The 71,584-nt window shown below is 39.8% G+C and overlaps 2 protein-coding genes, 2 long non-coding RNA genes and 10 other non-coding genes across 14 annotated transcripts; 4 read left to right on the top strand and 10 right to left on the bottom strand.

The window, feature by feature from the left end:
• Positions 1-2,570: 2,570 nt before the first annotated feature.
• On the bottom strand, positions 2,571-2,681 carry trnal-caa (transfer RNA leucine (anticodon CAA)). Its single transcript has 2 exons — positions 2,644-2,681; positions 2,571-2,616 (listed from the first exon to the last, which is right to left on the bottom strand). It is a non-coding gene; the product is annotated as a tRNA-Leu (tRNA).
• A 504-nt stretch (positions 2,682-3,185) lies between these two features.
• Positions 3,186-3,296, bottom strand: trnal-caa (transfer RNA leucine (anticodon CAA)). The gene is made up of 2 exons: positions 3,259-3,296; positions 3,186-3,231 (listed from the first exon to the last, which is right to left on the bottom strand). It is a non-coding gene; the product is annotated as a tRNA-Leu (tRNA).
• A 344-nt stretch (positions 3,297-3,640) lies between these two features.
• Positions 3,641-3,713, bottom strand: trnak-cuu (transfer RNA lysine (anticodon CUU)). Its single transcript has one exon. It is a non-coding gene; the product is annotated as a tRNA-Lys (tRNA).
• Positions 3,714-4,127: 414 nt separating this feature from the next.
• Positions 4,128-4,201, top strand: trnan-guu (transfer RNA asparagine (anticodon GUU)). The gene has a single exon. It is a non-coding gene; the product is annotated as a tRNA-Asn (tRNA).
• Positions 4,202-4,336: 135 nt separating this feature from the next.
• Positions 4,337-4,409, bottom strand: trnaf-gaa (transfer RNA phenylalanine (anticodon GAA)). The gene has a single exon. It is a non-coding gene; the product is annotated as a tRNA-Phe (tRNA).
• A 911-nt stretch (positions 4,410-5,320) lies between these two features.
• Positions 5,321-5,392, bottom strand: trnaw-cca (transfer RNA tryptophan (anticodon CCA)). Its single transcript has one exon. It is a non-coding gene; the product is annotated as a tRNA-Trp (tRNA).
• A 2,645-nt stretch (positions 5,393-8,037) lies between these two features.
• Positions 8,038-8,148, bottom strand: trnal-caa (transfer RNA leucine (anticodon CAA)). The gene is made up of 2 exons: positions 8,111-8,148; positions 8,038-8,083 (listed from the first exon to the last, which is right to left on the bottom strand). It is a non-coding gene; the product is annotated as a tRNA-Leu (tRNA).
• Positions 8,149-8,493: 345 nt separating this feature from the next.
• trnak-cuu (transfer RNA lysine (anticodon CUU)) lies at positions 8,494-8,566 on the bottom strand. Its single transcript has one exon. It is a non-coding gene; the product is annotated as a tRNA-Lys (tRNA).
• Positions 8,567-8,980: 414 nt separating this feature from the next.
• On the top strand, positions 8,981-9,054 carry trnan-guu (transfer RNA asparagine (anticodon GUU)). The gene has a single exon. It is a non-coding gene; the product is annotated as a tRNA-Asn (tRNA).
• A 136-nt stretch (positions 9,055-9,190) lies between these two features.
• trnaf-gaa (transfer RNA phenylalanine (anticodon GAA)) lies at positions 9,191-9,263 on the bottom strand. The gene has a single exon. It is a non-coding gene; the product is annotated as a tRNA-Phe (tRNA).
• Positions 9,264-17,046: 7,783 nt separating this feature from the next.
• Positions 17,047-19,004, top strand: LOC131703040 (uncharacterized). The gene is made up of 4 exons (XR_009309659.1): positions 17,047-17,270; positions 17,601-17,669; positions 17,889-17,918; positions 18,676-19,004. It is a non-coding gene; the product is annotated as an uncharacterized LOC131703040 (long non-coding RNA).
• A 13,460-nt stretch (positions 19,005-32,464) lies between these two features.
• On the bottom strand, positions 32,465-36,002 carry LOC131703118 (uncharacterized). Its single transcript, XM_059005983.1, has 13 exons — positions 35,916-36,002; positions 35,774-35,832; positions 35,594-35,683; positions 35,038-35,166; positions 34,814-34,960; positions 34,628-34,708; positions 33,790-33,960; positions 33,587-33,683; positions 33,273-33,493; positions 33,047-33,197; positions 32,745-32,953; positions 32,525-32,646; positions 32,465-32,477 (listed from the first exon to the last, which is right to left on the bottom strand). The coding sequence occupies exons 5-13, from the start codon at positions 34,904-34,906 to the stop codon at positions 32,465-32,467; spliced, it is 1,158 nt and encodes a 385-aa protein (XP_058861966.1). The 5' UTR covers positions 34,907-34,960; positions 35,038-35,166; positions 35,594-35,683; positions 35,774-35,832; positions 35,916-36,002.
• A 10,525-nt stretch (positions 36,003-46,527) lies between these two features.
• On the top strand, positions 46,528-47,973 carry LOC131703117 (reticulon-4 receptor-like 2; the record flags this gene model as incomplete). The annotated part of the gene is made up of 3 exons (XM_059005982.1): positions 46,528-46,743; positions 47,222-47,369; positions 47,969-47,973. Coding segments are annotated over 3 exons (369 nt in total), but the record flags the coding sequence as incomplete, so codon positions are not given.
• A 20,939-nt stretch (positions 47,974-68,912) lies between these two features.
• LOC131703029 (uncharacterized) lies at positions 68,913-70,858 on the bottom strand. The gene is made up of 5 exons (XR_009309647.1): positions 70,288-70,858; positions 70,151-70,172; positions 69,526-69,581; positions 69,369-69,427; positions 68,913-69,082 (listed from the first exon to the last, which is right to left on the bottom strand). It is a non-coding gene; the product is annotated as an uncharacterized LOC131703029 (long non-coding RNA).
• Positions 70,859-71,584: the final 726 nt, after the last annotated feature.

Here is a 71,584-nt window from a genome sequence, read left to right as displayed (position 1 = left end):
CACGCGGTATCACCAGGGTCATGGGAAACAGCCGACTCAATACTTGTTCGTAGCCAGCAGGGCTATGAAGTTGTCGGAAGTGTGTTTGATTCTCAGCTTTTAAAGTAAAGAAAACATAAAACAATACGATTTGCTTTTAGAAATGTCATTATTTGAAACGTGGGCATAAACAGAGTTGTATTGGCTGGGAATCATATGCCTGTGTTTATTTATTTATTTTCTGCACGTATTAATTAGTATTGTGTGAATATTTTATTTAGATCGTGTGTGAACATTTTATTTAGATCGTTTTTTTTCTTTTCATAATTTTCATAATTTTCTGTTTGCTTTGCACTGTGTTTTTGCTGTGTTGATTATTATTTGTCTGTTTTGTTTGGTGCACGGGTGAAACGGAGTTCGTAATTAAAGTATTTTTTGTTTTGTTTATCAGAAGCACTGTGCACACGGACCTCAGGTCCCGCCCCAAACAATTGCAGGTACCTGTACACACCTGGAATTAGAAGGGCTTTGAGGTATAAAAAGGGTGAGGAACTAAGAGACTGGGAGCATGGAACGAGGAGATACCGGAATAGGAAAGAGAGAGAAGCTGAGGGAAGTAAACGAAAATAAAGAAGACGAGATTAGACAGCGAGTGGTTGGGGTTTTTTGTGCACGGACAGTGTCAGTTTCGTTTTCTTATTTTTTCCGTAGACTCACTCTGGGAGGACTGCGGAATTTGGCGAATGAAGACATTTGAAAAGAGGTACTGACAAGAACCTTTGCGTTCGTGGTTTATGTCAGGATATCAGGATCTCTCCTGAGGACTTCAGCTGAAGCGCAGCACCCTATGGAGAGGGCTGCCCAAACAGGCGTCTGGACAGGAGCCCTAAGAGGAGGTCTGGACCAGAGAGTGGATGACGTATGGTTAAGTGAACAAATACACATTAAAATGCATCTAATGCTCAAAAATAAAACAATAATTCAAATAAACAAACTGTGCAAAAAAAGGAAAACCAATCCAATTAAAATTCAAAAATCATAAGTGATAACACTGAATAAAATAATAATCAACACATTCGTCACCCGTGACATTACCACCACTGCGATCTTGAAAATGTTTGTATGCCACAGAATTTAAGATCTGAAACGGAATGTTTGGCATCTACAAAATGTCTTGCTAGTGGTGGATGAATATATTTTCTCCTAATTGAACTTTTATGTTCGCTCATTAATGCGCAATTGTAACTGTCTAGTAGTTTTACCATCATATTGCAAATGGCTAGGACAAGAAATCACATAAATGACATGAGCTGAAGCACAATCACTTGTAAGATACTGTACTCTTTTTTTTCGTTGTATGGCTTGTGCATTTTCTTAGTTTTAAATGTATTATCACAGGCGGTACACTTATGATTTGGAAAAAATCCAATAGATTTGTCCAGTACACCTAGATCTCTCGATCATCTAAACGATTCAGCCCTTAATAAAGACCGTCCGTGTTCATTTCGGCGTTTATGACATTGTCTATACACAACAGCTCTTATGTAATCCTATTGGTATCGAATCGATCGCAATTAATGTGTTCCATGTTTCCAGTCAGTTTGATAGTTTTAATACTGTATTACATTCTGAATATGAATAGAGCTGAATTATTAATTGTTGATAATACTTAGAATACCAGATACATATTTAGCATTAAAAAGCAATACATGTGATTTATTTAAACAGTCGTTCATTATTTTGTGTATCAGCGGCCACACTGAGCTGAGCGCAGTGCGGTATACTGTAATGATGCTCCAGTCAGTCTGTCCGGACTGCACCTGAACCATCTTAAAAACACGAAGCCCCTAATAAGCTAATTTGTAAAAGTAAGTAAAGAATTGCGCTAATATAACGAAGCTAAATTTGAACTCCTAGCTGGAGCAACGAGAGAGGGCGAGACGGCGGGGCAGAGAAAGAGGGGGAGACGCTGCTAGGCAACCGGTTCGTGAACATTCCGCTCAGCTGAGGAGAGACCGTTAGGATTTAAAAATGCGAACGTTAAATTAACACACCGTTTCTGGCATTTGAATATAATCATATTTTAAATACTCAAATAGGACTGTATAAAAAAAATATATGTTTTTCAAAGTAATATGTTATTTGGAATATTAAAACAATCAAATTAAATAACACATGTTTGGACACCAAAATATTGTTCTTCCTCATAACGTGTTAGAAAATGTAAACAGCAGTTGGAGAATGCCGAAGTCGATCATCCTAGCATGTTAAACGAGGGCATTTCTCCTGTAAGCTGCGTCTAGTAATAGATGGTTTATACTGTTCTCAATGGTCCACGTCCCAGCCTGAGACCACGATCCAGTGGTCGACGGAGATGTTTTTCAAAGTAATATGTTATTTGGAATTTTAAAACAATCAAGTTAAATAACATGTTTGGACACAAAATATTTTTCAGTGACGTTAACAAGTAGTCTGTTTACAACAAAAATGCAATCTGTGTTAGGAACACTATTTTAGTCCGATTTAAAATGGAAATTAAAATGGTATTGAGTGCTGAAATTTATTATTTTTAAAAATAAGTAAAAGTCAACTGTCAGAAGTGGGATTTGAACCCACGCCTCCATTCAGAGACCAGAACACACAATTCTTTAGAAAGACAGAGTCCTTGAGTCTGGCGCCTTAGACCACTCGGCCATTCTGACAAGCTGAGTTTGTTAATGTAGAAAAACGCATTATTTATTTCAGCACACACTAGGGGATCGTATCAAGGCCCGATTGGGTTTATTACGCACATACCAACTGATGCTCCATGAATGATGCTAAGACAATTCTAAAAAAAAGAAACGGATTGAAGTCAACCCAAAAAAGTAAGATTATTTATTTCAATTTCGTTATAGCTTAAACGATGCATGCTTTTTACAATAGCAATTGCTATTTGACAATGACCAATAAGTAATTTTGTTGCAATACTGTATACAATGTGAACAGAATCAGACTTTGCTCCGTTGTCTCGAAGAAACATCTTCAATTTATTATTATTAAATACGCCCAACGTGGGGCTCGAACCCACGACCCTGAGATTAAGTGTCTCACACAACAAAAATGCAATCTGTGTTAGGAACACTATTTTAGTCCGATTTAAAATGGAAATTAAAATGGTATTGAGTGCTGAAATTTATTATTTTTAAAAATAAGTAAAAGTCAACTGTCAGAAGTGGGATTTGAACCCACGCCTCCATTCAGAGACCAGAACACACAATTCTTTAGAAAGACAGAGTCCTTGAGTCTGGCGCCTTAGACCACTCGGCCATTCTGACAAGCTGCGTTTGTTAATGTAGAAAAACGCATTATTTATTTCAGCACACACTAGGGGATCGTATCAAGGCCCGATTGGGTTTATTACGCACATACCTACTGATGCTCCATGAATGATGCTAAGACAATTCTAAAAAAAAGAAACGGATTGAAGTCAACCCAAAAAAGTAAGATTATTTATTTCAATATCGTTATAGCTATAAACGATGCATGCTTTTTACAATAGCAATTGCTATTTGACAATGACCAATAAGTAAATTTGTTGCAATGCTGTATACAATGTGAACAGAATCAGACTTTGCTCCGTTGTCTCGAAGAAACATCTTCAATTTGTATTTAAAAAGGACGCCCAACGTGGGGCTCGAACCCACGACCCTGAGATTAAGAGTCTCATGCTCTACCGACTGAGCTAGCCGGGCTGACTTTTCGAGGTGTCTTTCACTGTAACCAACTGAGCTATTAATTTGTCATCTTATTTGAGAAATAATTGAATGACAGAACCAAAGATTCCAAATATAATCCACTGAACTGTAGTTTTCTTATCATAATGAAAACAGATTACACATGACCACAGTTCTGTATCAAAATTAAGTCGTAAGTATATGGTTTCCATTGTAGCTATTTACACACACTGCTCTGTTGTCTCCCAGGGTGTTATCTAACAAAACGACATATGCTGTGCTTCCATAATCGATTACATAGACTTTCCTGCCCCGTGTTGCTTTCTTCTTAGATGTGATCTCAGGTTCTGATGAGTTCTGCTCCCTCGATCACGTTCTGCAGCATCTCGCCTTGCTCATCACTCCCGCATGCTTTGGCTGCTTAACAGGTCGGTCTCTGTGGCGCAATCGGTTAGCGCGTTCGGCTGTTAACCGAAAGGTTGGTGGTTCAAGCCCACCCAGGGACGATGTTTTTTGCATTTCTTAATCACATTAGAAAATGGCACTCTGATACGCTGTTATTTCATCCAATTACGCTGAAGAATGAATGTGCTCTGTTTTTTTAGTTCAAAATAATACAAAACCAATATAGTCTTGTTGTTTGCCGAAACCCGGGATCGAACCAGGGACCTTTAGATCTTCAGTCTAACGCTCTCCCAACTGAGCTATTTCGGCGTGACAAGACTGATGTTTCGAGATAGCATTCTTTTTGGCAATCCAGTAAACCTGTAATGAAAAACGTTCAACAGCTCGGCAACACCATAATAGAATCCGAAGCCTTTACAATTTCGAAACTGTTAAGTTTTCTCCCAAATGCGGTTCTCAACAAATGCTTTTTTTTTTTTTTTTTTTTTTTGTATTCCTTCCAGAGTAAGTCCAAAAGGCAATCACTGGAACTGGTTGCCTGAAAGTGCCGCGCTTGAACTGCCTCAAGAAACGCTTAGCTCTAAAACGTGTACATAGAAAGTCTATTAACATCTTTAACACAATCATCTGTATTCCAATAGCGGTTAATCCACAGGGTGATCAATAAAGTGACTGCTGGCTTTGTTTAAATATTAACGAGATGTTTTCAGGATTCACGCGTATTCTGAACAAGCACAATAGAATATGGTAGTGAAAGGACAAGCAAATAGCAGGTTTATTGGCTCTGGTCTTGTATCATCACCCTGACTACTGTCCGTAAGAAAGTGGCATTAATAAAAACGTCATTATGCAAAGTTCCCAATGCGCAAATACGCAGCATATTTAAACTTCTTCACAATCTTAAACCTTCCCAAATGAATTTAAAATACTTACTGAAAGGTTACACACATTTTCACTATCTCATGCAAGGAAGTGTTAATATGACTTTATTACCCAACTGTGTCAATGAAGACTGGTCAACAGTAATTTCGGATTCACTTTAGTTTATTGTGCTGTATCAAATGAAAAATACAAATGAATCGCAATACAATTAATATCTGTTTGATCGCTATACAATCAATATGTTGTATAGGCTAAATTGTATAAATAAATGTCCGGAAACAGTCAAATTCAAACACGTTAAAAAATGAAATAGTGCGGAATAAAAACAAAGGCGGCTTTGACCTCGACGTGATTTGAACACGCAACCTTCTGATCTGGAGTCAGACGCGCTGCCGTTGCGCCACGAAGTCCAGCTGTAATGGCAGCTTGTTATGCAATGCTAGAGTGTACAGCAAGCATGCCAAACACATGGTAATGCCGACGCTGATACTAGGAAAACACGCGGTATCACCAGGGTCATGGGAAACAGCCGACTCAATACTTGTTCGTAGCCAGCAGGGCTATGAAGTTGTCGGAAGTGTGTTTGATTCTCAGCTTTTAAAGTAAAGAAAACATAAAACAATACGATTTGCTTTTAGAAATGTCATTATTTGAAACGTGGGCATAAACAGAGTTGTATTGGCTGGGAATCATATGCCTGTGTTTATTTATTTATTTTCTGCACGTATTAATTAGTATTGTGTGAATATTTTATTTAGAACGTGTGTGAACATTTTATTTAGATCGTTTTTTTTCTTTTCATAATTTTCATAATTTTCTGTTTGCTTTGCACTGTGTTTTTGCTGTGTTGATTATTATTTGTCTGTTTTGTTTGGTGCACGGGTGAAACGGAGTTCGTAATTAAAGTATTTTTTGTTTTGTTTATCAGAAGCACTGTGCACACGGACCTCAGGTCCCGCCCCAAACAATTGCAGGTACCTGTACACACCTGGAATTAGAAGGGCTTTGAGGTATAAAAAGGGTGAGGAACTAAGAGACTGGGAGCATGGAACGAGGAGATACCGGAATAGGAAAGAGAGAGAAGCTGAGGGAAGTAAACGAAAATAAAGAAGACGAGATTAGACAGCGAGTGGTTGGGGTTTTTTGTGCACGGACAGTGTCAGTTTCGTTTTGTTATTTTTTCCGTAGACTCACTCTGGGAGGACTGCGGAATTTGGCGAATGAAGACATTTGAAAAGAGGTACTGACAAGAACCTTTGCGTTCGTGGTTTGTCAGGATATCAGGATCTCTCCTGAGGACTTCAGCTGAAGCGCAACACCCTATGGAGAGGGATGCCCAAACAGGCGACTGGACAGGAGCCCTAAGAGGAGGTCTGGACCAGAGCGTGGATGACGTATGGTTAAGTGAACAAATACACATTAAAATGCATCTAATGCTCAAAAATGAAACAATCATTCAAATAAACAAACTGTGCAAAAAAGGAAAACCAATCCAATTAAAATTCAAAAATCATAAGTGATAACACTGAATAAAATAATAATCAACACATTCGTCACCCGTGACATTACCACCACTGCGATCTTGAAAATGTTTGTATGCCACAGAATTTAAGATCTGAAACGGAATGTTTGGCATCTACAAAATGTCTTGCTAGTGGTGGATGAATATATTTTCTCCTAATTGAACTTTTATGTTCGCTCATTAATGCGCAATTGTAACTGTCTAGTAGTTTTACCATCATATTGCAAATGGCTAGGACAAGAAATCACATTAATGACATGAGCTGAAGCACAATCACTTGTAAGATACTGTACTCTTTTTTTTCGTTGTATGGCTTGTGCATTTTCTTAGTTTTAAATGCATTATCACAGGCGGTACACTTACGATTTGGAAAAAATCCAGTAGATTTGTCCAGTACACCTAGATCTCTCGAACATCTAAACGATTCAGCCCTTAATAAAGACCGTCCGTGTTCATTTCGGCGTTTATGACATTGTCTATACACAACAGCTCTTATGTAATCCTATTGGTATCGAATCGATCGCAATTAATGTGTTCCATGTTTCCAGTCAGTTTGATAGTTTTAATACTGTATTACATTCTGAATATGAATAGAGCTGAATTATTAATTGTTGATAATACTTAGAATACCAGATACATATTTAGCATTAAAAAGCAATACATGTGATTTATTTAAACAGTCGTTCATTATTTTGTGTATCAGCGGCCACACTGAGCTGAGCGCAGTGCGGTATACTGTAATGATGCTCCAGTCAGTCTGTCCGGACTGCACCTGAACCATCTTAAAAACACGAAGCCCCTAATAAGCTAATTTGTAAAAGTAAGTAAAGAATTGCGCTAATATAACGAAGCTAAATTTGAACGGGGCAGAGAAGGAGGGGGAGACGCTGCTAGGCAACCGGCTCGTGAACATTCCGCTCAGCTGAGGAGAGACCGTTAGGATTTAAAAATGCGAACGTTCCGAGCGGCGTTAGGCGCTCCGTTAAATTAACACACCGTTTCTGGCATTTGAATATAACCATATTTTAAATACTCAAATAGGACTGTATTAAAAAAATATATGTTTTTCAAAGTAATATGTTATTTGGAATATTAAAACAATCAAATTAAATAACACATGTTTGGACACCAAAATATTGTTCTTCCTCATAACGTGTTAGAAAATGTAAACAGCAGTTGGAGAATGCCGAAGTCGATCATCCTAGCATGTTAAACGAGGGCATTTCTCCTGTAAGCTGCGTCTAGTAATAGATGGTTTATACTGTTCTCAATGGTCCACGTCCCAGCCTGAGACCACGATCCAGTGGTCGACGGAGATGTTTTTCAAAGTAATATGTTATTTGGAATTTTAAAACAATCAAGTTAAATAACATGTTTGGACACAAAATATTTTTCAGTGACGTTAACTAGTAGTCTGTTTACAACAAAAATGCAATCTGTGTTAGGAACACTATTTTAGTCCGATTTAAAATGGAAATTAAAATGGTATTGAGTGCTGAAATTTATTATTTTTAAAAATAAGTAAAAGTCAACTGTCAGAAGTGGGATTTGAACCCACGCCTCCATTCAGAGACCAGAACACACAATTCTTTAGAAAGACAGAGTCCTTGAGTCTGGCGCCTTAGACCACTCGGCCATTCTGACAAGCTGAGTTTGTTAATGTAGAAAAACGCATTATTTATTTCAGCACACAGTAGGGGATCGTATCAAGGCCCGATTGGGTTTATTACGCACATACCAACTGATGCTCCATGAATGATGCTAAGACAATTCTAAAAAAAAAGAAACGGATTGAAGTCAACCCAAAAAAGTAAGATTATTTATTTCAATTTCGTTATAGCTATAAACGATGCATGCTTTTTACAATAGCAATTGCTATTTGACAATGACCAATAAGTAATTTTGTTGCAATACTGTATACAATGTGAACAGAATCAGACTTTGCTCCGTTGTCTCGAAGAAACATCTTCAATTTGTATTTAAAAAGGACGCCCAACGTGGGGCTCGAACCCACGACCCTGAGATTAAGAGTCTCATGCTCTACCGACTGAGCTAGCCGGGCTGACTTTTCGAGGTGTCTTTCACTGTAACCAACTGAGCTATTAATTTGTCATCTTATTTGAGAAAAAAGTGAATGACAGAACCAAAGATTCCAAATATAATCCACTGAACTGTAGTTTTCTTATCATAATGAAAACAGATTACACATGACCACAGTTCTGTATCAAAATTAAGTCGTAAGTATATGGTTTCCATTGTAGCTATTTACACACACTGCTCTGTTGTCTCCCAGGGTGTTATCTAACAAAACGACATATGCTGTGCTTCCATAATCGATTACATAGACTTTCCTGCCCCGTGTTGCTTTCTTCTTAGATGTGATCTCAGGTTCTGATGAGTTCTGCTCCCTCGATCACGTTCTGCAGCATCTCGCCTTGCTCATCACTCCCGTATGCTTTGGCTGCTTAACAGGTTGGTCTCTGTGGCGCAATCGGTTAGCGCGTTCGGCTGTTAACCGAAAGGTTGGTGGTTCAAGCCCACCCAGGGACGATGTTTTTTGCATTTCTTAATCACATTAGAAAATGGCACTCTGATACGATGTTATTTCATCAAATTACGCTGAAGAATTAATGTGCTCTGTTTTTTTTAGTTCAAAATAATACAAAACCAATATCGTCTTGTTGTTTGCCGAAACCCGGGATCGAACCAGGGACCTTTAGATCTTCAGTCTAACGCTCTCCCAGCTGAGCAATTTCGGCTTGTCAAGCCTACTTTTTCGAGATAACATTCTTTTTTAGAATAGTTGTAATATACTTACGTACATTTCTAAACAATCCGTTAGTAACAATATCAAAGCGCTATAATTTATTTCAGCTCTTATGAGACAAGTATCTTTGCGCATTATATCATCCTTGATTACGATATGTAATATTAATTAATTGCTTCAGTTAATATTTAAAAAAACTACTTTGCTAACAGAAGAAAAACAAGCTAGCAGAGGATGGTTTCGATCCATCGACCTCTGGGTTATGGGCCCAGCACGCTTCCGCTGCGCCACTCTGCTACAGCTGTCTCATAACTGAATTACGAAGCAGCAGAAAAAAAAAACTGAACATCGTTTTAACCTGTCACACGGCAGTGGCCGGGCCGAACCATGGAAACGTTGCAAATCAGAGATGATCCGTTTTCTTTTCTCCCAAATACGGTATGCAAAGTATGCAACTTTTCTGCCCACTTTGATCACAGGTAGTTTTATCCCCCAGTTTCGGCTGCCAATTCCAATATTCTGTCTCTCTAAAGCATCTTAAATCGTGGAAAGCGCTCTTTGTTTAAAATTACACTGAAGACTTATTTTGTTCGACCAGCCTTACAATTAGATATTTTGTTGTTTTTAAGTAGATTTTGTGAAGCGCATATCAGGCGCTATAGAAAATATATATGATTAATAGATAGATTGATTAATTGAATGTTAGCCTGCGTTCGATCTGGCAGGTTTAATTCTTCAAAAGACAACGCCGAAGGGTCTGATAAATGACACTGTAATTATCTGAGATGATGCATGTAGACAATAATGTAAAAATTATTATTATTTATTTATTTCTTAGCTGACGCCCTTATCCAGGGGGACTTACAATTGTTACAAGATATCACATTATTTTTACATACAATTACCCATTTATACAGTTGGGTTTTTACTGGAGCAATCTAGGTAAAGTACCTTGCTCAAGGGTACAGCAGCAGTGTCCCCACCGGGATTTGAACCCACGACCCTCCGGTCAAGAGTCCAGAGCCCTAACCACTACTCCACAAATGGTTGTTTTCGAATTTGTATTATTTAATTTCATTTTTCTTTTTTAAATGTAGAGCTGTTTTATAGTTATTAATGTATTATTATTAGGTTTGTGGTATTAATATTATTTATAATGTTCATTATTAAGGTCGGTATTGTCGGTATTAAACACAGACAGATATGAGGTTCAGTCCAAACAGAGCGCCGAACTCAGCGAGGTCCAGCAGGGGACAGTAACTTCACACGGGGCCATTTCATCTACCATCACCTCAGAAACACAAACAAGCAAATCATTATTATTCTCCATTTTTAAAAGTCGCTCAGCGCTCTCCTGTAGCAGAGCGTTAATTCATTTAAATTCAGCTCCGTGTGCTTTCTGAGCGGCTCACTTACTTAACGCGCCTGAATGCATCGCATTGAACACAGCGCTGAAAGAGCCAACATGGCGAACTCTGACATCCAGTTTCATAACCGCCTCGACAGGGAGGCCAGCCAATCAGACTCACGTGCTGGGGATAGAGTGTTTCTACAGCCAATCAGGCTCACATGCTGGGGATAGAGTGTTTCTACAGCCAATAATACGCGATGACTCCAACCAGACCCGCCTTCTGCTAGTGACGCTTTCATTTCAGTTCAGGAAATAGAGAGGTTTGTTTTGTTCATGTGTGGAGAGGAGGCTGCAGTCAGTGATGATTTTACAACACGCTGTCTCCTGCTGTTTAAAGGATTTAGGCTGGGATGAAATGTTTTCTAATAATTTGTGAGTTTTGTGTTTGTTTATTACCTGCACGGAGTTCCGTGAAAAGGAAAGCATCCCTTTTCTGTGTTGAATTTCACACACAGAGCGGAGCGCGTCAGTCGCAGCTAAAGACAAGTCGAGCTTTTCAATGAGATGATTTACTGAGAAACAAACGCGTTGAAGCTCCAGCAGAGCTCTGCGCGATTCTGAAAGACCAAAGTAAAGTTACTCCTTGCAAAGCATGTTGTTTGTGTTCTTTCTTTATCACACCAGAAGAAGTGATGAATATATTTGAATGGGAAGGCTACAGTAAAAAATAAATATTACTAAATACAAACCGCAGGCGGTGTTTCTGATTGAAAAGAGGATTCCGCTAGACCAGTGTGAAACTCAAACCAGTGAAGATGGACGCGTCAGTGTGTCCGTGTCGCTCTTTCAAGACGAGCTCGCCTCTACCATCGAGCACGCAGTGAAAGCGGCTCTACACACCGTCTTTTGTGCGATTACTAAAGCTGTCGGCAGCAAATTCACTGAATTCAGAGTGGAAATGGAACAAAAAGGAGAAAGAGAATGAAAGTCTGAAGCTGAGATTGGAAATATCAGAGAACGAGCTGAAAGCTGTGCGAGGGTGTATAAACGCTGCAGATGCAGACATTAAACAGCCTTTAATATTTCAAGGTAAGATTGATTTTATTGTGTGGTATTGCTTGGTCAATCCAGCACCTTAAACTACCTTCTGTTGGAAAGATCTTGGTTAGAATTTCTCTTCGGACACGTTTTAAAGTGTTTGATTATTATAAGCGTTGTTAATAACACAGTTCTGTCCTAATATTGGCTAGAAGGAGTCTAATCAAGGCATTGTATTATTTTATATATTTAAATAGGTAGTCTAGAAATTAATAAAGTACTAGATTGGTAAATCTTAGCCAGTCTAATTTAAGAGCCTTCAATGGTATCCTTCTGGTAAAGTGATGTCTTGTATAGAGTCCCACTGAGACAGTCACAGACCATATTGCAGAGGGTTAGAATAATGATTTGTGATTTAATATCAACATACAGGCAGCAGCACATGGGGTTTCAGTGTTTGATTGAACTGTTTGACTGCGAATCTATTGTTAGATAAATGGTTTCATTGTATTCCGCTCCAGTGCTGTTGAGTTTGTCTTTGGCGCATTCGCTGCTCGTTCTTTTGCTTTAGTCCCGTTTCCTTCTTGTTCCACACACACACATTTACACGATCTTTCCAGACCTCACTGTGTGAATAAAGGGGCGGCAGCAGCACCCTGCCTGCACCAATCCGCTGTAAGATTTTGGACCCGAGTGGTTCCACAAGTTCAATTAAGGGTTGAAGTTGGAGGAAGTAAATACAACACAGTAAGGTGTCAACTGAATTGTATCATTTTATTGAGTCTCTAGATTGAGTCTCTAAATAAAGTACTTTGTTCAGCTGATGGTTAAACGGAATTAGGAAACGGTCGCTCATATTGCTTATAAACATTTACTAATACAGGTTATTATTTAAGAGCAGAGATGAGTTTGCACAGGATACATACAATAGGGAGAGCCACACCATTACAAATGTATTTTAATACTACAAGGGATGTTATTGGATTTATATCTACAGTTCACGTGACGTTGCACAAGTAAGCTTCCAGTGTTGTTGCTAATGATTATTACACAGGTGGAGTTTGTACAAAAAACATATTGCTGCACTTTAAAAAGTTTGAGTTGTGTAAATCACGTGTTTAAATGAAACTGCTTTGAGAATAAGCAGGCTATCCTGCTGCAGTCGCTTGTCTGCTCATTGTATTTGACACATTGAAACTTGTATTCTGCGTTGACCGTTTCCTTCAAAACCGTTCTCACAGTACAGTATCAGGTAACAAAAAGACATTCCTTAGACACTTTGCTAAGACTGCAAGTCTCCTGGCTTGGTTTCTAAGCATGTTTGCAGTAGAGAAATGGATGTTTGCATTAGAACAATGCAAAGGCAGAACGGCAGTCATGATGGTGATTGACAGGGAGGTAGAAGTGGATGCAATGCTCCAGTGTGAGGCTACAGGAGGTGAGAAAGACCAGCAGCACTGAGGCTTGTTTTGTACAGGACGTAGAATAAAAAGATGTTCATATGAAAATGCCTTTTCCTTCACTTTGTTCATAGGAACACAGACACAGCGTTAACCGATAATTGCAATGTAGAATAACAGGAATGGTATCACACATCAACAATAAGCCGGTCCCTACACAAAGCTGGCCTGTATGGATGGGTGGGAAGAAAGAAGCCATTACTCAAAAAGCAATTGAACTACTGGTGACACATTTGCTTTTTATATTTCCATATTTCAGCACATGCATCAGTGATGTGATATCCATCAAAGTTCCTTTGAAATGCACAATCAGGTGTTCAGTGGGAGCAGTGGTCACGCTTCATTTGAAGTGCTGCTTGTTTAGTCTAGTAACTGTTAGCAACGAGCTCATTAAAACTATCAAACATTGTTCATTGTGTTCTTAATGGTTGGTTAATTAAAAAGTAACCTATTTATGTACTAATAATGTCATATTATTGGAATTGGGAGAGGTTTGTTTAAAGGAACTATTGAAGCTAGTACTGTAGTAATGTTTAGCAGTGAGATCAGGTTTAGTTTTATTACCGTATACTCACTAGGAATTGACGCATGCGCTTATACTTGAGTATGTGCTGTTTTCTGTGCAGGTGCAGTTACTCCTTTGGTTTCATATAGAAGCTTATGCACCTGCATTTGAGTGTAATGCAAGGTGTGGAGGCTCACATGTTCATATATTGCATTACAAGTTAAACACCATATTTATTCTTTCTCTTTGAATTCCAAATGTTGTAAGACGGATAAGGGCGTCTGCTAAGAAATAAATAAATAATAATCTTTTTAGCTTGTAATAATATAATAATAACATCTTTATTTTTATATAGCACCTTTCATAGTGGACCACCATCTCACAGTGCTTTACAGAGGTAGGCTGTGAACTGTGCATTATATGCAGTCACTTACAATAGGGCATTGATTTAATAATATAAGAAAAGTTATGAACAAAATCAGGGAATTTAATGCATCAATACTTTTCTAGTAGCTGACTGATCCCTGGCTTTCATCTAGTTGGCTTTTAAAGACATCCTAATGACTCTGCAGCAGCACCATTCTAGTGACCCATTTCAAACACTCCCAACTCTGTGAGAAGTGTCTTCTCTAATCCTTCTTTGTTCCAGGCTAAATAGATTCAGTTCCCTTGTCTGTTGATTGTTTGTTAACTCCACTGCAAGGGATGTTGCCCAGTTGGAGGAGCACATCAACCCGAGCCCTTTTTGACACTGGGTGTAATAATAAATGTGTCAATTAGCAGACGCTGTTATCCAAAGCAACTACACAGACTAGGGAATGAACTATACACCAACAATTTCTGCTGCAGAGTCACTTCCAATAGGACCTTGGTTTTACATCTCATCCGAAGGACGGAGCACAAGGAGGTTAAGTAACTTACTTTGAGAAGATGTGTCTCCTAACCTCTGTCCTAAGTCTGTCTCCACTTATAACTGTGTACTCTAGTCCTTGTCTCTCTGCTGTGCTTGAAAGAGTGACTACAGTTAACTCCAACTTTTTAAAAGCTTTAGTCTCTAGTCTTTTTTTTGTTCCAGACTGAATTGATTTAGTTCCCTCAACTGTTCTCTCAGCATATTTAGGGTTGGTTGAGTGTACAAGGAAAACAACTGACTCTGGAGAGGAGTTACCAATCAATGCCAGCACACTGGAGATCCAGAATTCAGAACACAGAACCAGGGAGGGCATTCGGCCCATCAGTGCAGCAGCTGATTGATCTCAAACCTGTTAAGTCGGGTCTTAAAGGATCCCAGCCCTAACAACATGACTTGGTAACCCATTCCATCCCCTCACCATACTCTGTGAGAAGGTGTTTCCTACCCTCTGTCCTATGGCTATCCACACTTAATTTCCAACAGTGCCCTCTGACCCTGGTGTCAGTGCTATGCTTGAGGTATTAGTTTGGGTTAACTTTGTCAACACCTTTCAAGTTTTTAAAGACTTCAGTCAAGTCTGCCTAATTGTTCTGTGTTCAAGCTAAACAAATTCAGTACCCTCTTCACAGCTCGTTCCTTTAAGCCCCGGGATTAGTCTTCATCTTTATGATTGCTTCCCCGTTGCTGGTAGAAATGAGTCTATCACAACACCAAGGTCTTTCTCTCACACCCACTGTGTATTTCAATCCTACTTTTTTCCTTCTAAAAAGAGACTTAGTAATACAATTGTGAAATGTTTCAATAAGAAACATGCACTCCACACCGTACAGCAGCTGACTGATTTGCTAATGAAAGAAGCAGCTCAACCACAACACCTGGTATAATGAACATGTTTGTGAGCCAGGTGTTTGCAGTACTGTACTGTAGATATGAAATTCCAGAGAATGCTTCATTTTGCATGACTGATAACTAATCATTCTTTTGCCTTTAATACTGTATATGGGGCCCCCTGTCTGCACCTGCTGACCCCAGCACTGATCCTGCACTGTGTTAAGAGAACAATGGAGATCACTGACACTGTGTCAATAGATTTGGATCATAGGGTATAGAGGAAATAGTTTTCAAGTGAAGTATTGAAATTTGGAAGAGGAGGGCATCACACAGTATCACAGTGTTGAAAAAGAAAGGGTTCTTGATGAGGGTTTAGTGGTGAAGGAGTGCATTTGCCTGGGAGAGGGTATAAAACAGAGCAGGGTGGAGGGACCAGAGCAGCTGAAGAGTGGAAAAGCAGCATCAGCACCTTGTCAAGATGAAAGCCTGGACTACAAGAGCCATTCTCCTCTCGGTCCTGACAGCATGTCTTCTGTCAGGGGCTGGTAAGACTGCCTTTCTTCTGAGTAACATGGGGAGGGAGGGAGGGATTGCATTGATTGCCTTCAACGTAAAATAAATGGGGGAAGAGATGGCATTGACTGACTTTCATCAGAATAACAGAAGGGTAGGGAGATAGCAGACAGTCTTCCATGAGATAACATAGTGGAGAAGGCAGGCTTTTCCTCAATGCTGCATCATTGAATAATCAACTTACCATAAGAATATCCTTCTTTGTTCTTAATTTGTACATTGCCATTTAAAAGAATGATTCCACCCCCTCCATTTCCTATGTGTGCAGATGCAAGGAGCCTCCTTGAGGACTCTGAAGAGCTGGGAGATGATGGTTACCAGGCCAGCAAGAGAGAACTGGGTAAGATCCATTCTTCCAGAACTCAATCCTATATTCTCAACACAGAGGTTTGTCTACTTGTCTTGGGGATTGATTTGATGAGCCTGTACTCCACTAGAATAAGACACAGCATTTAAAGAACTTGAAATCTCCCATGTGTTGCATCAACCACCTCCCACCATGGGGACCCCTTATTAAGAGGCTGCTTCAGACCAGAAGGATTCCCTGGTACTGTAAAATGCAGCTGTGGCTTATCCACGTGAATAGCCAAATCAACTCGTCGTTTCTTATCATTTATAATAACTTATTAGAAATGAAACAGTCATAAACAGTAAATATTTAAATATATTGGGGGGGGGGGGGGGGGGGAAACAAATCAAGGTTTGCATTTGAAATTTCCCTTCGAGTCGATCTTGCCTCCTGCTCATCTCTTCAATAAACCATTGCAGGGTGTGAATAAAATACATTGAGATTTTAAAATGTTCATTCAGTTTGATTTACCTTTTTCACAAAATATACATATCCTTGAAACATATAGACCTGCTCTTTCATTTATTGTGCTAATATTCAAACCACTTTTTATACAGCAGATTTAATATAATAATTTATTTAAGAGATATTAAAAATGCAAACTGTTTACTGCAAGTTGATTTATTACAATTCCTTGCCTTATATAATAGGTGGCACTTTAAAGTGGTTTATTTATATAATATTAATTCAACTATTCTACACTGTTGCAGTTATTAACAAAAGTGCAGAATTTTATGACCATAATTACATGTTTTCAATACAGATACAAAAATCTTAATACAATTTTAAAAAATCCCAGTTTTCCTAATCGGTCTGTTTGCATTCTCCATTCCATGCTGTCATTCCTTTCATAGCACTGGATACAACACAGGACTGCTCTCATTAAAAATGTAACCACAGCCTGTGTTTACAGATCTCAGCAACACTTTGGAAGACTCAGAGGAGCAGGAAGGAGCACTGGAGAACAAGAGAGCACTGGGTAAGGAAAGAAAGAAAGAAAGAAAGAAAGAAAGAAAGAAAGAAAGAAAGTTTCTTATTTGCAGGATTTAAGTTAAGCAATGACAAAAAAGCACAGTCCTGGACAGACCACACAATTTGTTTAGAAACTTAACCTGACTAATCATCGCTAATCATGCATAACATCAAGGGCTACTGTATATCCAGAAATCTCCTGGTTAAACCTCACAGCTCTGCATTGCAATGTAATGGGGAACTCTCTGCCTCCCTGTGTTGAGTGTCCTATGAAGCTGTTCACTGCAGTCGAGGGAATCCTTCATTGCTTCATGAAGCTCTCTTCTCCCTGTTCCAGAGGCAGAGGATTCAGGTGACAGTGATGCTGAACTGGACAGTGATGGACTCAAAGGAGAGCGGGAGTTGGGTGAGTCCTTTGAAAAGCACGTCTGGGTAGTGTGTGGGTACAACGTTAAACCTTCAAGAGGAACACATTGTGAATTACAGATGATAGACTTAAGGCCAAACCCCAGTGAATCTGAGCATATTTAGCTGCTGTTTCTCTACTGGCACTAACGCAAAGTGCCCAGATCTGTTTCCTAATGTACGTCTAACTGTATAAACCTATTTCTGTTTTACCTGATAGGAGACAATATGATGGAGAAAAGAGCTGACAGTGAGTACAGATAGCCTGTAGCTTCTTCGGTTGAGTGTCTGTCTGTCTGTCTGTCTGTCTGTCTGTCTGTCTGTCACACTGATGCGGAAGAGGAAAACACAAAGCTTGAGGGATATACACTTTGAAAATATTTCACCTGTTTGCATTTAACATGTGCATTTAAATGTGTTGATGCAGCACCTTTAATAAGACATATTGTATTGATTGATCACCTTAAATGTCAGTAAGAAGGATCGCCCAACTGAGATATAATAACTTGACTAAAAGGTTGTCCTGTTCCCTTACCTTTTTATCAATCAATATTTATTTTATATAGCACCTTTCATAGTTCACCACAGTTGTTTTGTGCATAAGTCTGTGTGATTCTTTTCATATGTAATGCAGACTGAAATATCTTTCTGTTAGTAAGTGCCATCACCATCTAGTGCATAGCAGTGAATTGAAAGCAGAAGGAAGCGTGATCCAGTCACTGGCTCTTCTATAAAGACACTTTGACTGATCCAGCCTACATTATGTACATATATCTAAGACAGGCAACTAGAACTGAAGAGCAGCTCCTGAACTCAGGTGAAAACATTGTAACACACACTCTAACAAAATGAAATCTGAAGCTCCTTACTGTTCAGCAATCTTCTTTAATGTACATTGAAATCCTAATCCAAATTTGGAGAGTTCCTCAACATGGTCTGTGTTTAAATAGAAGGGATGCAACCTACTGTTTGTTTAATGAACTTCACGTGCTTTCTGTCTCCTGAAGTGGATTCTGAAGTGGTCCTGACACAGTCCATGGTAGTGAAGAAGGATGCCCTGTCCAAAAGATACTACAGAAGTAAGTGTGTGTCTCTCTGGAGCTGGCTCCTGGTTTGGGTGAACTGCATGGATTGTAGACTGAAGGTCAATTGATTGAAGACATTGAGAAACACTTCAGTATTACAACATATTCTACCATGGAGTGGTTTCATAGTTCTGGACAGACTGGAGGAAACACTTTGAAATGTGCCCCTTGGTGTCTTCATTAAGCCTGTAACAGCTATCAAAATCAACTGATATTCTCAGAGGAACAGAAAACATTCCAGTAAATGGAACTCAAACATGAATATAAAGTGAACTATTAAATCCAATAACCACTGTTTCTGTTTTTCTTTTTCTTTGGAACAGCTTACTGTTGTAAGTATTTTATTTTATTATGGTACATTAATATGTAGAAATGAATTGTATATATATTTTTAAATTGTATTTAATGGTGTATGTTTATTTCATTTCCAGATTATAGCATCTGTGCTCGTGGTAAGTGTGAATCTGATATTTTAATAAAAATGTGACTGTACACTACAATACAATACACATGTACTGTGCGCGTCACAAGAAATGAATACATGTTAACAATGGGGCCTCCTACAGCTGATGTTGAGAATATGGAATGGGGTATTATTGTATAATAGTATGAATTAGCTGATCTTAATATGAAATGCCATCTTTATTTAATACATACTCACATAGTGAGGTGTTCTGTATCCTGTGGGAGGGGATATAAAGAAGGAGCCCTGTCTTTGGATTTTGCCAATAATAGAAATGTACAAATAGAGAGACACTCCTTTGAAATATATATAGCTCTCTAATAAACTACTGAGGCCCCATTCTTGTACAAAGCAGCCACTGCAGTGACTTCAAATGGATTGAACTCAATATATCACTTGTATCTTTCACAGTAAGGTACAGATGCTACTATGGTAAGTAAATGGATTCTACTTTATTTTATGCAGCAATCAGTGGGTTTTATTTATTATTTTCAATCAGGGCATGAATTGTTTATCAGTGTAGCTTTGCTGAGAGGCTTCAGTGACACAGTGACTAGAGTGCAGAGCTGCAGTGTGGAAGGTAGTGGGTTTGAGCAGTTTAGTGGTTAGTGCTGGGCTGTAGTATAGGAGTTAATGGGTTTGATAGCTCAGTGTTTAGAGAAAGTGGTGCCCTGCAGAGTGGAAGGCAATGTGCATGCTTGTGGATCTGAGTATTACTTTTTTTATTCATTAGTCTTTTAGCAGTCGCTTTTCTCCAAAGTGCCTTCGAGACTAGGGGGTGTACTATGCATCAACAACTGCTGCTGCAGTCACTTACAATAGGACTCCAGTTTTACGTTTTGACTTGCTCAGGGTCACACACAGTGAGTGAGTGGCTGAGCCAGGATGTGAACCTCCTGGTATCAAGCCCTTTTCTTTAACCACTGGGCCACTGTCCCTGGGTAGCTCAGGGGGTTGAGTTCTGGGCTACAGTGTGGAAGGCAGTGGGTTTAAGAAGCTCTGTGTTAAAAATAGACTGTTCCTAATTATCTTTTCTTTTTTTGTGTAGCTCATCACTATCACTACTATTTCTACTACCGTCATGGGTACCGCTGCGCTCGCTGTGAGTATGCCTTATTATTTCTGTATACATTGGTTGTGGGATATATTAGAACAATTTGAAATAGAAAACCAAGTGTCATTCCATATCAGTTTAGAACATGAGGTTGACCAGGTCAAATATGGATGGAACTCCAAGAGAGACACAGAATTGTTGGAATAAGTTTTATAACAGATGCCATCCATCATAATCCTTCAACTGGAAATATCAAGATGAGTTTATGATTCATCTTTCAACTGCATTGTCTCAAACTATTGATTGATTTGAGGTCATTCGTAACTTATTGGAAAGAGGAAAGTCTAACCTGTCTCCTGCAATCCTGAAATGTATACTTAAACTTATTACATGTGTATGATCTCATGCCGGAGTAACCAACTCCACAAATAATCCCAGGAGATCTGATGAATGGGATTGCTGCTGTTTTATGGTGTGTGTACAGTAGTTCTCTGTGGGAGGTCATTATGTCAGGGTTGGCTTTGAGTTGAGAAGAAGGGTCCACTGACCTCAATCTCCTGTGGAACTTTTGTCATTTTAGTGAAACAAAATATAAAAGCAGGGGTCAAAACAAAGGAGCTTTGATCTAGGATTGCTCTGAATAAAACCTCAGAAGCATGTTTGGCATTTGAACTAGTATAGAGGGTTTCCGTGTTTTTTATTGATATGATTGTATTGAGAGGTTGTGGTGGATCCACAGTTTAGCAGTTGATTCCATACCCTTTGGGATTGTGAAATTGCATGCTGAATTACACAAAGCTTTTTTTTCAAATTTGTAATTTAAATGAGTGCAATACAAAGAGTGTGGAGGATGCTATCTACACATAGGAGGGAGTTCAATTCTGCAGCTCAGTGTGACACTGATTGTCTATATTATTAGACAATGCTGACCATTACCACCCCACAATCTCATTACCTAGCTGTGCAATGCTCTGTAGGGTATGGATCAGAACAATAGCTTTTCTGCCCAGGTTGCTGATAATGTCTTCAATTGGTTTCAGACTGGCGTACCTACCACTGCAGGCGATGCCAGCACTACTGAGCTGCAGCAGCTTCCAGGGATCACAGTGCTGGAGTTTACCTGACAGCAGACCTGCAAGCAAAGCTTAAACACACCAGCAACCTTCTTTTATAGCATCACTGTAACCTTTCTGTTCTGGTCCCTCTCCCCACACACAGCTACAGACCCATACTTATTTCTATCAGGCCATTCACAGCTTGTTTAAAACAGCTGCTCCCTGTTGTGCATTTGGTCAATCTCTTCAAGGATATATAATAGAGACAACATTATTTTTTCTATTGGGTGATTCCCTGCCTCTCATGAAGCAGGTCTTTACATTGTATGGAAAGTTGTCCTTATTTAACATGTAGTCTCAGATTCTCAGTGAGATCACATGCTCACACATGTTTGAATAGAAATACAACTCCACATGGGCACATATACAAAGCGTTACTTGGAGAGCGTACTTGATTGATTTGCCCCAGCTCATAATCACTGCACCGAGTCAGGTTTGACCAGTAGACTCCTTTCTTCTCCCAGCTCCACACAGCCACCCTGTGATGTCACAAGTGACCCGTGACAGGCCTTGTTCACAGACTGACAAAAACATTGTGTTTATATAGAGATTTTCTTCATCTCTCAATTATTTTAAAATCTCTTTATTTGCATTCATGACAACAAATGCTCCAACTGTTGACCAGTATAAATGCTGTCCTGCCAAAACAACACTATCTGCTGTTACATGAAACTGGGTAAAAGCCTGTCTCTTTCTGTAAAGCTTTTTAAGCAATAAAACTATTAGCATCAATGTCTCGTTTTGGACTGGTTTATTACACATGACATGTATTCTTGTCAAACTGCCACCACTGAAATCATTCAAAAAGCACTCTTTATTGACAACAAAGAACTCTTTTCAGTGCCAGGGAGGATTCATGTTCTGCATTCTTCTGCATTGCATATTTAGTAAAGGAGAAAGTGCCTGATTGTTTCTATAATGTCATCGGTTTAGCCATTCAGAAGCACGCTGCTCTTTCACAGGTAATTGTTACTTGCATATTGTGGGTAAACCAAGAGGCATGATGAGATGCTGGAGGCATTATGGCAAACCCTGCTTTTACTTTACTGTGTGCTCCCTACATTAAACTGGTTATTGAACCTGGACCATCTCTCATCTTTCACTTCTACTAATGAATTACTCTCCAAATTTGGGGAAACAAATCACAAATGTGTGTCTTGTATTATCATGATGTGCTAGAATTGACCTTGCTCTAAAGACTCACTGTGCTGTCTGTATTAACTTGTATTATAACAAGGTCAAGTTTATCAATTAATGTCAGTGGGCTTGGACAGCATTTAAATACTCCCGCTTCTAGAACATAAGAAAGTTTACAAACAAGAGGAGGCCATTTGGCCCATCTTGCTTATTTAGTTGTTAGTAGCTTATTGATCCCAGAATCTCATCAAGCAGCTTCTTGAAGGATCCCAGGGTGTCAGCTTCAAAAATATTACTGGGGAGTTGGTTCCAGACCCTCACACTTCTCTGTGTAAAAAAGTGCCTCCTATTTTCTGTTCTGAATGCTTCTTTATCTAATCTCCACGTGTGACCCTTGGTCCTTGTTTCTTTTTTCAGGCCGAAAAAGTCCCTTGGGTCGACATTGTCAATACCTTTTAGGATTTTTAATGCTTGAATCAGATCGCCGCGTAGTCTTCTTTGTTCAAGACTGAATAGATTAAATTATTTTGGCCTGTCTGCATACAACATGCCTTTTAAACCCGGGATAATTTTGGTCACTCTTCTTTGCACTCTTTCTAGAGCAGCAATATCCTTTTTGTAATGTGGTGACCAGAAATGAACACAATATTCTAGGTGAGGTCTTACTGATGCATTGTAAAGTTTCAACATTACTTCCCTTGATTTAAATTCAACACTTCTCACAATATATCCGAGCATCTTGTTGGCCTTTTTTATAGCTTCCCCACATTGTCTAGATGAAGACATTTCTGAGTCAACATAAACTCCTTGGTATTTTTCATAAATTCCTTCTTCAATTTCAGTATTGCTCATATACAGACACAGACCACACTGTAGTGTTTAGATGACTGGATGTGAGGAGGTTTGTGTTAACAATGGGAGAACTGGGCTGACTGGGGAGGTAACTGATGCCTATGTCAATTGTCTTATTACTGTGTTATTACATTATAAACAGCAATGGTGCTCTGGCTCCCTCTTGTGGTCAGTGTGAATGATGGCAGTGTGTGCAGCTATGCAAGGCACTGATGCCTGTTTCCAGGCTATACAAACACAGAGATGGATTCAATCAAACACTAAGTTCACAGTTTAATAGAAGAGTGGATTAGTTCTATTTGTATATGTGTTCTAAGCGCTGCACTTCTGTTTCAATAGGTGTCATATTATGATATTTATAATGCACATTTTTATTGCCTGCGTGCAGTACCTTACACTTTTCTGTATTAAATGTCAGTTGCCATGTGTTTGCCCAGTTCTGAATGCTGTCTAGATCATTTTGAATGACCTTTGCTGCTGCAACAGTGTTTGCCACTTCTCCTATTTTTGTGTTGTTGTAAATAACAAGTTTGCTTACTATACCAGAATCTAAATCCTTAGTGTAGATTAGGAATAGCAGAGGACCTAATACTGATCCCTGTGGTACACCACTGGTTACCTCGCTCCATTTTGAGTTTTCTCCTCTAATCTGTTTTCTACATGTTAACCACTCCCTAATCCATGTGCATGCATTTCCTTGAATCCCACCTGCATTCAATTTGAGAATTAATCTTTTATGCAGGACTTTGTCAAAAGCTTTCTGAAAATCTAAATAAACCATGCCATATGCTTTGCAATTATCCATTGTCGATGTTGCATCCTCAAAAAAAGTCAAGCAGGTTAGTTAGACACGATCTCCCTTTCCTAAAACCATGCTGACTGTCTCCCAGGATACTTTTACCATATAGGTAATTTTCCATTTTGGATCTTATTATAGTTTCCATAAGTTTACATATAATAGAAGTCAGACTTATTGGTCTGTAGTTACCTGGCTCGGTTTTGTCTCCCTTTTTGTGGATCGGTATTACGTTTGCAATTTTCCAGTCTGTCGGTACAACCCCTGTGTCAAGAGACTGTTGCATGATCTTGGTTAGCAGTTTGTAAATAACTTCTTTCATTTCTTTGAGTACTATTGGGAGGATCTCATCCAGCCCAGTGGATCTGTTTATTTTAAGAGCTCCTAGTCTCTTTAACACTTCTGCCTCTGTTATGCTAAAGTTATTTAAAACTGGATAGGAACAGGTTGACATGTGGGGCATGTTGTCCGTTTCCTCCTTTGTAAAAACTTGTGAAAAGTAATCATTTAATATATTTGCTATTTTTTATTTTTTCATCTATGATTTTGCCATTTGTATCTCTTAGACATTTAACCTCCTCTTTGAATGTTCTCTTGCTGTTATAATATTGGAAAAACATTTTGGAATTGGTTTTAGCCCCCTTAGCAATGTTCATTTATATCTATCTCTCTTGGCCTTTCTAACTTCCTTTTTGACTTGTGTTTGCAGTTCCAAATAGGAGTGGCAAACACTGTTGCAGCAGCAAAGGTCATTCAAAGTGATCTAGACAGCATTCAGAACTGGGCAGACACATTTCAAATGACATTTAATAGAGAAAAGTGTAAGGTACTGCACACAGGCAATACATTTCTCCCCCTTCCTTTCTATATTGGTTAATTGTGGGCTCTATTTTCTTTTTTTTAACATCACTGAGTCCCTTGTCCCTGTGCAACCACAATGTAGAAACATATTATATAGAGAATGTATGGGAATGGTCAATAAACATCACTGCTGTTTCTCTTAAAGCATGTTTATTTATTTCTAATACTGGACCCTGTCTTAATACTGTATTACATTATGAATATGAATATAGCTGAATTATTAATTGTAGATAATACTTAGAATACCAGATACATATTTAGCATTAAAAAGCAATACATGTGATTTATTTAACAGTCGTTCATTATTTTGTGTATCAGCCGCCACACAAAGCTGAGCGCAGTGCAGTATACTGTAATGATGCTGCAGTCAGTCTGCCCGGACTGCACCTGAACCATTTTAAAAACACGAAGCCCCTAATAAGCTAAATTGAAAGAAATAGGAAAACATTGCGCAGATATAACGAAGCTAAATTTGAACTCATAGCTGGAGCAACGAGAGAAGGCGAGAGGGCGGGGCAGAGAAGGAGGGGGAGACGCTGCTAGGCAACCGGCTTGTGAACATTCCACTCAGCTGAGCAGAGACCGTTAGGATTTAAAAATGCGAACGTTCCGAGCGGCGTTAGGCGCTTCGTTAAATTAACACACCGTTGCTGATATTTTAATTTTGAAGAAAACAATATTTTAACTCAAACAGCACTGTATTAAAAAAAAAATAATAATACTTTACTAGAAGTTCCAGACCGTTTTCCAACAAATAAAAGGTGATACGTATTTATAATAAGTATATTTGTTATGATATTAAGACTAAAGAAATGTGCTACAGTTTGGTGTATAATTTATTTATTTATTTATTAAATGTTGTATTTCTTTTTTAATATTGTATTGTTTTCACAAAATAACATCCATACATTATCAGTTCATCTGTTAGAGTAATCAAATCACAAATATTACTCGTCAGTAATTCATACACAGACACACTGTGGTAACTTCAAGAAGTTAAAATGTAAGGCTGGATTAAAGTTTAACCAAATAAATAAGTGAATACATTTTTATCTCTTGCTGGTGCCACGGCTTGTCTCTGTATCAATTCAGTGATATTTGAGGTTTTGTTTAGTACACACTAGCAGGTGATCTGATAATCTTATTGATGTTATTTTGTGAAAACAATAACACGTTAATACTGTGCTACAAAAAATGACTCGACGTGTTGTAACTTGTGCGGGTGATGTCACGGGTTGCCATGGCAGCGCCGATCATCACGGGAGTGGTTATCAGTGGTTGTCAGAGAAACGCTGGAGTTCCGCTGGCTTCCGAGGTATCCAACCCGAATATCTAAATCATATCTAAAACATTTGATTTTAAACCGTTTTGTATAATATTTTCTTTTTCGGGGCTTCGCTAATAGTTTCTTGTTCATTCTTTGTAGATATTGAACTGGATCATTGTTTCAACGTGCATGTCTGGGTTTTGTCCAGTAGATGGCGCTGCTGCTGCTGTTGTGATGTTTTGTTTAGCAGAATGCAGTTCACGTACCGTGTTACAAACGGGACGGCGCTGCACAGAGCGGTACAAACTGTGCAATTAAAATCTCCGGTAGTACTACAGACGGGCCGCCGATAGTCATCTCTGATTAACCCAACATGAATATAAATACGAACTCAGTCTGTTTCAAAGAGCACTCAGAGTGACGGCGCCGGAGAGTCTGATAGCAGGTTTAATAATATGAATGTGCCTGTGTCTGATCGAGTCTCGCATCAAACTCTCCGTCCTCTTTATAATATAAACACATTACACCCCCCCCCCCCCCCCGTACTACACACGGGGTTTCCAGTGTAGTGAATTCAGTTCCAATAACTCACACACTCAAACATGAAGAGAACAACATGTTGTTAAGTAGCACTTTTTTGTGATGCTAAAACAAGGTATATATATAAGGAGTGTTGATAATTTCACCCTAAACTTGCATATTGAAAGTAGCATGTCAAAGCAAGAAGGAATCTAATAAGTAGATTATGTCTGTGTAATCACAACTCAGAGGCAGCCAGACCTATGGCATCACACATGGGACTACAGAAACTGGTACGGGATTCTGGGAATTGTAGTTTGTTTGCAGTTTTACCGTTTTGTGGCTGAACGCTGGAGGCTGCATTAGCCACTGTATTTGATTTTTTTTTTTTTATCTAACGGGAGTAATACAAACTACACTAAGCAAAAATGTAAGAGATATATTAATGTTTTATATTTTGCATGTATTTGGATTAATACTTAATATACTTAGTTTTTGTGAACACGATCACCCACAGAACTGTATAATAAAGTTTGTTTCTAGAATTCTGTTCTTTGCATGTGTGTGTTTTATAATATGTATACCTGTCAGCACTGAGCTTTCAAAATAAGGGAGACTGCATGGGGCAGGACTCTGAAACAGGCCTTCACGGGCAGGGTTACCATATGACTTCTTGCACACTAGAACACACTGGGATAGTTTAGGCTCTTCAACTCACACGCCAAAAGATTGTGGGAAGTGTAGTCCTGCTGTGAACAGTGACCAAGAGGTGTAGAATGTACCACAATGCATTGCAATTGGAAAAGCCTGAATTGTCCCAATGAACAAGGAGTCACATGGTAACCAGAATGCATGCCTGCCACAGGCTTCCCATGGGCCCTAAAGTATGACCAATACAGACAGGAAGGAACTGCACTGCTGGAAATAGTGATTTTAGAACCTGACATGTTAGCAAAAATAATTGCTTTTGCAAAAACGTATGTAGGAGCTGAACTGGAATTTTGATTATTAAAAAAAGGAATTGTCACAGATAGCTGAGTTGGGTGGAGGTGTAAAAATAATCAAGCCCAGACAATGGTATGATATGACACAAGTTGTTTTCTTTTCCTTTATTAGTGTCTGCAAACAGTGGTAATCAGGACAACAAACAAAAGAATGTCCAAACAAAAGAGAAACGCTAACTGAAATGTGGAGAGACAAAACAAACAAACAAGTAAAATTATCCAGACTCTGGGTGTCCACCCTCCTGGTTGGCTGTCTCTCTTTTGAATTCGTTTGTTTATGTCCGTCAAAAAAGTCACAGTGAGCATTTGTTTGGTTTTATCCCTCAGTACCTCTCCCACACTCCTTTGTGCTTTCAGATACCACCCTCGACTGCTACAACATGGCCCCCTTTTATGTGCTGCGGAACGCCCCCTGATCAGCGGAACACCAATCAGCAATTGCCATTTTAATCTCCTCCCAATTCTGGGACTTTGCAGGACATTCCGTGTTGTTGCCCTCAACAAAGATGGTGACCGTCCTTTCGGGACTTTTGCCCCAAAGGTGGAACTGTTACGTCACACCATCTCTGTTGGGGCCTTCTAGGCTGGCTCACAGCCCCCTGGCGGCTGGGAGGATGGCTTACAGCACGGGATCACTTTATCTCGTCACAGGAATGTATTCTTATTTTAGTTTATTTAGGTATGTATAATTATTATGGTTTATGGGTTGGTATGTGCTCCTTTTCTATGCACTGCACCCTCAAGTGGTAGTTTTCTTTATAGCTAATGAATTATAGAATTCAGTGTGGAAAGTAAACAATAAAGAACACAGATGACACAGTGAGGAGGAGCAGCAGCAAATACAGTTCAACTAAAGACAATTAGCTTCTACTTTTGAAAGGAGTTCCTGGTATGGAACATATTGCTGTATTGGAAGGATTTTCCACTAGTTTTATTATTGGATGCAAGTTAATAAAAGCTTACTGTATTCTGAAGATTGGGAAGTTTACACACCTGGAATTATTCTAGAAGTTAAGAGCTGGAAGTGATGTGAAGCACAGTGACTGTATGATGAGCCGTAATGTAGAGGATACCTAGCCTACAAAAACTAACAAGTGGGAAAATCATTTATGAAGCCACCACAATGTAAATTTAAAGAGACAAGAGAATCTGTCAGGGAGAAAGGCCCAACATAAGGGAAAGTGGACAAGCCTGGCTTTGGTGGACAGCTTTTAACTTTACACCAGCTTTTGATTTCAAATGAACCCCCCCCCCCTCCATTACTATTTCTACACACGAGGCTTCAAAATAATGAACAGTTAAATATATTCTTAAATCAGTGAAGCAGGGCTCTAGTTTGTTTCTTCTTGAAGCCTGGTTCATGACAATATATAAATTGTATACTGAAATAGAATTTATATATGAAAATTATTACCTAATACATTTAATAAAAGGGACAAATGAGGGGGCAGGGGGGGGGGGGTTCTTCCTTAAATTTTATTATACTAAATAACTGAAGGTATAGTAATTGCCCTGTTACTGTTCAATATAAAAATAGGGTTACAGCTCAATGGAGGAGGAAAGTCTTTGGCCCCAGGTTCACACCGTGAATTAGTGAAGGGTCATTGAGTAACACACCATATTGAGAATGGCCTGATCAGGGAAAATCAAAGCATTTGATACAGCAAGGAGGAGGAAATCCCATTGACATGGACATTCTGACATATCAAGTGTAGAATTAGTCAAGCACAAAAAAATAAGCTTTTACAAGTAAGATTTTTATTTATCAATACACACTTTTTGGCAGTTTCCAGAAAGATACAACTCCAGCTACGAAGATAACCACTGAACACACACCCATTGCAGCTCCCACACATTGAATTGGGCTGCAAGATAAGAAAGAAATAATTAGAGGAATAAAGGAGTTATATTTTACTTGAACTGCAATTGTGTTCACATCATGCATATTACCACTTCTAGGCATAAAGTGAAGGGATCCATCTCTCTTCAGCTCAATTGGGCCAGAAGACACAAACACCTTTACTGCACCACCATCCATCCCTTCAGCACTGCGACCTACAGGAGGAATTAGGAGTCCATCAAAACAAATGGACAAAAATGCATGCTAAATGTCCCCCCCCCCCTTCTTAGACAGAGCTCTTACCAAGCCTCTGTTTCCCTGGAATGCACCGTCTGCTACAGAGGCTGTCTGATGGCCGGTTTGAATCACATATCACAACACCGCAGTGGAAGTAAATCTGAAAGACAGCACACCTTGTCAAGCAAAACTAGCATCAATAGATCAGGCAGGACCATCATCCAATGAGGATTACCAAATTGAAAAACAAATATATTGCATCATAAGTGTTTCTTGCAAAAGTGCAGTTACATGTTTTCATTCCAACTCACTAAAGATTTGAGAACAGCGACTATTCGTTGCTTGCAAAGCAATCCAAACCATGCATTGTGGTACAAGATCCCCATCCCAACACTCCACTTTACCCGTCCTTTCAGTGCATCCCGGCCGCTTGTGAAGGAAAACATTTTCACTTCAAACCTCTTCAGATGGGAAGGGAACAGCACTCTTGCATTGCTGGAGACTGGGTGAAAGATGGTCAAGTACTCATCTGCAGAGTTCTCACAGCTAGAAAGAGAAAGTAGGTCAGGAGCACATCAGCCACAACTCCAATTCCTAGGTTTTGTAACAGCAATATCATATTCCAGCATCTTACCTGTCCACAACAACATCCCACTTTGGAGAGCTATTCCTGTCAACAGAATAGGTTGCCCAGCAGTTCTCCAAAAACAATTCAGCCTGTGGATCCCTGCTGTACAGGAGTTCTACCTCAAAATACAAGGGTCTTCGCAAGTACTTCACAACAGGGTAATCCCGAGCTCCATAGAAGTCATTGTAGGTTGAATCTGCAGAGATGCAAGAGAGAATTTTATAGGTGGAAACACACTACTAGAGCATCTATATTTCAATTGCGAAGTCATACCCAATGCAAGCCGCATGATGACTGCAAGGTCCCCCAAGCCAGGCTGGACTACAGGTGCAGGATTATTCTGGTACAAGAACTGTACTACCTTGGTGTCATTGACCAGATAGTGACAGGCAACTCTCAACCTGGAAAGAGGAGATGGGGTTAGGAGAGTTTCAGGCTCAACCACAAGGATACTCAATTTGATTGCAATCCTTACCGGTAAGATGTGAACAGCACTTCATTCTCATAAGTCAGGAGGTTGTTGTCAAACTGGAAGAGAATCACAAAAGGCTCAGGTTGCAATGAACTTGTAGATTTAGTATGGAGCTGCATACCAAGTTGCAGACTAGCTAATATGGTACTCAGGATCATCCCCAGCTGTGTACTAATTTTGTACCAATTTCACAATTTAAAAATAAAAAGCGTTGGTTATGAATATTGCAATTTCATAATTGAACACTTTTGGGACCTCATGTTTGTTACAGTTAGTATGATACAACAAGTCTGTCTACAGAAACTGCTAGACTAATTTGGTATTGTTTTAGTAACCTCTAGGAGGGCAACAGCAGTAAATTTTGGATTTGTTGCAAATACACATTTGAATACACAGCTGGCAACTCTTGAGCTGCAATTGGTATTAACTCGTGTACTAGTTTAGTCCCATCCTATGTACTAGCCACAGGATCTTCCCCAGTTAGTACACTCCTTCCAGTTCACTGCTATTGACCCAAAAGGTCTATAGGCAGCACATGCAATGCCATAACCAAGAGACATGTGTCGCAGCACCTTTGTCAACTGGACAAGCAGTTCAATACAAAAGGTGGCATCCTTCAGACGTACACAATTCATGCAAGTAATTCAGCTGATAGAAACACTGGTCACCATGGCTCCCCAGAGTGATCCAGGGGTGTTGGTCAACTTGTCAATATGTTGAACCTCCTCAAAATATGGTTTTAAAAATGTGTCAATACTAACCCGTCTAGTTGTTCCACAGGAGTTGACATTGAAGTAGAAAACCGCATTGATAGCATCAGACTGAAGAGGCCGGCAACTCGGATCCCTTAGAGTTAGTTGACTTGGAGACAAGCTGGGGACAGATTCCACTTTCACAGCGAGAGCTGCCATAGTTCCATTGGTGAAGCAATCTGAAACACAGCATTTGGATCCAGGTTAAGGAAACAGATTATAGCTTCAATACCACTCCATGCAACCTTTGGCCAATCTCAAAAGCAGCTATTATAAAGAATGCTTGGTCTGCAGGAGTTACCAATCATCTTTGTAGGGAAACTGCAGGACAGAGAAAAGTCAGCCACCACAACCATGGTCTCAATATCCTTCAAGGTCAAGTCAAGCCTGCTTCTGATGCCCGAAGAACTGATCACCTACAGAGACAATACATCAGGTCAGTAATGTGTTGAACCCAAGACAACTAAAAACACATTAAAGTTCCATCACTTACTTCATATGTGGCATCAACTGAATTGTATGGCACAGTCATCCAGAAATTGGTAGCATTGGCATTATACTTGTACAGGGCAAGCAGACTTCCACCAAGTTCTCTTGAGCCCACAAAAGGAACCCAGTTGCGACCCATGTTGCCATATGTTACCATGGTATAGAATGCAGCACCATCACAGTAGCCAGTTACTGTAGGTAGAACTGCAAGAGGAAAAGCAGTTGTCAGGGCAATGGACTGGATTGTCAGAAAAGTGTAGTTGTAGACCACAAACAGTCAGGCACTTACTGATGTCTTTGAGAATGGCTTCAACTACAGCAGGATGAGTAAAGGGTGTATTCTCTGGCACTATATTCAGCAAGTAGGTCAGGGGCAGAATGTAGGTTCTGGTGTCTGGAGGAGTTACCTGAAAGAAACATGGGTTTGTAGGATTACACCCAAAGTCAGACAGCAAGCAAGTGTTTTCAAAATGGCAATAGGATGGCTGAACATGTGGGATGTTACCTTTTGCTTCACATTGGGGTCCTCAAATGGCACCTGGAGAGTGTAGGTCTTGGATCCATTGGGAAAGACATGCTCCTGGACATTATAACCTTTTAGGTTGGCTTCTGGCACAGTTAACGTCTCTGGTCCAACTATAATTTTGACCAGCTCCACATCAGGCAGGAATGTCCCCAGGGTCACATTGAACACTCTGGCTTTAGGAACAGTGTCTGAAATTAAAGCATGCAGTTAAATGAAGGCTATGAAGTGGAGCACTGCAACAAATCCCTTTGATTTACTGCATGTGGACAAGTTCTACATACTGTTTGTGACAACTGGTGGCCGAGGCATGAAAGGAGTGGTTATTGGATGAAGTACGGTGTACTTGGTCTTCTCAGGCCCATCTTGCCAGGTATGCTCCAGCATTGGTTCAATAGAGTAAGAGATCACATAGGTGTTGTCCAATACATGGCTCTGAAAGCACAGAAGCATCTTAGGAGGAAAGCTTTAAAATGAGAAGGATTTAGAAGATGTTGAACTTCTACATACCTTGTAATATCCACCATCAGCTCCCACAGGAATTTTTACAGTGATTAGCTGGGGACCAACATCCAGTTTATAATCTCTATTATGAATCATTGCAGGGTCAAGCTTGCGGCCATCAACTCCCATTTGAACATCAAGGGTAGTAATTTGTGGTGTCGGAACAAGGGGAGGTAGAACACGGGGAACATTCCATGTAATCATCTGTTCTGTAAAGGCTGTTCCATCTGACAGAAATGAACACCATAGACTTGGTATAGAAAACTCACTTAAACGTAGAACAGTTCTTGAGCACCGTTGCCCTCCATAATCTTACTCACCAGTAGGACATGTAACTGCAGTGTCCACCATCATGACCATCCATCTTTGCTTATAAAAGGTGGTTGATCTTAGCACAGCCATTGGTACAGTTTGGATCTGTTGGAGAGGAGGGGGAACTTTTACTAAAACAAAAGCAAGACTAAATCTACCTTCATTGTCTGGATATACTGTACTAGACAACAATGAAGCCTAGACTACTTACCACCTGAGGCTGGCTTTCTGTGGAGTTGTATGCAGCTCTAACCAGAATTCGAGTTGGTGTAGTGTTTATGCCATAGCCATTTGTCATGGCCTGAGCAACAGTCATGGTTGTCTTTCTATTTGCTGGAAGATGGAACACAACTTTCCAGATGCTGTTGTCAGCAGCAGTTGCCTAGCAAAGAGAAAACCTCATTAGAATAGGGAGTTTGAACACAAAGCATCCCCAGTCTAAAGGATTTGTCACAGCAGATGGCTTGTTTAATAAAACATGAACTAAAACTGAAGGGTGAAATGTATCACTGAAACCGTTATATGATCAAACGTCTCTAATGGAACAGAGAATCCTCAAATACAACTGCGTACGAAACAGCCTACGTGAAAGCATGTGGTCTGGATCGGATACAGGCAGAGTTTGTAGCCACTCATTTGTACTGGACCTTAACATCAGTGTACCAAAACTTTAGGACAATACTTGAAATTGCTCCTATACAGCAGACTTCAAAAAAGGTATATCAGGACACATTTATCATGAAGGGTTTATAACCCTGCACACATGAAGCCACTACCTCAGTGGTTGAAATACAAGGCTTACACACTGACAAGAAAGTGTTAACTTCACCACAATCATGGTTTTACCAAAACAAATCACAGAATATATGTATACAAAGCCAATGCCTTAAATGTTACACAATTCCAATATGACCACCCTCTTGGGAGACAGGTTAAAGTTAAGGGGGCCGTTAGATTTTGCTTCAACTAGATGAGACAGTTGATTAGACCTCAATTAGGCAAGACCAAGGGGATGTGAATGAAGCAAATGCAAAGTCACATGATTCTACCTCAGGGTATGCAAGGGACCAATCAGGATCATCTTGAACAAAGTTTGGCTCAATAAGTGGCACACCTCTTCTCACAGAAACCTAAAGAATATTGAAATTAGTCACGAGTCTGTAATTACAATTAAAATACCCACACAACACAACAAGTTATACTGAACAGCATTATCACATCCTGAAAGCCCTTACCTCCATGTAGTTTCTTTCACACAGAATCTCCCTCTCTGCCCATGGAGAATAGCGGCATGTCATGCTCTGAACATAGGAGGAAGCCGAAGTCATAGCACTGTTTGAGAAGACACTGATTTGTACTGTCAGCTTGTAGGTCTCATCATTCTGGAAACAAAGGCTAAAGTTAGTCCCAGCATGTCACCATTAGAAACACATTTACAAGAAATAAAATGATGACTCACTGTGTTCTGAATAAAGCAGCTCAGCACAGAAGCAAGGAACTTGGCATTTCCCCAAGAAGTCAACGGTTAAGCTATATCCACACTGTGCAGCCAGTCTTGGAGAGAGGGGCACAATCACCCCCTTATTGTCTATAGAAAGAAATTCGGTTGGCCTTTTAAGAAACTGTACACGTGATCAAGCAAGGTAGAGATATAACAAAGTGAACACCCCCACCACCCCGTCCCATCTACTTTTCACAATTTAAAAAAAAAACTATTTATATTTGTAGAATTATACGCCCATTCGGAACAATAGGTTTAGAGTAAATAATTTCTAATTCTGCGCACTTGCAGTCAACAAATCTGACCAAGGTTGTAGCAGCACAGGTCTATTTAGTGTGATCAGCAACATGCTTTTAAAGCTAACGCAAGAGTTTCATACCCTGTATTTGAAAAAAAAAGCCTGGTTGATGCCATACAGCGCAGGAGTGCTCTGTACTTAATTCAGGTTGTTACATTACGAGTCAACAGGCTTTATACATCAAAAGCTTTCTATTCAAGAAAATTGATCACTCACCAATCACATTGATACGAAAATACTTTCCAACAAAAGACTTATCCAACATAATCATCATAACACTCCCTTGACATTCTGTCCTCACCGAGCCTGCAGAAGACAACGATACTTGAAAACACACAACCGGCAAATAAACAACAAGCTAAAAGAACAGATGTGCTGAAGCGACCGTTATCGTACCTAGAGGGGGGTTCTGCGTCCAAACTTCAGTGACTAACACTGCTAACAGCAATGTTATTCTGCATTGGAAAAAAAAAACACGCAAGTGAGAAACACACAATAAAATGAACGTTTCTAAAATAGAGAAAAGATCAACAATTACCCAAATCTAAGACAACACGGCATCATTAAATCCAAGGCAGCCCCAACCGTGAACTTCTTTCACCGTTATAAAGAAACAATAATAAAAACAAACCCGCCAGTTGAGTTTGGTGTTCCTTAGTGCGCAATGGGTTTATAAAGAGGTTCAGGTGCTAATGGGAGCTGATTAGCTGCAATTGATGCGCGCACCTCTTTCATATTAGTCCTCTAATTTTCAATCAGTACGTTAATTAAAATAAATAAATAAATAAATAAATAATAATAATAATAATAATAATAATAATAATAATAATAATAATAATAATAACCCATTTAGAAGATTGTACTTTGAATTAAAGTTTGGCAGAAGTACGTGCGGAACAAACTGGACTGTCAACGACAAGGACTGTCTGATTAAAGGCTCAGCTATGGAGGCATGTAGTAAACAAACCCCAATGAATAATAAAAAGCAGGCCGCGCAAATGAAGAAACACATTTATATCATGCAGGAATCCAGGCAGATGTGTTGCCTGTGCCAGTTTGAGGGTACGAGAATGACAGCTCGAGTTCTGATGTTAACATCCACAAGTCAATTACCCATTTTTACAATTTCCCCAGACTGATAGGTAGGCTAAGCAGATTTTAAAGTAGACAATTTATTTGAGGCCACTTTATTTAAGAAACAGTGCAAAGCATCTCTTTAGCATGTCAGATTTGCCATGACAGGGGCAGTCCGGGGAATAGAATGATCAAGTGGCAAATGGAAAGCACAGCGCTTAACCTGAAATACAACGCGCAGTATTGATTTAGAACAGACTAAACACAAATCGGAGGGCGTGCTGGAAATTTGAATTGTAATCAATTTATTTAAGATTTGAAGTTCCCATTTCAATTATTGAGCTTAATTACATTCATTCTTTTATGTATAATTAATTCACTTGGTGTGTTGAGCATTTTCAATTTGGCATATTATCTTCGAGTCTTGAGCTTTGTCTATTTGACAGCTGTTATTTCAATTCAAATGCTGAACTTTGTCGTTGAAGTTTGACGCTTTGGCTTTTGCAGTTAACATTTTTGTTACATTCCACCTCTAATAGGGTTGAACACAAACGGGGTTATTTGTGAAATTGTCAGATTGTTTCTTGTGTATCCAGCGATCATCTGAACTAACTGGTTCAGTAGTCTGTTCCCGTGAATAGACAGCACATGTCTGAGGGGGTGTGTTCTGTACAGCTGTGCATTTGAGTAAAGTTTGTCGCGGAGTTTTAAACGTTCCCATGGCAACTGAGTCAACAAAACCAACATCATCACGCATTGAGACGCAAGCTAAGGGCTAAGAAGTAAACGGTAAAAAGTAAAAGCAGTGTGAGTCAGTGGAATTTTTTGATTGTTTGATTTTATCAAATGTTCACGATAATCATGTATGTTCTGTAAATGCGGAATGCAATTAGTTGATATGTAAAATCATGAATAAATGAATGGTGTCTATTCCTAACGCATCGGTAAAGTTCAGTATAGTGCCGCTTTTGTAGCAGCAAGCAGGCTTGTTCCGTCGTCTTGATATCACTATGTAACACAATTTTTGTTCCTGGGTAGTAGGTGTTATTTCCTAATTGCTTATGCCTCAAAAGTATAGAAAATGGCTACTATTCCCCACAAACTTTGCTTTTGTGACCAGGACAGTGATATTTTGAAATTTACCTTTTTCCAATGAGAAAACGGACGAATTTGTGTCTTTTGGTTCACATAAAGTCAGAAAAAAACAACATATGAATCCAAATTAACATGTATTTATACTAAAGTAATACAAAAATGACTACAAAAGATTTAGAAGTGAGTAGTTTTTCGAGATTTACGATTATACTGTAAATCACTTTCACAAATCAGCCCCCAAATGTAGTCTCCCATCATGTTCTCGTTATACTGTCCTTGGTAGCGGCGTTCAAAGTCCATTATATCCTGGTGGAAGCGCTCGCCTCCAGGATATAATTGCACTCCAGGATCTTCTTTATCTGTGGTCCGACGAAGACATCGGCTTTGACCTTTGCCTCAGACAGCTTAGGGAAGAAGTCTTGAAGGTACCTGAAACACCCTTCTCTTTACTTCTAAAGACGGCTGCTCTCTCTCCGGAGGAGTGGGTACGGGGAGCTCATGGCAGTGTGGCACCGGGGCGATGGATGAAGGAAGGTCCGGATACGTGATAGCAGGTGCATTCTTGCCAGTCCGACATTTGGAAGGGTCCACCATGCAGAAGTAGCAGTTGCTTGAGTGGTCAGTGGGTTCCCGCCAAATTCTTGGGATAGCGAACTTCATGGCTCTCTTTTCCCCTCTGTACCATCCTACAAAAATACATTTATTTCACCCATGACTAATGTGTAAGAGATTCTCGCAACATTTTTCATACATGATATATTTATTCAATAACATTGAAAATTGTAAAACATTTTAAAATTAAAAACTTTTACAATTTTAAAAATTTTAACAAATTTTATAACATAAAATTCCGAGCAACAATTGTCCATCTTACCTTCCAGAGTTTTTTTGCAGTGCTCGCAGGTGAAATGAGGTGCCCAGGGTTTGTCTTGATCCCCGACAGGCATGCCGAAATATGCCTTGTAGGCCTCACACATCTTAGCAGATGCTTCCACGGAGTACTTTTTCACTCTTGTCTTGATAAATTGGCCACAGACATAGCAAAATGCGTCTGCCGGATGCTTGCAGCCTCTTGATGCCATCTCAGAAAAATGCAGATATGTATCCACTTAGGCAGCTGGAACTAAACTGAACTGGTGGGCTTAAGGCCCCTGTATTTATACTACTATTTATATTACTGGAAAGTTCTAGAACGTTCTAGAAGTTACTCCAAGTTTACTCAGCACTGAATCTATCTGGAATGTTCTGGAAAATAGGTAAATTTCAAAATATCACTGTCCTGGTCACAAAAGCAAAGTTTGTGGGGAATAATAGCCATTTTCTATACTTTTGACGCATAAGCAATTAGGAAATAACACTTACTACCCAGGAACCAAAAAAAAAAAAAAAAAAAATTGTTACACGGTGATATCTGCCTCCGGTGGCTTCTTTGAGGATTGCGAACAAATTATGACTGAAAAAAGATCAAGAATGTACCAATCTGGCGCGAAGAAGCGTAAAAAGAAAAAAACTGAGGAAGAAAAACAACATGAGAAAGGTATTGTATTATTTGATTTAGCTCCGTTTTTATTGCTGTAGCTTGCTTATATATATAATGTTATTTTTAATTTCTTCACATTACTATGATCTCGGGCTGTACAGACACTGCGGTATGTCAAATTCGCGCCTCAAAGACGTTTCTCATTAGTCAGTTTCCCAAGTTACTCTGTACTCTGGTTTACAGTGCAGCACTAACATAAAACGGAGAAAAAACAACCAATTACACATTTCTTTCTAAAGAAGCCAACTCTTGGTAAGAATCAATGTTAAGTGAATTTGTCATTTATATTGTTGTTTTTCCCCTGCGCAATGTGATGTTTAGCTGCAATACGTTTTGATAAAGCCTTTTTTCATGTAGAATGTTTTGATGCCAGCAGAGCAGAAATCCAAGTACCTGTTTTTATGATGACATTAAATGTGTAGCTAAACCGGGATAGCTAGCTGCATGTTTTTTTTTTTTTTTTCTCGTCACTTTAACTGGACAGTCAGCTCGTCCAAGTATCCCCCTACCTGCCATAGCATAGCGTTTTATTACAGCATAGTGGCTGTGTATTTGCATGTATAGCGACCCGGCCTGTGCGCCAGGCAGCACCGGGACCTCTGCGACCGGTTTCCCCCGCCTGAAGTACTGTACTACTTCCTATCATCGATTTATACAGACAAAAGAATATTAGAGTTGAGTGAGAAACTGTGTGCTAAACTCGTTCAAAGCACGAGTCACAGTGTCAGCACCAGTCCCAGTGTCAGCACCAGTCCCAGCAGTATCAGCACCAGTCTTACCGGTCAGCAGCAGTTACCAGTCCCAGCAGTGTAAGGCAACTTAAGTAGCAGTGAACCAAATGCAAGTCAATAAAGGTATGAACCCATCTACTTATTAATAGTGATGTTATATTCTTGTCCTTTTAAAATCACATATTTCTGACAGTGTCAATATGGTCATTGTAGGTTGCTGTGGTTTTGCTGGGAGACAATTAGTTTTAATCTTTGAAATAATATGGGTCATCAAATTTTAACATTAACATCATCATCCAAGAGACTTAATATTGCTTTGCAGTTTACATGAACAGTCTCCAGGCTTTGTAAGATGATAACTTTTACCTTTGTAACATGAACAGGATCTGCAAGAGGTTTGTTCAACTTTATTTTTTTTTTGCCTCAGTAAAAATCTAAATGTTTATTTGTACATTGTATGTTTGCTCGTACATATGTGTGCTCATACAAAAGTTTCAAGAAAGACAGTAGTCTTAAGCCTATGTTGCTTTGATGTCGTGCCAAATGGAGTGGGGGGGGGGGGGGGGGGGGGTTCAAACCAAATCCTGCTTAGGGCCCCCAAAAGGCTAGAAACAGTCATGTCTATTACCAGTACAAAACACACACACACACACACACACACACACACACACACACACACAGAGGCAGCAGTTGTACAGTGTTATACAAGGAAAATAACAAGATATACTCATGACACGTTAAGTGTTGAGATGACGATATCACATTATTTTTACATTAGTAGCCTATTATTTATTTTACAGTTGTCACACAGAACCTACATAAAATAATAATAATAATAATAATACACATTTCAAGAATCACAAATGTATACAAATTCTGCCACCCTTTTATACAGTTGGGTTTTTACTGGAACAATCTAGGAGGTAAAGTAGTTGCTTGCTAGCTGTCTGTCTGTCCATCCATCTAGTGCAGGAGTTGTTAACCCATGGTCCTAAAGAGAGCCTCAATCCTGCAGCGGCTCCCCTATAACTTTCCTGCCGTATCGGAGCGCCTGTCAGTCTGCGAGTGAACGGCGGTGTGAGCCGTGTCTTAGAGCGCAGAACCTTCAAAGTAAAAAAAATAAGATCCGTATTAATTTGGAATAGCATTAAAAAATTGACGCAGACGTCTTCTTTTCATCCTTTCTTCATTCATCCCTTCCTCTTTTCTTTTGATATTTAGCGGAGAAATTGAACTTTTTATAGACCTCCTCGGAGTCTCCTCCCCACTCCCTCCCTCGCTTCTGAGCTCCGTCAGCGGGCACAGTGCCGGGTTTTGTCCCCCGCCTTTGGCGCACAATGCCCCGGCTTGGCCCGTGTGGGTTTCCCGTCGCAGCCCCCAAGTGCTTCGTAGGCAGTTGCCCTCTATAAAGCGCAGTCGAGCCGAAAGAGAGCACCAGACTCCAGCGGAGAGATAGCAGCAGCAGCGCCGCACACGAATACACCCGGCACAGAGTAGAAATGGGGACTCGGTCGATTTTACCAAGCGGTTCCCGTACTCGAAATGTCAAAGGTAAGTAAAAATAAATACTGATTCTTATAGCAGTATGGATTTACATTGACAATGATGTGTTGTATTTATTTATTTATTTATTGTCATTTATTTTAAGTCTTTGTTAAGTTTAACACGCAGTGAGGAGCAACTAATAACATAAATGAGCAGATAGACTTCGTTTGTTTATTTTTTTTTTCATCTCTTTTCAAATATTCAGTTATGTACTTTGAAATGTTATATATTTGATCATTCACATATATATTCAACAAAATCTATATTATATTATTAAATATACGGGTTTGGTCTATGTATGTATTTCTTTGTATCGCTTGTTTTGAGTTTGCGAACATGGTCTTTTAGTATTCCTTATTTTTAGTCGTTTTTCCGTTTGATAGAAATGTCAGACATGCTCAATCAATATCAATATCTGCTGCTGTGTATTATAAAGAGATTTCAGACATGCTCAATCAATATCAGTATCTGCTGCTGTGTATTATAAAGAGATTTCAGACATGCTCAATCCATATCAGGGTCTGCTGCTGTGTATTATAAAGAGATTTCAGATGTCAATCAATATCAGGGTCTGCTGCTGTGTATTATAAAGAGATTTCAGACATGCTCAATCCATATCAGTATCTGCTGCTGTGTATTATAAAGAGATTTCAGACATGCTCAATCCATATCAGGGTCTGCTGCTGTGTATTATAAAGAGATTTCAGATGTCAATCAATATCAGGGTCTGCTGCTGTGTATTATAAAGAGATTTCAGACATGCTCAATCCATATCAGGGTCTGCTGCTGTGTATTATAAAGAGATTTCAGACATGCTCAATCAATAACAGGGTCTGCTGCTGTGTATTATAAAGAGATTTCAGATGTCAATCAATATCAGGGTCTGCTGCTGTGTATTATAAAGAGATTTCAGACATGCTCAATCCATATCAGGGTCTGCTGCTGTGTATTATAAAGAGATTTCAGACATGCTCAATCAATATCAGGGTCTGCTGCTGTGTATTATAAAGAGATTTCAGATGTCAATCAATATCAGGGTCTGCTGCTGTGTATTATAAAGAGATTTCAGACATGCTCAATGAATATCAGGGTCTGCTGCTGTGTATTATAAAGAGATTTCAGACATGCTCAATCAATATCGGTCTGCTGCTGTGTATTATAAAGATATTTCAGACATGCTCAATCAATATCAGGGTCTGCTGCTGTGTATTAAAGAGATTTCAGACATGCTCAATGAATATCAGGGTCTGCTGCTGTGTATTATAAAGAGATTTCAGACATGCTCAATCAATATCAGGGTCTGCTGCTGTGTATTATAAAGAGATTTCAGACATGCTTAATCAATACCCGGGTCTGCTGCTGTGTATTATAAAGAGATTTCAGACATGCTCAATCAATATCAGTATCTGCTGCTGTGTATTATAAAGAGATCTCAGATGTCTCAATCAATATCTGGAGCAGCAGTGTGGAGTAGTGTTCAGGGGGGCTCTGTACTCTTGACTGGAGGCTCTTGTGTGGGTTCAGTCCCAGGTGGGGACACACACACTGCTGCTGTACCCTTGAGCAAGCAGGTACTTTACGTAGATTGTTCCATTAAAAAACCCAACTGTATAAATGGGTAATTGTATGTAAATAATAATATCACAATTGTAAGTCACCCTGGATAAGGGTGTCTGCTAAGAAATACAATATCAGAGTCTGCTAAACAGTAGAATGTATGCTGTGCCAAAGGAGTCTCATTGAAACTGCTGTGCCATAGGAGTCTCATTGAAACTGCTGTGCCATAGGGAGTCTCATTGAAACTGCTGTGCAATAGGGAGTCTTATTGAAACTGGCATAGTCTTTTTTTACTGAAGTTTATGCCATAGGGCTTCATCAGCAGGTTACAAGCTGACAAGCTAATTATTAAGTTGTATACCCTGTGTGTGTGTGTGTGTGTGTGTGTGTGTGGTCATGTCTCAGTGAGTGTGTGTGTGTTTCCCTGTGTGTACGCGTGTTCATGTCTCTCTGTGTGTCAGTGTGCGTATTTCTCTGTGCATGTGTCACTGTGTGCGTGTTTCAGAATGTGCACCTGTGTCTCTGCGTGTCTATGATGTAAACCAATCATTCTGGTTTTCAAACAGCTTGCAGGGCAATAGTGAATCACTCAAATTGTGAATGAATGTGTAAATAAATAAATTAAACAAACTAATGAGAGAGTGGGAGGGAGGAAAATGAAGTGAGAAAAAGAACAGCAAGAGGGAAAGCGAGAACGAGTGACTCGTTTGGAAGTGTAAAGGGATGAACTAATGAATGAATCAACAAATTAATCACTGGAATTCTGGAGACTAAAAGATAAATAGAAGTTTATAACCGTTTGTCTGAGGGATGCTGTGACAGGAAATGACCGAGGTTTAGACTCAGAGACAGTTTAAACGTTCAAAAATAAAGTTTTTAATAAACAAAAATACAAAATAAACTGACACAAGGGCCAAACAAAAAGGTTTTAAACATAAAATAAACAAAACAAAAAAAGCAAAACTTACAAAAATAAAGGTTTCCAGGCTGGGCGTTGCCTTCACTGGATTCAAAAACAGACAAACAGAAAAACAGCACACACAAAACAGTCTTGTTTCTTCTCCTTCTAGAACACTCCCCCTAGCCAGGGCCTCTCCCCTGGCTTTTATCCCCTGTGGCTGGAGCCCAATTAATCAATAATTGCTGATTATTCAATTAGGGCTCCAGCCACATTCTCACATGTTTTCCTGGCACGGAGGAATTTAACCCCCTCCCTGCCAGTCCCAATCACGTTCATAAAGACGGGGCAGTCCCCCATCACAGATGCCTTTTCAAGCAGTCACCTCCTCAAATGTTAACATCAAAGCATATCAAAGTTTCTTTTTTTTTGGAATCGTCAATTATTTTTACCCCGTGATTTCTCCCTAATTTGGAATGCCCAATTGTTTTTAAGACAGCCCCTGTCTCACTGCTTCTACAACCACCCACCCCACCTCCACACCTCCCCTCCCCCCCCCCACCCCCGCAGTGACGCCTCCTCGGCTGGGAGAGGCTGGAGACAGACAAGCGCACTCAAGCTTTAGTCCTCTAAAACAACACCGTACTTCAAGCTGTCAAGTCAAGCTGTCCACTTTCTTCTTTCTTTGTTTTTTTGTTTCTTTCTTTCACACTGCAAGCCCAGTGTAACACAGCCGGCTCACAGGCAGGCAGGCAGGCAGGCGGGCGTCTGGCCACCCACAGGAGTCACTGGTGTGCGGTGAGACCGTGATTACCCAGCTGACTTGAGCCCCCCTGCCTGGGTGGCACTCTGCTAATTGTGCACTGTCCCCTGGGAGCCCCTTGGAAATCCTCTAGGAATCCCCTAGGTATCTCCTAGGAGCTCCTGGCCACAGCTGGCGATGGCATTGGCCCGGATTCGAAACAGTGCATTCTGCACTCCAGGGTGTGCCTTTACAGGATGCACCACTCGGGAGTCCCCTATTATTGTTAAAGATAATAAAATATTATAATCAGATTTGTAGGTCAACAGATCCACCATAAATAAAGCGGCTTCTTGTTCCTGATGAAGTCATTTCCACCGTGCTGCTGATGTGCTGCTGTGTGAGAGTGCTAATCTGGAGTGAAATGTGTTCAGGCTTTCACACACGCACATTGAGAGAGACACACACATTGAGAGACACACATACGCACACTGGAGCACACACACACACATTGAGAGAGACACACACTGAGACACACACACATTGAGAGACATACACTCACTGGAACACACACACATTGCAAGAGAAACACACTGAGACACACACACACATTGAGAGAGACACACACTGAGACACACACACATTGAGAGACATACACTCACTGGAACACACACACATTGCAAGAGAAACACACTGAGACACACACACACATTGAGAGAGAAACACACCAATACACACATTGAGACACACACACACACACATACATTGAGAGAGACACACACTGAGACACACACATTGAGAGAGAGACACACACACACACATTGAGAGAGACACACACTGAGACACACACACACATTGAGAGAGAAACACACCAATACACACATTGAGACACACACACACACACACATTGAGAGAGACACACACTGAGACACACACATTGAGTGAGAGACACACACACACACATTGAGAGAGACACACACTGAGACACACACACACATTGAGAGAGAAACACACTGAGACACACACACACACTGAGAGAGAAACACACTGAGACACACACACATTGAGAGAGAAACACACTGAGACACACATTGAGAGAGAAACACACTGAGACACACACACACATTGAGAGAGAAACACACTGAGACACACACACACATTGAGAGAGAAACACACTGAGACACACACACACTGAGAGAGAAACACACCAAGACACACATTGAGATACACACACACACATTGAGAGAGACACACACTGAGACACACACATTGAGAGAGAGACACACACACACACATTGAGAGAGACACACACTGAGACACACACACACACAGAGAAACACACCGAGACACACACACACACACACACACATTGAGAGAGACACACATTGAGACACACACACACACACACACACAATGAGAGAGACACACACTGAGACACACACACACATTGAGAGACACACACACACACATTGAGAGAGACACACACTGAGACACACACACACACACATATACACACACATTGAGATAGAAACACACCGAGACACAGACACACATTGAGAGACATACACACACACACACACACAGACATTGACAGTGTTCTCCTCTATTCATTGTCTTCCCTGAATTATAGAAGGCGTTCCTGTTTTTCCGAGTATTCGGGTTCCTCTATAAATGTCACCAAAGTTTCCGAGCCTCTCTCTCTGAGTGACTGTTCGCCCAGTCAGTTCTGTTATGTGCTGAGAACATTATATCATTGGGTCACTCGGGGTCAGGGGTCACTCTTAGAGAGATCTATGACAGACAACTGAATAAATGTTCATTGAGACATGACTTCAAATCTGTCTGTATATTGGTTTATCTGCCTTTCTGTCTTGTCTGTCATTCTGTTTATCTATCAGTCTATCTCTCTCCCCTCCCTTCTCCTCTCTCACACTCTCTCCTCTCTCTCCCCACGCAGGCTCGGTGTCTGTCTGGCTGTTGCTCTGGCTGGCAGTCTGCTCCCCTAGCCCTGCCTATTCCTGCCCCAGGCTGTGTGTCTGTTACCCCTCCCCGATGATGGTCAGCTGCCAGTCTCAGAACTTCTCGGCGGTGCCGGCCGGCATTCCCTACGACAGCCAGAGAGTGTTCCTCCAAAACAACCGCATCACAGAGCTGCGGGCGCAGTCCTTCGGCTTCCAGACAAAGGTACCGTCTTGCCCTGTTCACAATTCACAATTATTTGTAACCCCCTTTTCTCCCCCAATTTATAAATTGTTTTTAAGACTATGTCTGCCTCACCACTGCTGCTGCTGCTGCGATCTCCCCTGCAGTGACTCCTTCTCGGCTGGGAGAGGCTGGAGATAGACAAACGCACTCAAGCTTTTGTCCTCCGAAACAACAACTTGCAAGCCCACACAATAATCTAAATGTAATTCAATTCCAGTACTTATTTTGTTCATATATGTAGTTTTTTACAGAGTTTTTTAAACATACATATATAATTACAGGAAGGTAGGATGTTGGAGACAAATAGAAAATGTATGGGGGGGTCCCTCTTTTAAGAGACACTATTTAACTGTCCCTTGAGTGCAGGTCTCTTAATCGAGGTTTGACTGTAACTCGAAATTGAGCTTGAAAATGATCTTCCTCTCTCTCCCCCACCTCTCTCTCTCCCTCTCATCAGGTCCTGTGGCTCTACTCCAACAACATCAGCTCCATCAAAGCCGATTCCTTCAGCGACATGCGAGATCTGGAGGAGCTGGACCTGGGGGATAACCCCTCCCTGCGCACCCTCCATCCTGACTCCTTCCAGGGGCTGGACAAGCTGCAGAGCCTGCACATATACCGCTGCCAGCTGGGGACCCTGCCCGGAAACATCTTCAAAAAACTCTACAGCCTGCAGTTCCTTTACCTGCAGGACAACCTGCTGCAACACATCCAGGTGAGAGAGAGAGAGAGAGAGAGAGAGAGAGAGAGAGAGAGAGAGAGAGAGAGAGAGAGAGAGAGAGACTTTGACTTTTAACAAGCCTTTATTAACAAATTTTGAAGACAATAAACAAATCAGATAAAGAAAACTAACAAAACAAGAAAGCTCCTCTCATCCACAAAAAACTAAAAAATCCACTCACAATCCATACACATTAAATAGCTATAGATTATGACTAAAACCTACTATAAATACACAATAAACCCTAAATAAAATTAAAAATCATACAATTTAAAAGAGCCTTTATAAATATAAAAACAGTTCTTCATTTTCAATATCACAGAGCACACCACCCACACCCCAAATCAAGATGAATTTGTCCAAGTCTTTAGTCATTTTATAAAAACAAAAATCAAGTTTAATCCTGGACATTACGAGAGTCTTGAACACTGAGACAGCGCTCTGTGCATTTCCATGCTCAACCTGGCTCTTCCTACTTTTCAGGATAGCCAGCTTTGCCTGCCCTAACAGAAAATTTGCCAGTTGTCAACGGTACTTATGCTTCTGACTGTACTGCACCCCAAAGATGAAAACAATGTGAGAGAACTCCAGGGAAAAATCAAAGAAGATTCTCTTCAGTGCAGCAAACAACGTTTGTAATCTATGGCAGTAAAGAAAATAATGAAACACTGTCTCTCTCTCAGTGCAGAACGGGCATTGATCTCGCACTTGAGGGTCCAGGATATTCAAAAAGGCGTTGGTAGCAATGGTGGCATGGAGGATCCTCCACTGGAGATACCCTGACCTCTTGGGGAGTGGCAGTTTATAGAGGCTTCGCCAGGCAGGTCTCACGCTCTCCTCCACAGTGACGCTCTCTCCATGGGGTGTCAGGGAGAGACTGCAGCTGTGGATAATATTGTACTTTTACACAGACTTCATACAGCTGCTTTTTATCCACTGTGGAGAGAGAGAGACTAGACAGGCTGTTAAGGTTCAGTAGGTGGCCTGGTTTATCAGGATCCTGAGTAACAGAAGGGGACACTAAAAGAGAGGGGAAATTAGTGTCACTGTCTGGCCAACAATGCTCGAGAAAAAACTGATTTATTCTCTCTATTGCTGCAAGAGGGAGGGACTCTCTTAATTCTGAAAGAAAACTTGTTAAGACTCTTACAGATCTGAAACCTAGACAAGTAGATAGGGTGTCTGCACTTATCCAGCTAAAACTATTAAAATCAATAAAATCCCTCACCTTTCTTAAGCCTGCTGTAATTAGTAAAGAAATAAAACTTTTAGAATTTAAAAGCTCTATTCTTAAACTGGGATTAAACACTAAGGGCTCTTCTAAAAACCAAAAACAATTCAAATCATTAAAATTCCTAGAAAACTTTAAAAGCTGCCAAGCACTGAAAACACTCCTATAAAACCGCTGGTCATATCCAAACTCTGTGTATGCAAAACAAACAAGTGTCTATCGTACCCAAGTCTCCCCACGCACTGCAGGATAGCTGCTGCAAACAGCATCCAGGGCAGGGGGGGGGGGGCAGGGGGGTACAGGAACCTCTGGGCGACCTGCAGACGAAACGTTGCGATCCTGCTACTGATGTCAATGAGACCCTGCCTCCCTTCCTGTAAGGGCAGGTACAGAATCCCCTTCCTTACCCAGTGCATCCCATGCCAGAAGAACTGCAGCAGCATTTTCTGTATTTCTTTAATAAGCATGGGCGGAGGATTGAAACACGCTAATTTGTGCCACAGCATGGAGGCTACCAGGTTATTAATTACTAGAACCTTTCCTCTGAATGACAGCTGTGGCAGGAGCCAGTGCCAGGCTTGTAACTGACCCCTCACCTTCTCTAACAGTCCCTCCCAATTTCTTTGGAGATCCCTCTCCTCGCCCAGGAAGACCCCCAGGATCTTAGGACCCGAGTGGCTCCACTGCAGCCCCACCTGGGAGGTCAGGGGGGGCAAGCGTCACCCCAAGACCCCACCAAATGGGCACTACTTTTATTCCAGTTAATCTTAGCAGAGGAGACTTTCTCAAACTGACGTTGACAGTCACACAGAATCTCCACATCCTGCCTACTGGACACAAACACTGTCAGGTCATCTGCATAGGCAGAGACCTTGACAGCCTGGGAAGGGTTGGCGGGGATCGGGATGCCAGACAACAACTGCCTAATCCTATGTAGGAGGGGTTCAATTGAAAGGGAGTAGAGCATACCAGACAGGGGGCAGCCCTGCCTGATACCTCTCTGTACTGGAATGGGTTCACTCAGGCCACCATTAATCTTCAGTACACTGAAAACACGACAGTACAACAACTGAACAAACTCTATGAAGCGCGGACTGACCCCTAAGGCCTCTAACACCTTAAACAAATACTGGTGATCGACCCGGTCAAAAGCTTTCTCCTGGCCCAAGGAAATCAGACCGGATTTAAAGCCGAAAAGCTTGGAGGCTGCCAAAAGGTCTCGAATTAAGTAAATATTGTCAAAAATTGACCTGCCAGGAACACAATAAGGTTGATCTGACTGGACCGCTGACTCCATGATTTTCTTCAAACGGTTCCCCAGGGCTTTCGACAGTATCTTATAATCGAGACAGAGGATGGACACTGGTCTCCAGTTCTTCAAGTCACTCAGATCTCCTTTCTTGGGGAGCAGGGTGATCACCGCCCGCCGACAGCTCAGAGGCAGCAACCCCTCCTTGATGCTCTCCAGCAGCACCATGTACAGCTCCCAGCCCAGCAAGGCCCAGAATTCTTTGTAAAATTCCACGGTGATCCCATCTAGTCCCGGCGCTCTACCGTTTTTTATTTGCTGCATTGCATCAGTGAGCTCATTAAATGTAAGCAGGGGTTCCAGGTCTGCTGCCTCCTCCTGTGGAATCTGTGGAAGATCATGCAGGAACAGCTTGATCTCTTGTGCATTTCTCTCAGCTTCTGCTGCGAATAAGTTTTTATAAAAAACTGTAGCAAACCTACAGATCTCCACTGGGTCCTCCATCACCTGACCTGCAGGGGTTTTCAAACAGTGAATCACCCTGCTCTTTGCTGCTTTCTTCTCCAAATCAAAGAAGAACTTTGTTGGCTTGTCCACCTCTGTCAAACCCTGGAACCGTGCGCGGACCAGTGCTCCTTGTACCTTCATGTCCAGTAGGTCAACCAATGACTGTTTTTTATATTTCAGGTCTTCTAACAGCCTGCTATTTGGTTGAGATTCCAGATCTTTATAAAGCCCCAGAATCTCCACCTCCAGCTTTTCCATAGAGTCATTCAAGCTGCCTGTAGCATTCTCAGTGTACTGCTGACAAAAGATCTTTATTTGGATATTGCCTATGTCCCACCACTGCCTCAGGGATTTAAAACAAGATTTTCTTTTTTTCCACTCAGTCCAGAAATATTTAAAACAATCTTTAAAATACCCATCCTGTAATAATCTATTATTAAAGTGCCAATAGGCACTATGCATTTTTACAGAAGGAAGAAATAAGGACAATGTAATGAGGCAATGGTTGGACAGGCCACTGGGGGAGATAAAACAGCCTTTAACCAAATTTAAATGATGTCTGGAAATATAAAATCTATCCAGTCTGGCCATTGAAATTAGATTAGGGCCAGGTTTTAACCAGGTATACTGTCTAGCAGTACTATTTGCATTCCTCCAGACATTCCTCCAAATTGTATGATTCAATGATGTGAAGAAGCTGTTTTGCTGATTGTGGACTGGGCTCCAAATTGTTCCTATCTAATTTATAATCCACAGTGCAATTCCAATCACCCCCAATAATCACAATCTCTTGTGCCCCACAGCCTGCCAGCATTTTATCAAGAACAGTAAACATATCACTCCTGTCCTGAGCATTATTAGGAGCATAGATATTAATAAAAATAAAAGTGTTATTTTTAAAATTGGCCTCCACCATTAAAATTCTGCCTCTAAAAACATCAATTACTTTAAAATAATCAGGTTTAAAAAATTCTGAAAATAAAATCGCTACCCCTGCACTTAAATTAGACCCATGGCTAAAAACAAATTTCTCCCTTCCATTCTTTCCTCCATTCCATTTCATTAGAAATATCAGAATGAGTCTCTTGTAAGAAACTAACAGTTAGTTTTTTTCTGTTCAATAAACTTAAAGACTGCCTCTCTTTTATTTAAACCATGAACACCATTTACATTGAGACTACCTATTTTTAAAGAGTTCATGAAAGCAAAACGGGAGAGAGAAACAAGAACAAAACATACAGTAGACAACAACAATACAACAGAGAAAAAGGGGAGTTTCAAAAAACTAAACATGGTACTTATTTTAAAACCCTAGGGACAGTACTTAACCATTTCTTTAGTCTGTAACATTCAGCTTCACTAACTCAGCTAACCCGGCATTCTGTAATATCAGCCTGCCCATCGATTCAAACTGCTTCAAATCAGGAAAAAAATCCTCAATGACAACTTTTCTTTTTCCTTTAGTTTCAGTTAGAAAAGCTTTTATGCTTTGAGCGCTATATATTCTGCTATCATCAACTTGCGAATCATCAGTAAAATCCCCTTCCCCTGCACTGTCAGAGTCTGTCTCACCAGCTGCGGAACTCAACAGAGAGTCCTTGCGAGAGACCTGCATGCTCGCCGGCCGAGGAGACTGTGCTTCAATGCAGACAGACTCCTCCGCCTGGGCAGGAGCCTGCGACAACAGAGCGCCGAGATCCACTGCGGCCCCATTCGTCTCAGCTCTTTGCTTATCTATGCCGCCCAGCGCTTTTTTCTTTTGCACTGTCAAATTTTCCGATGAATTTAACGTTCTTTTCTTTTTCCTAGTTTTTGGCATCTTAAACCCCTCCTGATCATCTATATTCATCACATTTACAGCGGGGGTTTTCACTGCAGTCTCCCCCGCTGTATCACTAACAACTAGCTTTTCCGCCACGGTCGCCCCGCTGCTCTCAACAGGAGCGGGCTGTAAATCAACACTTTCAGCTGGGGAATTCACTGCAGTTTCCCCCGCTGACTCACTAACAACTAACTTTTCCCCCAGAGTCGCCCCGCTGTTACCAGTAGGAGCACCCTGCAACCCAGATGTTCCCTCACCCGGGTCAACATTAATCACCTTTCCTTCACCTCCCTCACGGTGAACATCTTCTGTGTTCTCTGACCTTGTCTCCTGCCTGTCCGCCCCACCCTCCTCTCTGCTGCGGGCTCCAGCCTCCCCTTTCTTGCAGTTCCTCCTTATATGTCCCTGCGCTCCGCAGTTAAAGCAGCGCATATAATCCGAAGAAGCAAAAACCATATAGTCTATGTCTTCAATTTTAAACTTCATTGCAAGGTTTAAATCATTTTCTAAATCATTTAGAATCATAAAAACCTGTCTACGGAAAGACATGACATGCTTTAACTCCGGAGCGCTGGAGCCGAGCGGGACTCTACGTACTGCCGACATGATTTTACCATGCCGGCTTAGTTCATTAATCAGTAGTTCATTTTTTAAAAAAGGAGGCACATTCGAAATGGTTACTTTAACAACCGGAGAGGCAAGGGGAAGCACAGGCAGAAAACTGCCTTTCACAGTAACCCCTGTCTCCACAATATCATTAACAAGAGCTTCAGTCTTTAAAAACATCACAATACTCTTGTTCATTCTTGAGGCAGAGATGATATTCTCAAAACCTACCTCCTTTCCTACGGCCAAAGCACAGTCCTCTACCGACACCTGCTCCTGCGACACAATCTTAAACCCATTTCTCCTGGTCAAAGAATCATATGAAAAGCTGGGAGGTGATCTGCCTCCCAGCAAGGCCATAATGGCCCGAAAACAAAACAACTAAATAAAAAACAAATACTTTAACAATAAACAAACACAACAAAGAAAAAAGAAAAAAGAAAAAATATAAATTTCATGCACAGCAAAACTGTACACAAACTCAAACACTCCCGCCACCACTCACTCGCTCACCACAGACTCCCAGCATGCAACACGAGAGAGAGAGAGAGAGAGAGAGAGAGAGAGAGAGAGAGAGAGAGAGGGAGAGAGACGGAGAGAGAGAGAGAGAGGGAGATACTCTTTTAATTCCAAGTCCAATTCACTGTGCATTTACATAGTAGTTAGTAAATACATGTGTAACACAATTACAATGTTATTATGCATTGTTACAATGCACTTACTGTGGAAATCTCTGTGCTCGATATAACCCTATCCCTAACACTAACCCTAACCCTTTACTGATACAGCTGTGTACTTGCATATATCGTTGAAAAAGACATCCACACTAAGCACTTTGTAACTATGCATAATACCACTGTAATGATGTGCCAGTCCGCATGCATTTACCAAATACACAGTAATGAGAGACACTTCATGTAAAATATTACCCATTTGTATTGAAATGAACTTTAAACAGCCGGACTCAAATTTAAGCAAGCCTCTCATGCTGGACGCCCACAAATCTTTTTTTTTTTGCTTTCTTTGTAGTATTCTTAACATCTTGTATATTATTATGATATCATATAAAACACATATTTTGCTGTAATACTAATAATAGTCACTGTTTTTGAATAATTGTACATTTAAATAATAATAATAATAATAATAATAATAATAATAATAATAATAATAATAATAATAGTGTCTGTGAAAAATTATTTGAACAAGTGCAGTCTTCTTCAGTGTGTTGTTGAGAATCATGAGCCATTATTCCTCTCCAGGTTTAACATATAACATTATAACTATTTATTTATTATTATTTATTTTTTTAGCAGATGCCCTTTTCCAGGGTGACTTACAGCTATTACAAAATATCACAGCACAAAGTATCACATTGCAGAAAATCACATTATAAAATATCACATTGCAGAATATCACATTATAAAATATCACATTGCAGAATATCACATTGCAGAACATCACATTATAAAATATCACATTATAAAATATCACATTACAGAATATCACATTATAAAATATCACATTGCAGAAAATCACATTATAAAATATCATATTACAAAATATCACATAACACAGTATCACCTTACAAAATATCACATTACAGAATATCACATTGCAGAATATCACATTATAAAATATCACATTACAGAATATCACATTATAAAATATCACATTGCAGAATATCACATTACACAGCAGCTATAAAGTACAATACAATCAGTAGCAAATATGATCAAATTCAAATAAGAGCAAAATAACAAATACAGTAAATAATTATAATTAGGAGCGAGTTCGACTAAGAACAGTTAATTCATAGTAACAATATTTACTCATGCGAGTAAAGTCCATTAAGAGCACATAATGATAGATGAGAATGATTTCAAATAAGAGCAATGAGAAAAATCGTGAATACGGAGACATATAAGAGTAAAATCAACTACCAGATACAGGAAGTAGTTATAATTAAGAGCAGTATATAATGAACTACTCCAGAGATCTGGATGGACGGTTATTTATTCGATTCACTAATTAAACGATTTAGAACAGGGTTTGGAACACAGACCCGGAGTGAACGGGTCCGCTTTGGCCGCCCCTCGCTCCAGCGCTTTTGGGAAGGTTTGTATTTTGTGTTTGTTCTGAACGCGAATGCCCTGATTTTGAAAGCCTACCTTTTTTTCTAAAAGAAAAGACAAACCGTTCGTGCAATTTAATGGGAAACTCAAGTTGCATATCTAGCAGAATTCGTCCTGAAACGATAACAAATGTTTAAACTATTAACTTAAAGCTGCGCGTAAACTCCTCCCCCATGCAAAAACGCACCGATTCTAACCCTGCATGCACGCTCGCTCGAGATATGAAGCATGCATTTGCTGACGTGCCATGTTCATATCTGATGAAAGAAAGAAGCCGCCTTCGTGCAGAAATACCCTTCTGTCGATTGCAGTCCAGTGGAAAATCACCTCGCGCTGAGAGAGCTCGTTGTGGGTTTTTGCTGAGACCACGAGTCAGTCTGAATACCCCTGTGAAAGCAGAGTGCATTAAACCGCTCCACAGCCTCTATCTAGATACACATGCGCGGACAGAATAACTGAATACACCTGCTGACCGCAACAAAACCACGAGTTAAAAATACACGCGTGCCCACATGGAAACACTAGAGGAAGGTGTGTACATGTATTTTATTTGTCTTATGTTGGTTTGTTTGCGCGCTTTTATGAATTTATGAAATGACCAAAACGTGTTTATTTTTAGAGCATATGAATAGAAAAACAAAACACGAGCTGATTTTGAGGGACAAAAAGTATGATCAATGAATTGATCAGTCTTTTAATACGAGAAAAGGCTTTTTGGCGAAAGAAATTGCGCATTGCAGAATTTGCTAATAAAAGCATTTTTTCTTTACTAAGGGAGTTATTCAGTTAATAGTTAATACTAATAGTTAATATATAATATAATTTATATTGTATTATATTCAAGCTATTTTGAAAACGCTTATGGTATCTTTAAAATCATAGTTCAATATAATTTGTGCAGCTTTACGAGTAAAGATCCACACAAGACTCGAGTTGTCCGGTTGCAGCAGCGACTTAGCGAGCCTTTAGAATCGCTTGCCCGATTTGCGTGCTTCAAAACAGGAGGGGTGTCATTGTTATAAAACGAGAGGCAAATTCGACAACGCCGAAGCCCTGAATTGGCCATTAAACACGAACCAGACTATTAGTTAATTGCATTTGGAAATAAAACAGAACCGGAGCAGTCTGTAATGAGCGCGCCCCTTTCGCTGCTGAACGCTTTGTTTAAAGGAGCTGTTTCAGACTGAAAATGAAATGCAAACTCTGCGTGTTAACTCGGCGCAGTGAGCTGCAATCCCCTATTCACTGCAATAGCAACATACTTACATGTGGATTTTAATAAGCCTGTTCCACGACGCACGGAAATGCACGCTGAAGCATTGTAAAAACTAAAACAATCCGCGGCTCTACATCAAGACAAGCTTCCAGACTCAACAGTATCGACGCGCACAATAGCCGTTAATTTATTATTTTCCACTGAAGATCAGCACCAACGCGTGGTCGTTTCAGATGGACGAATCGATCAATAAGGTGCAAAAAACACCCATGCATTCTTTATATATTTTGTTATATATACATATATATATAAGTAATGTCCTTAAGACTCACCTCTTCAAAGAGCACCTGTAGAACTCCTCTGTTTGTATCCTGGGACACTATCACCCTTCATGTAAATGTGCTTTATTTTGCTCTTATCAGCCCCTATTTTACTGCATTTAATCCTGTACTTCAGAATACTGTAATCTGCCAAGTTTTTAACCTGTAGTACTTTGTATTTAATCACATCCTGATGTAACTATCACTATTTAATCATATCCTGATGTAACTATCACTATTACCTGCTGTATTATTGAATTGTGGTTTGTCAAACTTGTACTTTACTTGAACAAAAGTTATTGTATTTCTTGCTCTTATTGTATTACTTGTATTGTAACGCTTGAAATGTTTTTGCTTACGATTGTAAGTCGCCCTGGATAAGGGCGTCTGCTAAGAAATAAATAATAATAATAATAATAATAATAATAATAATAATAATAATAATAATAATGAGTGTTTTGAGACAGGAAATAACAGACAGCCTCTCTCCTCTTGCACAGTAAGTTCCTCTTCCCCCTCAGAACCAGACTCGACCGCCACGCCTGTCTGATCCACACAGCACCGCGCTTCATTCCGTGTCTGCAGAGCCCTGTGAGGCGGATTGCAAACGAGCGCCTTGTCTCAATGGAGCGCTTAGTGCGTAATAGAATGATCCGCATTCTAACTGTGGCAACATTCTATTCTGACGGCAAGTCTGTATGTATGTATGTATGCATGTATGTATGTATGTATGTATGTATGTATGTATGTATGTATGTATGTATGTATGTATTATTATTATTATTATTATTATTATTATTATTATTATTATTATTATCTCCACCGTTTGTTTTTACTGTCACTGAAAAAGGTGACCATTAATATATATAATAATAATAATAATAATAATAATAATAATAATAATAATAATAATAATAATAATAATAATAAGCAATTCATGCTTTTGGAAAAACGTTCGTTAACACTTTATATTCAGTGTCACTGATTGCTGTGTATTTATTTATTTATTTATTTATTTATTTATTTATTTATTTATTTCTTAGCAGACTTACAGTTGTATACAAAAATACATATACAAAATACAACGACTTTATTAAAAGGTATTTGTTCATTCTATAACGATTTGGTTCTAAATATTGCTTTTCGGTAACACGTTCCATGAAGTGTCTCTAATGACTGTATTCACAAACATGCTCGCTTACACATCATTACAATGGCGTTGTGCAGAGTTACCATGTACTTCATGTGGAAATCTGTGTGCTCGATATAACCCTAACCCTAACACTAACCCTAACCCTAACCATATAATTTACTCTAACCCTAACACTTTCCTGATACAATTGTGTGTTTGCGTATATTATGCAAAAAATCTACCACATGAAGGACATTGTAAGTGTGCATAATAACACTGTAACTATGTGTACGTAAGGCTACGCGTGTAGCTTCTAAGTTTCTAAATACACAGCAATCAGAGACACTTCATGTAAAGTGCTTTATCTGTTGTTCAAAGTTAAAAACTTTACAATTGCTGGTAGAATTTCTCTTTAAATCGCATGGCGCAATCCACATTTTTAAACGAGATGCAACTCATGCTTCCTGTATCTCTCTATTTTTTATCATATTTTGTTGCAGTTTTTCTTTTTCTCAGTGCAAATCCCGCTTATTATTTCGCTCGGGTCGGACAGTCCGTTACCGTCCCCTGTGTCTTCAATTGGAAACTCGAAAGCACCGATGATGTCCGCGGGTTCCGAGACAACGCGAGCGGGGGACTGAGCGAGCCCTTCCCTGGTGAATGCGGAGATCCGGGCTCACAATGCAGGATCACCAGCACCGTAGAGAGCAATAGAGTCACGCTAACAATCCGGGACACGCAGAGAAACGATAGCGGGCGATATTACTGCGGTGAACAGAGTGGCAGCTCTCTGCGATTCTCAGACGCGTCCGTTGTGATCGTGTCTGGAGGTGAGTTTATACTGCAGTACTGACTTAATAATAATAATAATAATAATAATAATAATAATAATAATAATAATAATAATATTTAAATATGCACGATAATCAAGTAATGCTTTTGGAAAAAGGTTCGGTAACACTTGATATGAAGTGTCCCTGATTACTCTGTGTTTTCATAGCAGATACTTTGCAAATACATGCGCACTTACACATAATTGCAATGTTATTATGAATTAACTTAACAAGCAAAGCTTTTTGCACGATATATGTAAGTACACAATTGTATCAGAAAAGTGTTAAGGTTAGTGTTAGGGATAGGGTTAGTGTTAGGTATAGGGTTAGTGTTAGGGATAGTGATAGGGTTAGTGTTAGGGATATGGTTAGTGTTAGGGATAGGGAAAGGGTTAGTGTTAGGGTTAGGTTAAGGTTTGTGTTAGGGATAGGGTTAGTGATAGGGATAGGGTTAGTGTTAGTGATAGGGTTAGTGTTAGGGATAGGGTTAGTGTTAGGGATAGGGTTAGTGTTAGGGATAGGGTTAGTGTTATGGATAGAGTTATATCGAGCACAGAGATTTACGTTGTAACTATGCATAATAACACAATGCTTCATACCTGTATTTACTAAGTAACTTGTATGTAAATACACAGTAATTAGAGATGCTTCATGTAGTGTTGCCAAACTTTTTATTAAAATACATTATAGAGCACAAGTTATTATTGAATGTAAATACTCTGATTGCCCTATGAATTCAAGTCAGTGCACCGCATTGTATATCTCTATAGATATGATTTCATTACTGATAGAAACACTTTCAAAATTATTATTATTATTATTATTATTATTATTATTATTATTATTATTATTATTATTATTATTATTTCATTAAGTTTCAGATGTTTCCTCTGTGAATCGGTCAGTGTCTATCCTGGCCCGCCTGGCTGTCTCAGGCAGCGCGCTCGATTCCAAGGCAACCAAATTTGTTCATTAAACACAGTTACCCTGATACTGCCCTATTAATTCAATGCTATAAAATGCAATTAAATACAGTGCATTATTATTATTATTATTATTATTATTATTATTATTATTATTATTATTATTATGTTTCAGATCATTCCTCAGTGTCTATCCTGGCCCCCGTGGCTGTCTCTGGCAGCGCGCTCGATTCCAAGGCGACCCTGACACTAGTGTGTCTAATCCGGGGCCTCTCCTCGCCCTCGGTCCGGGTCCGGTGGTTCATCTCCGGTAACCTCGTGGCAGAGGCAACGCCGAGCTCCGGGATCAAAGTGAAGGAGGGCGGAGAGGGACAGGGAGACAGAGAGAGCTACGCCGCTACGAGCCGCCTGACAATCCCGGTGGAGACGTGGAGAAGCGGGGCTGAGTGCGCATGTGAAGCGCAGTTGGACAGGAACTCTTCTATCCGCAGCGGGAATGTTTCATACGCTGGGATTCACGGGGCGGGTCAGTAATCTCTCCCTTTCGCCTCTTACTTTATCATTAATGAGTCATTTAGCAGACGATTTTATCCAAAGCAACTGCTGCCACAAAGTCGCTTCCAATAGGACCTTGTTTGTTTTACGTCTCATCTGAAGGACGGAGCACAAGGAGGTGAAGTGACTTGCTCAAGGTCACAGTGAGTCAATGGCTGAGCTGGGATTTGAACCTCCTGGTACCAAGCCCCTTTCTCTAACCACTGTACCACCAAAACTCTTATTTTGTAAAAATTATATTATTAAAAAAAAAATAATAGACTGGAATAGGCTTGAGAAACACATACAAGTTTTATGTTTGTGTATTTGTACATGTGATTATTATCATTGTTTGGGTTATTTAGGATAAGCAGAGTAAACATGTTAATGTGGAGAGTTGTTATTTTTTAGAGTAACTGTCATTCTAATTGTAATTACTGCAGCGTAATTGTAACTGGAATTGTACTCAATTGTAATTGAAATGTCAGTAAACAATTCTGCTGTAATTGTAATTGAACCCAGGTCTGGTTGCAGAGCGGTGCCTGGTTCAGTACGCCGTGTTCTCCGGGGTCTCCCTCCTCGCTCTCTCCGCGGCTCTCTGCGGCTGCGCGCTGTGGACCCGCCGCCGCTTCAAACCAGGTACCGTCCCGGCCGCTCCCTCCCTGTGCGCCGGTGCGAGTTTATAGCGCTACAGCCAGTGATGGTTCTGCAGCGGGCTAGCGAGTCAGTGCACCGCATTGTATATCTCTATAGATACGATTTCATTACTGATACAAACACTTTAAAAATGATTATTATTATTGTTATTGTAACTATGACGATGGTGATCAATATTGTTATTGTTATTGTTATTTATATTATGCTGTTAATATTATATCAGTATTAATACAAAAACATATTCGGGCCTGCTATTATTAACAATGGTGTTGTTGTTCAAATGTATTTTGTATACACTATATTAATGTAGTTTTGTTGCATACACACGCATTATATATGTATATAGATAGATATTAGGACCCCAGTGGTCTGTGATTAAGGGCAGGGGTCGGGTCTCTCATTCTACACCAGCAGGTGGTATTACTGCAGAGTGCACGCGCTTCATTTCTGTGCAGTTTTTAAGCAAGGTTACACAGTGTCTGTATTATAAGAAAGACGTTAAGAAGCAGGTTGTCCGCGGGGCTGTTACCAGCCGCGTCTCCCTGCCGCTTATTACCGCGGCCCGGGGAGATGCTATTGGTATTCATCTATCGACACTCAGCCTCGTTCTGATAAATTGTCAGTGACGTCTCAACTTTGCATTCCCAGCGTCCACTGAAGACTCCACGCGTGTAATTTACAAAAGGACCCCCGGAAGCGGTGATAAAAAGGTAAAGTTGGCATATTCAGTTTATGCATTAGACTTTTTTTTTATTGTTCTCTTTTTACAAACTCGCTTTTTATCTCAGTTCTTTTCTAATTTTCTAATTAAAACCACTTTTGTGTCACTTTTTTAATTTCAATTTTAAAACATTTTGTATTAAACCGTTTTTCATTTAATGGTTTAATTGGTTGTGTGTGTGCGTGTGTTGTGTGTGTGAAGCGCTTTCTGATCCTATATAAATCTAAATTGTATTGCATTGTATTGTATGCAAGTCAATGGGATTCAGTGTTTCGCGTCTATAGTTAAGCGATCCCTTCAGCCCACGACGTCGAGTGCCCCAGGGGGATCAGTACAATCTGAGACGGAGTTGAGGTTTTTCATACTAGTGCATTCAGGGGTTTATTCGCTTGGTTTACGCGTGAATTACACGCTGGAAGAAGGGTTTACATGCCCACGAATGGTAAATACAATACCATATATGAGCATGTAAGACCTAAACCAAGTCAGAAAAGACCCCTCACTGCATATTCTGATAAGAGCTGTCCTGTGATAAGAGCGGTGGGCTTTTAGAAGGGCCGTCCTGGATTTGAACCCCTTTCGTGCAGGAAATCTAGAAAATAGCTGAAAGGGTTCGTAATGAAGCCAATCCGCGGCCGGCTGCGCCGTGCATCAATGGGGTCCTGTTCTCGTGTGACAGGATTTGGAATCCCAATTGAAAGTTATTGGCTGAGAGGTTCCTCTATTGGTATGTGCTGTAATATTATTGATGATATATTATTGCACCAGATACGAATACCAGCGTCAGTGACACATTGTCGCTGGAGGTGAAAAACGCTCAGTACCTACTGGCGCTGGTGTATAACACCTGTAACATGTTAAACCAGCGCTCAGTGCCGCACCGCCGCCGCGGACCGGCAGACCATTGCAAGCTAACAAGCCAATATAGAAAGTGTCACATGACAATTGTTCGTGTGGTGTTTTAGCTTGCTGAAATCATCTACTTTAGAAACTTTATTTTTATTTTTGATGGCGTACATTGCAAGTTATATTCTGGAAGCCGAGTTATAGTCTGAAAAAACAAAACAGTATTCGGTTCAACAGAGTTAGTAACTTAAAAAAAACAAATAAGAGAAATGCTCCGTGTCTGTCTGTGTAGTTTGAAATTTGAATGTACCGACCCTGCATGCTCTGCGACCCTCAGCCAATAGGCAGGAACGGGACGTTGAAAAGAATTGTTGGAAATGTGGGATCAGGCATAGAAGCAAAGGTGTATTTCAAGGTCTTAAAACGACATTTCCCACAATTCTTTTCAACGTCCCGTCCCTGCCTATTGGCTGAGCATCGCAGAGCTAGCAGGGGCGGCACATTCAAATTTCAAACTGTACAGACAGACTCGGAGCACTTAGCTTATTTGTTTTTTTTAAGTTACTGACTTCTCTGTTGAACCGAATACTGTTTTGTTTTTAGCAGTATTTTTATTTTCATCGGCAGACGCGCTCTGGATGCAAGTACAGTGCTGACATGTCATTTCCTAAAATTATATTAAATATATAAAGAAAAAGGGTGGAGTGTATATTTTAGCACTAGCACAACAAGACCATGTACAGAATTAAAATGAATGGACTATAGAATAGTCGTTTTTTTGTAACAATTTAATTGGTTTAAAAGCAAACAAGATTATCCATAAACTAATGTTAACAGAAAATAAATATAAAAAGAGAATTTCGACAAAAGCTGCCGCTTTGAAAAGTGAGTTTTCCAGAATATCACTTACAATGTGCGCCATCAAAAATAAAAATAAAGTTTCTAAAGAAGATGATTTCAGCAAGCTAAAACACCACACGAACAATTGTCATGTGACACTTTCTATATTGGCTTGCTCTCTCGCAATGGGCTGCTGGTCCGCGGCGGTGCAGCACTGAGCGCTGGTTTAACATGTTACAGGTGTTACACACCAGCGCCAGTAGGTACTGAGCGCTTTTCACCTCCAGCGACAGTGTGTCACTGACGCTGGCATGCGTATCGGGTGATTATTTAATAAACCCTGTTGATCTCTTGCAGAGGAGAGATGAAGAGGACAGTCTGGTCACCTATGCGAGCTGATCATTATCAGGGGAAGTCTGATGGTCAGCTGTCCTCAGACCTGATTCCTCACCTCCAAGTTTTGAATCGTTTTCCAAACTGGCCAAACATTTTGCAACACCCTGTAGAATTAACAAATGTTGCTTCATAAAGTCGAATGAAACCGACTGAATAATGAGTCATATTTAATTACACACAACTTTGTTTTTTTTTCCCCCATACACTGACAAAAAGTTGAAAAATGTGACATTTCAAACTCTAACATGAAATAATGTACCAGTATGGCTTCCAAATGGTAGACTTTTTTCTATATCATTTAATAGTTTCTTTGATGACATGATGTTAAATAAAAGAGGTAAGTTATGTTCATATAGCTTTTTTTAAAATAATCTCAGTCTTAAAATTCTAGATAAGGCCAAACTTTTGCCCAGAGCTGCACACAGAACTGAGCCTGTTTTAACCCTTTGAGGTAGACAGGGAATTAAGCGCTTGCTGTTCAAATGATTTCTTCTTAAAAATACCTTTGAGAGCGATTCAGGAATCAGGAGGAGGAAACTGTCCATTTGGACGATCAGATCCAGTCTGTCACTGCATTTTAAACCCCACTGTTTCGTGCACCTCGTTGCAAACAATAAGAAAGCGCGCATCGTTTCTATTCGTGGGACACACGTGTTCCTTCTCTCTTAAAAGGCTTGTGCGTTTCTCTGAGATTTCTCATTGGTTTATCAGATTTGATGGACAGTTATTGGCATTGTAATAGAAATATCAGTAGGCTGGAATAAGCCATGCTGGTGCAAATATAACACGTGGTGTTTATTTATCCTTTGAAGCAGACCCTCTGAAATTGTATAGAAAATGTCCCTATATCAGCATGTTCTTCATTATTAAAAAAAAAAAAAAAAAAAAAAAAAACTAAATACATCAATAAACTTGTTCTCGCATGCATTGATTCTGTGGCATATTGTTTATTACTGTACCTTTTGATCATTTCAAATAATAATAATAATAATAATAATAATAATAATAATAATAATTCCATTCCCAATTCCATTCTCAATTCCCTTTTAACACAATTTCAAAACACATCGCTGATCAGAATTGCGTTAAAATTAGCTTCTCACAACAAATCACTTCAATTGGGTCTCCAACACGGGGTGAGCTGCTGCAGAGTCACTTCAATAGGACCTTGCTTTTACATCTCATCGAAAGGATGGAGCACAAGGAGGTGAAGTGACTTGCTCAGGATCACACACAGTGAGTCAAGGGCTGAGCTGGGATTGAACTGGGAACCCCCTTGTATCAAGGCCCCTTTCTCTAATCACTGGACCACCAAGCTGTTTCTGATACAAAGACATTTCAGGATGGCTGTATCACAGTATGAGGACCTGCTAAATAAACAGGGTATAGACTCATCTTCCTCAGGGTGTGGAGGAGGGTGAGCTCACTGGGGTCAATCTGAGACAGACAGACATGCAGACAGAAGTCAATCTCACTGACTGACTGACCAAGATTACTTTATAAAGAGCTTGCATACAAATATACATATACTTAATAATATATGAAAAAGGAAAACTGCTGTGTGCCAAAAGGATCACAAAAAAAGAAAAAGGTCATGTCGGTACATAATGTGAATAATTGATACAAAAATCAATTCTAAATCAGGATGTTTCGGACTACAAATGCTTCTTCAGCTGGATGGAAAAAGCAGTAAATATAAGTATATGTATCACAAAACACGAGCTACATAGAAATCTAATAAAACAACACTCATACACAACGCTCTCACACTTCCTGGGTGCTGCTCTGTCAGATATTTACAGGTTCTGATCTGCGTCACGTTCGCGCCGCAGCACACCTGATAAAAGTGGCACGTGACTTAATCGCAGGATCCATACAGTCACACGCTACCTATTTATGTTTTAGATATTGTATTATAAATTATATATATATATATATATATGTTTTAGGGCTCCTCAAAATCTGAAGCCCTGGGCTGCAGCCCCTAATGCTCCTGCGTTAATCTGGCCCTGCACGCAGGTACACACACACATGCACGCACACACACATGCACACGCACACACACGCACGCGCACGCACACACCCATGCACGCACAGCAATTCAGTCTTATCAATGCAATTTATAGGTTAAGCCTTTTTTATATCACAGTGGTTCTGTTGTTTTATGGCAGCTGTATAATAAATGAAACAGAAAGACGGAACTAAAACAAAGAACGCAAGTCTGTTGCGGTTTGATAAACTGCAGGTCAGAGTCTGCTGTCCACAGGGGTTTTTTATTATTATTTTATTTCTGTTTTTGCATTCGATTTTTATTTGCACAAAAGAAGTGCCATATTTTTTTTTTTTTTTTTTAAAGCGGTACAAGACTCCCCCCTGTGGTGAAAATGAGGAATTGCACTGAAACTATCGCAAGTGTGTAACAGCTCTTGCAAGAGAGAGCCTGTCTCTTTGGTAAAGAGATCTGGCTCTGAAGAGCGTGATGTACTGGGTTTGCACCCAGTGGCCTCCTGTGTATTAGGCTGTCTTGCCTTGTCACTGCCTGCCAGAAACACTGCAACACAGATATATTATTATGATGAATTATATTGTTTACATCCTGTTAAGAAGGAGGGAGGGGGAGGGATTGATATTGTGTGTTTATTTTATGTAACATGTGTGATGAAAAGCATTGGCAACACTGGATCACTCCTGTCATGCTGATAAAGCCGGTTTGAATTTGAATTTGAATTTGAGAGAGATACCTAGAGGCAGAGAGAAAGGGAGAGACATCTAGGGGCTGAGAGAGAGGAAGAGACACCTAGAGGCTGAGAGAGGTACTGCAGCGAGAGAGACACCTAGTGGCTGAGAGAGGTTCTGCAGAGAGAGAGACATCTAGAGGCTGAGAGAGGTTCTGCAGAGAGAGACATCTAGAGGCTGAGAGAGGTACTCTTACCTGGTTCACTATCTCCCCTAGTGGCCGGCCCTCGTCAGTGAACTCTCTTTTGCTCCAGACGTAGGGATGAAAAGAAGGCTCCCATTGCCTATCAGTGTGATCCATTCTTGGTTTCACTATGAGCTTAATAATAAGACACACCTGAGCTTGTTACCTCTACACACTGGGGATAATCAAGCTGGTAGTAAGATCTGGAATGGGTGAAACTGCTGTGCAAGTCTTATTTCCATCCCTGCATTGTCACAATATATTTTTCCAGATCTTCTGTTTTTTTTTAATTAAAAAATGTTTTAAGAATTAACTTTTTTTTTAATTAACAACATAAATTAATTAACTCCAGTTACAACCAATTATATAAAAGCACATTAAAAAGTATGTTTTCAATTGAGATTTAAAAGGATCCAATGCTTCGACCTGCCTGATGACGTCAAGCAGAATAGAGTTCCACAAACGAGGAGCACAACAGCAGGAAAAGCTCCAATTGATTAAAGATGACTTTCTGTTACCTAAACACACCTAGTCAAGCTGGTAGTAGTAAAACATGGAATGGGTGAAACTGCTGTGCAATAGGAGTCTTATTGCCATTCCTGGTACTCTAATAAATCCAATGACTGATTTAATTAGACTAGAAGTGTTTCTCACTGTCTTCGTTTGTCGTTCAATTTGAGCTCTGTCTCTCTCTCTATGTCTGTGCAGGGGAGTCTAATCAGCCTGGCGCGCAGTTCTAGGCGCGTCCAGCAGAGGGCGAGGAGGTGTGTCAGCAGTGGCAGGATGCAGGGACTCAGCACAGCCACCAGGGGAGCAACAGGCAGAGGTGTTTCCTGTGAGAGCAGCCTAGTCTGTGGCCCACACTGCCTTCTTCAATCAAATACTATCTATCTACAGGGATGGAAATAAGACAATTTATTTGGGTGGGGGGTGGGGGGTGAGGGTTATGGGGAGGGGGTGTAACAATGTTCTGCACTATTGGGATAGAAGCTATTATACGACTGGCTGATTTATAACAGGAGACATCCAAAATGCATACATGCCAGGTATCTGACACTGTGGGATTCAATTGAAATTATGGTGATGCAGATTTTTTTGAACGTACCAAAATAACCACAAAAAACAATTACTTTAATAAAGTTTACTGTCTGTAGTATTCCTAAATCATTTTATATAAATATATACACAAAAAAGCTTTACAGAATTGTTTTAATAATATACATTGCTATTAGTATGATTGGTTGTTTCTCTCTTTCACTCTCTCTCTCTCTATCTCGCTCTCTCTCTCTCGCTCTCTCTCAATATTAATTTATTGTGTTATCTTCATCATGTTATCCGATTTTAAATAAGAATATGGTTTTGTTTTTTGAAGCAAAGCTACAGATCATGTCTGTACACTTAAGAGAAATACTATCTTAGATATGTATATATCTGTGCTGTATGTAAGAAAAAAAATATAATAATTTGTTTTTGTGCAACGGATTTATTTAGCTGATATTTCAGAAACACATATGCATTTCTTTTTTGTGTGCCTGTATATATTAATATATAAAGAATTGTCTATTACAATATGAGCGGCACTTCCTATATTTCATCACTAGGTGGTACCACTGTCCAGCGTCTGCGAACGCTCTAATAGTATAGGAAAGAGAACTCCACTCTCAACACTGCAGAGCGCTCTAGTACTATAGGAAAGAGAACTCCACTCTCAACACTGCAGAGCGCTCTAGCAGTATAAGAAAGAGAACTCCACTCTCAACACTGCAGAACTCTCTAGTAGTATAGGAAAGAGAACTCACCTCTCAACACTGCAGAGTGCTTTAATAGTATAGGAAAGAAAACTCCACTCTCAACACTGCAGAGCACTCTACTTTAGTATATTCAGGGCAAAAGCCCTTCTTCAGCTGTTTAAAAAGAAAAGTAAAGGATTTGTGTGTGTGTGTGTGTGAGAGAGAGAGAGAGCGAGAGCGAGAGAGATAGAGAGAGAGAGAGAGAGAGAGAGAGAGAGCGAGAGCGAGCTTGAGAAAAACATGCAAACCCAAGAAAAAGAATCGCCTCGTCTTATTATCTGCATTGCAAACAACACGTTGCAAGAAGTCATACCGTGACTCTTTCAATCTTTTCTCAGGCAGAACTGCTTTAGATGCTGCTCCAGCTTTACTGGGAACACACCATGCATTTCACTTGCAGTAACTCAGAGTGTACTCCCAAGTACTTCCTGCAACATTAGAGACCCATACACTGGATGCAAATCCTATAAATACAAACTCTTTTCAAAAGCGTTTAATGAACTACAATCATAAAAAGTCATTTTGAGAGTTTTAAGAATTGTGCTATACAGCAAATCTACGGCTTTTATAAAATAAATAATTGTAAATATTTGTAAAATGTTTTTAACAAGGAAATTCATGAGGATATGATGCTTATTGTATTGGGTATTTCAATTATTTCAAAGAGGGATTACATTGTGTACTTTTAATTATTTTTATATTATTAAACATATGTATTGAATACATTCATCTATAATGCAAAGCGGTGCTGCTTTTTGCATATGAAATTATTCAGTTCTAGGAGGGACAGTGCAGTTACACAGAAGTGTGTGCTACATGACACAGGTGTTTCTAATAATCTGTCCATCCCCGGTCTTCATTTCTGTCGCCCGCGCGCCTCGAACTGCAGACTGGCGTACTGCACGTCATCACGGACCTGCTAGGAGGGGAAAAAATCGTCGTGTTGCTGTACATATAGAATTGACATGTAAAAAATATATATAGGTCTGTTCAAAAGAAGCCGTGTGAGATTATTGTGAATTCATATTAATTCATTATAATGAAAATATAATATTTGAGTTAAGATGTAATTGTATTCATGTATATACGCATGTGTGTTGTATATATGTATGTAGACCTAATAATAAAATGGCGCAATAATAATAATAATAATAATAATAATAATAATAATAATAATAATAATAATAATAATAATAATACTGTACCGCTGCTCTTATCTTTGGTCTGGCGTGCCTTCCTCCGGAACCGGTGTTTTCACGTTGCCCTGTGAAAAATGATCATTTTAAACATCATTTTGATTTTGAACAAACCTAATTAGAAGGCTATGTAAACCAGGAATCGCCTGGGGCTTGTTTGTAATACCTGCTATTTGTTTGTCTGGCGCCCTCCCTGTAACGCGAATCTCGGAATACATCGATCTGTGGGTTCAAAACAAGAATCAACATGGTATCGTATTATAAATTCTATCCGATAGGTCTATCAGAAAAGTGAATGTGAACGATATGAACTCTAGCTTCAATATTCATGGAACCTGTGATAAATAGTTAAAACACATACATGCGTAAAACATACATCTACCAATCGATTAGCCTTCAGTCCGTTTAAAAAGAAAAAAACAAATATTAATATTGATTTCTTAGCTGATGCCGTTATCCAGGGCGATTTACAATTGTTACAAGTTATCACATTATTTATACATACAATTACCCATTTATACAGTTGGGTTTTTACTGGAGTAATTTAGGTAAAATACCTTGCTCAAGGGTACAGCAGCAGTGTCCCCACCGGGGATTGAACCTACAACCCTTCGGTCAAGATTCCAGAGCCCTAACCACTACTCCACACTGCTGCCACGAAAGGTCTATCAATACTTCGCATTATTTCGTGGTAAATGGGTTATATTTCATAATTGTATAAGTACAATAACAATAGATATATAAATAAATGCATTATTCTGTTTGGGCTGATATTAAATAGACATGCTTACGGTTCATTTGCCAAATACGCATCTGTTTGGTAAAAAAAAAGAAAGAAAAGAGAAATCAAATATTAATTTACTCGTAAATTATTAGTGGTTTTGCTCTATTTGGAATAGCTTGTTAATAATACACATGAAAAGGTTACCTGGTTTATTCTGTCTTCGATAGCATATTACCAGTGTAATTAACAAAGTAATCAGAAGAAATGAAGCTGCCGCCAGCGACCCATAGAGGAAGAGTGGACACGCACCGCTCCCTGTAACACAGTTAAACAGGTGAAAAGAGAACCGCGCACCGGTACTGTATACCGCTTCAGTACAATAGTGCTGCTGACACGAGGGATGCATTAAGAGGCGCAAGAAGATGCGGCGCCTTCACAATTCTGATCATTTTCAAGCTCCTCTTTCAGAGACGGTTCTTCGCTCCCGCTTTATTTGAACGGGCGCTTGTTTTAGTTTATTACCCAGTAGCAGCGCTGTCTAACACATCAGAAATGGTCCTGCCTGAGTGTTAATGAGATTGATATTTAATATTAATACACTGCACTGTACGCTGAAGTTAAAAATAAATACATTACAGTACAAGTATCTAAATACAAAAACGGTATTTCTTACTTGATTTACATTGCAAAAACATTACTCGATATTTAAAAGTGTCTTTAACAAGACATAACCTCATTTCAATGTATTTATTTATTTATTTATTTGACCGGGAGATTTACACAGGACAATCTCATAGTATAAACAACACAATACAGACATGTGCGGTTCAGACTTAATCAGCTGCATACAGAGGTCAAGCACTGAATCGATAAAACCTCGATCTGTTTGTGAATGTGGGCTCAACGAGAAGCATTGGCAGCAGAGTCTAAGCAATTCACAGAGACGATCTTAAAACCAGAGAAAGAAAGATGATCAGATTCCATCTTCATGATTGGATGTTAACAATTCCACATCTGCGGAGTTGATATGCACAAGATAATTCTCCCAAGGGAGTTACACTGGCTATTCGACTCGTGGACAACCCTGAAGTGTGCATGCGATGTTTGCTGAACATTAGTAATCGATCATTAGATAAACACATTTCTAAAAGCAAGACAGCTTTATAGCTCTACCAAAGGGATCTATCATAATTGATCGCAATTTAAACCTGGTTACATTATAAAAATCGGGGTGTACTTTAGATTACCTATATCGATAAGATAATGTTATTTTATTTATGTATTTATGGATAAATAATTAAAAAAAATAATCACATCAAATGTTCATGCTCTTACCGGTTTTGCTCACGCTTTTGCTCATATTGCGTCCGCTCTCTGTTTCCACCACACACGTACACACGGCCCCGCTGCTCCAGACCTCGCCCGGAATGGTGATCTGATTCCTGATAAAGTCCGGCGTGGATTCGCTGGAATCTCCGGACCCGGAGTCGGTCAGTCCGTG

This window comes from Acipenser ruthenus, chromosome 32 (assembly GCF_902713425.1).
Source record: "Acipenser ruthenus chromosome 32, fAciRut3.2 maternal haplotype, whole genome shotgun sequence".
NCBI lineage: Eukaryota > Metazoa > Chordata > Actinopteri > Acipenseriformes > Acipenseridae > Acipenser > Acipenser ruthenus.
Note: the sequence above shows the minus strand (reverse complement) of the source record. Positions and strands in the feature narration are given on the sequence as shown.

Excerpts from the sequence above, each read along its gene's own strand:
- LOC131703118 (XM_059005983.1), bottom strand. The coding sequence starts at position 34,906 with ATGACTTCGGCTTCCTCCTATGTTCAGAGCATGACATGCCGCTATTCT. Across the intron at positions 34,709-34,813 it reads GTGAAAGAAACTACATGGAG|GTTTCTGTGAGAAGAGGTGT; the intron begins GTAAGGGCTTTC and ends AATATTCTTTAG. Across the intron at positions 33,684-33,789 it reads CAGAAAGCCAGCCTCAGGTG|ATCCAAACTGTACCAATGGC; the intron begins GTAAGTAGTCTA and ends CCTCTCCAACAG.